This window comes from Panthera tigris, chromosome D4 (assembly GCF_018350195.1).
Source record: "Panthera tigris isolate Pti1 chromosome D4, P.tigris_Pti1_mat1.1, whole genome shotgun sequence".
In the NCBI taxonomy this organism is placed as follows: Eukaryota; Metazoa; Chordata; class Mammalia; order Carnivora; family Felidae; genus Panthera; species Panthera tigris.
The window spans coordinates 50,458,542-50,530,630 of NC_056672.1; the positions used below are offsets into that span (position 1 = coordinate 50,458,542).

The 72,089-nt window shown below is 40.6% G+C and overlaps 1 long non-coding RNA gene across 2 annotated transcripts; it reads right to left on the reverse strand.

The window, feature by feature from the left end:
• Positions 1 to 12,757: 12,757 nt before the first annotated feature.
• On the reverse strand, positions 12,758 to 21,835 carry LOC122232969. 2 transcript variants are annotated; one of them, XR_006210345.1, is made up of 4 exons: positions 21,557 to 21,835; positions 19,455 to 19,576; positions 13,790 to 13,904; positions 12,758 to 12,831 (listed from the first exon to the last, which is right to left on the reverse strand). It is a non-coding gene; the product is annotated as an uncharacterized LOC122232969 (long non-coding RNA). The 2 variants fall into 2 exon arrangements; XR_006210346.1 differs by having other exon boundaries at positions 19,430 to 19,576.
• Between the last annotated feature and the right edge of the window lie 50,254 nt (positions 21,836 to 72,089).

The window sequence follows — 72,089 nt, forward strand, 5'->3', positions numbered from 1 at the left end:
GATGAATGAAGCCAGAAAACTCATGTTAGACAACTATCCCATGACTTGAGTGAGTAATGCATTCCATGGAGCAGATTTAGTTCTTGATGTCATGATGCTAATCACTCTTGAAAGTATCTAGAGAAGAGGGGTGCTTTGGTGGCTCAGTCGGTTAAGCATCCGACTTCGGCTCAGGTCATGATCTCGTGGTTCGTGAGTTCGAGCCCCACATCGGGCTCTGTGCTGACAGCTCAGAGCCTGGAGCCTGCTTTGTATTCTGTGTCTCCCTCTCTCTCTGCTCTGTCTCCCTGTCTCAAAAATAAATAAAACATTAAAAAAAGAAAATATCTAGAGAAGAAAACAAAAATTACACAAGATAACAGGAGTCCCTTCCTTATAGCAACTGCCTTCCAGAAAGAAAGGATGCAGGAAACAATACATTGTCATAAAGTTTATGGATTAAATTCTGTGTGAAATGGTAATATACTTTTTACTAGAAAACACTGAAGCTCTTTAAGAAAATTAGTAATTGGGGATCTTCAAGTATCTGGAAATGTGAGGAGTGTGATACTTAATGGTGTTGAATCCTGCAGAACTCCTTGTGGGTTATAAAACCAATTTCTTCAAGAGACACTGCTGCTGAATGCCTTTTTACCAAATAGCCTTGGGGGAAAACAGATTTGAGATTCAAGGTGCATCATTTGTTGAAAAGTACAAAAGAAAGCAAAAATAAAGTTAGGAAACAAGGCAAATTTTATTGTTAGCCATTTTATGATTTCACTAATCTTTTGCTGTAGCCATGTTTCAAAGGCAGAAATGTAAGTCAAACTCTGCATTTGATCGGATTACAAAGCCAGGTGTCAATTTAAGACTTGGTTTTGGAAAGGAATTTTAGCTGTTACAAGATCACTTTTCTGTTTTTCTCCAATATTTCGAACTTGCGCAAACTATACTTTTGAAATCAGAATCCTTACCCCTTCTTATGAAAAACAAACAGACAAAAACAATTGCAGAACCTGGACGGCCTTGGAGTATTAGTTCCAGGATGCATCTGGTATTATGCCCTTGATCTACCTCCTGTGATGTTGGGACAAGACTACAGGATCAGCCACAGCTGAGGAAATGAAATTAGTGAGACCAACAGTTCTAACATTGTGTGTCAGCATCACTTGGGAACTTAGAAATCTACATTCTGTAGACTCACTTCAGACTTATAGAATCAGGAACTTGGGGTGTCAGCAGTTATGCTTTATCAAGTTTTATAAGGTTGGAGAACTCCTGAGTTTGATTAAGCTACTATTGGCAAATATTGGATTCAGTGAATTATCTTTTTTACTCCTCCCTCATTTGCTCTTCAGGACATGAATGGTTTCTCTAGCTCCTGGCCCAATCAGGGCTACTACGTTCTGAAAACATAATTTTTCTTGTGTATTGAAAAAAAATACTTTTTACATGTTATTCTCTTCTTAGACATGGCCTATATGCTACTTAAATATTAGTGTGTGGGAACTACTCGGTAAATACAAGTTCCCTTCTCTTGTCCCTCAGGTATTTGCTTGCTATTCATTACTGAAAGGGATGGAGATAAGATGCTGGCATCCCTAAATCATCTAATGATAAATTCAGTGAGTACATTGTTAATTACTCTTTATGCAAACTGTACTTCTAAATTTTAACATACTTAATATGATAATTCTAAGAGCAAAGTGAATTAAACATAACATATTCTTTATTTTCCTGTTAAACAGACCAATCTATGTTTACATCAATAGAGTGATTAAAAAATATCTTGGGGCACCTAGGTGGCTTAGTCGGTTGAGCATCCAACTTTGGCTCACATCATGATTTCATGGTTCATGAGTTTGAGACCTGCATTGGGCTCTCTGCTGACAGTGTAGAGCCCACTTTGGAGTCCCTGTTTCCCTCTCTTTCTTCCCCCCCACCTCTCTCTCATAAATAAACATATATATATATATATATATATATATATACATATATATATATGTATATATATACACACTTATATACACTTCCCCCCCACCTCTCTCTCATAAATAAACATATATATATATATATATATATATATATATATATATATACATATGTATATATATGTATATATACACACACACACACACACACACACACATATGTAATTTTTTCCTGCCATTTTATTATTTTTCCCTTAAAAGCAAAAATTAAATACCCAGTGTCCTCATCATCATTTCAAAATTTCCAAAACTTATACTTCTTTTGTGAGAAATACCCATGTGAAGTCTGTGGATATCTAAAGCATAGCCTTCATGGTCTCCATTGTTTTAGGGTCTGAATCCTCAGATGACCCCCATTTCAGCAAAATGTCAATAATACTGATTTGGTTGCGTTCTCTTTACTAAGGAAGAACCTCCAGGGTACAGGGACCTCCACAATCCCATATTTCACCTGTCTTGGCCAATTTAAATAGTACCAGTGTTTATCTCAGATTACCTAGCAATGGGTCTCAGGCCCAGATCTGTGCAAAAATCTTCTCATGATCTTGTTAAGAAAATTCAGAATCTGTTCACCTCTCTATTGTTGACGTAGTATTTGAGGAGTGGAATCCAGAGGAAGAATGTGTATTGTCAACAAGCATCCCAGTGTTCTTAGGTCTTCAGGGGACCACACACACTGAAAAAAACAAACTAGGTCTGTCCCTTGATTGTGTTCATGTATATAAGAGTCAGTGTAGCAAGGCTTGTCATTACTGCAGATGCCCTTGTTCCTACCATAATTCAGACAACAACCCGTGTGGTATTGGGTGGAGGAGTTAAGACAATCATGTGGATGGATGGCACCTTTCCAGGGCCAGGTTCCTTAAACTGGTTTTGGAACACCATGAAGGCAGGAGGTAATGTCAGGAGCTCACGTTGTGAGATTCTTAGCGCAGTGAGCCCCACAGAGCTCAGTGACAAAGCATGCCTTGTCCTCTGCATTCTGGCTGCCTTTCATTGGAAACTCTGGGAGGACCCAGAGACATCCTTTGTGCGCGCAGTGCTGTTCTTAGGATGGCTAACGTGGCTACTGAGATTTTCTTAGCTGACTGTGGAAAGGTGATACGGGTAATCGGACTGGATCAGGACCAGGAGGAGAGTCTGAGCTCTGAGTGGGGACTGTCCCTATTTGGAGAATATTTGAAGGACTTCCTTGGAGACTCTTAAAGATAATAATGGGACAGCCAGAGGGGAAGGTTAAGTTCTTCTAATTATACCAGCTAGGCCTATTAAAGCTGGAGATATTTGGGCCTCATATTCTATGAACACAGGTATTTCTTTTTTATCTATTTTAGGAGATGTCATTGTACTAGACATTGTTAGACATTCACTTAGGACAATTAAAAATTGTCAGGTACTGTATAAAGTGTGGGTGATGTTATTTCACTGCAAGAGGATTTACCACACCTGGATCCTTGAGGAGGTGCATCAGTGACTGACATTTTAACCACAAGTCCCGCGTGACTTCAGCCAATCAGAAGCCTCTAGTGTCATGGCTGCAGGTGGCACACAGGAGCTCTTTACACCAGTCACCAAAATTCAATAATTAAGCTCAATTCTGAAGCATTTGATTAACATTATAGATCAATTGAGACAATGAATTACCTGGAAGTAATGACAAATAATATATTCAAAATATAGAAAAAAAAATCCTTGTGCTATGAGAGATCATAAGAAGAGCAGAAAATTTGTAAGTCTCCAAGCTTTTGACTTTGGAAGAATGCAACTTATTTGATACACATCTTCCTCCTCCCTGCCCCCCACCCCAGCCTTTTTCACTAGAGACACCTTGGATCATTTTTGTTTTAGTGGCTTCACTAATGGATTAGGTGGCATGGAGGGGTGTGGTTGCGCGTCTATAGATGCCTGTTACCCTTAAGTGATAACCATACCAATTTATTATAGTCATTGAACCATTACAGTTTTATTGAAGGTTTCCTAGAGGCCAAGAAAAGATTCCCGTGGTGGATTATGGCTTTGCTTCTACTGTTATGTATATCAGTGATATATGTCTGATAGAGAGAATGGGCTGATATGGCCCCCAGGACATTCTTTACTTTTAAAAAATGACTCTTTGGCTTTCAAAGTAGGGATAACTACACTTAGCACCAAGGGAGGCCCAGTCATAAACAAAAAAATATATTCTAAATTATATGTACACACACAAAATGCTTAGTAGTTTAAGTTAGGGGAGAAAAATGGAAGTTATACCTTTTATTCTGTCTCCTCAAAGACTCTCAGACTTTTATCACTCTTACTCAAAAACTGTATAATTAAGAATGATCAACCTTTTTAAAAATTTTTTAACATTTATTTATTATTGAGAGACAGACACAGAGCATGAGCAGGGGAGGGGTAGAGAGAGGGGGAGACACAGAATCCGAAGTAGGCTCCAGGCTCCGAGCTGTCAGCACAGAGCCCGATATGGGGCTCGAACTCACTAACTGTGAGATCATGACCTGAGCCGAAGTCGGACGCTCAACCGACTGAGCCACTCAGGTGCCCCAAACCTTTTCTTTTATAAAGATGAAAATAGTAAATGTTTTCCTGCTACAGCTATGCCATAAGAACATATTGAATAACTAGATTCCATTAAATGGTGACTAAGTGAATTTAGGTAGCTGCATGAAGAATCTCTGTTGAAGTATGTTAAATAAAAAATAGTTTGAGCATTTATATATATAATGGCTTCACATAAGGTCACTTATGTTTCGGTAAAGGTTGGGGATGGGGTCCAGCTTTATGGTAAAGTTTTTGTTTTAAAATCAGCATTATTGCTGTCTAATTAATATGCAGTAAAATGCACTCATTTAAAAAGTGTTCAGTTCAGGGGCACTCCAGTGGCTCAGTCGGTTGAGCATTCAAGTCTTGATTTCGGCTCAGATCATGATCTTGCGGCTCACAAGACGGAGCCCTGCCTCAGGCTCCACGCTGAGAGTGCAGAGCCTGCCTGGGTGTCTCTCTCACCCTCTCTCTTTGCCCCTCCCCTGCTCCCCCCTCTCTCAAAATAAAAATAAATGAATGAATAAAAAGTGTTCAGTTCAGTGATCTTTTGCAAATGTATGTGAATGTGTGACCACCACCATCATCAAGACCTTCCCATTTTCCCAAGGAGCTACCTCATGCTTCTTTGTAGTCTACACCCCCCTACCACCACCATCTCTGGCCTCAAACACTGGTCTGCTTTCTGTTACTATAGCTTAGTTTTGCTTTCTGGAGAATTTCATATAAGTTGAATCATACAGTATATATGCTTTTGTGTCTAATTTCTTTCTTTCACCGTAATATTATTGGTATTCATCTGTTGTTGCATAAATCATAACTTCATTCATTTCTACTCCTGAGTATTATCCATTGTGTCGATATCCACAATTTGTTTTTGTATTCTGTTACTGATGGACTTTGGCACTGTTTCCATTTTGGAGCTATTATGAATAATGCTTTCATGAAGATTCTCGTACAAGTCTTTGTATGGGCCTGCGTTTTTATTTCTTTGGGATAAACGTGTAGAAGTGGAATTGCTGGTTAAAAATTTTTCTCTTAAAATTTCTTTGTTGTATTTGTTTTAAAGCGCTTGTTTGTTTGGTGATTTGTTCTATTTTCGCCTCAAATAAATACCTCCCCATTTGTAAAACAACCATTTGATCAAAGTTCTTCTGGTAGAAAGGAGCCATTGTCTCATTTTCTTTTTATCTGGTTGATTTTTAAATTGTTAGACTCTGGCAGTAGTCCAGATCCACTGCCGTTTCTTTTGTAGTGTTGCCTATATTTCTGGAAACTGGAAACTTGTCTCAGTTTATAAAGGGATAAGAGGAAATACTCTCTCTGGTAACACTTAGCAAAAAAAGAACTGGAGACAGAAGGACAATTAAGAGTCAGGATCATCAGCATATGAATTGGGTGGAAAGACACAGTTAGGCTAAAGGAGTAAGATGGACAGAGAGGAAGGAGGCTTAAAATTTCTTGAATAAACACCAAAGTATAAATGCTGAGCACAGAACAAGCTTCAAAACCAACCATCTTCAAGACTTTCCAACTTTTAAAAGACAAACATGTCACTTATTCTGAGTTCTTTAAAAACGTTCAGAGGTAAAAACGTTTAGGTATGTAGTACTTTCTCATGAAGAGAAAGCAGACATGGGTGTTTGTTTTTTAATAGTGCAGTATGTTGGGTGTTAGGTCAGAGAATCCTTTCATATCAGGATGCTCAGAAATTGTTCCCTTTTCTACCAAACACATTTTTGTTTTCTTTGCTTCTCTTAAATCCAGATATAAGCTAGTTGATCTGCCACCGTATCTTGAAAAAACATCCTTTAAATGTGGTGTTTTAATCAGTTTGTTGTCTTAAAAAGAACAGTTATTCAAATCAGTTCAAGTTAAAAAGAGGTACATGGAGATGATAGAAGGCTACATCACTAAATTGAGGTAAGAAATATGGCCAAGCTTCATGGGAACTGGACCAGGAGATAGAAAGCCAGTGGGAACTCACGAGTTCTCTGTCTCTGATTTTGCCTCTCTGGATCTCGCGCTGTTTTTATTTCTCCTTTCTCCTGTCTCTGCAGTACAGTATGTTCTTTCCACTCTGTCATTCCCTGCAAGTCTCCTTCATTCTCTTCTCTCCTGGATAGTTTAACCTGCTGATTCATAGCCTCTGCTTCTTACTAACATGGCTTTCCTTGACACCAACTCTGATCTCATCCCTCTGTGACCTTTCAGCTTTTCTTGACCACAATCTGTATGAATAGGAGTTTAAATTCTCCAGAGAGGTAGAATCTAACTGGTAACAGGCCAGTAGATTTACAGGCCTAGAGAAAGCTGTCCATTTTTTGTCCAGTACTTGTGTCACAGTGTTCTTTGGCCATCAAGCTCTTCCCCTTTAAATAGGGACCACGAGTGAGGCAGCTTAAGGGAGACTTGGGCAAAGCAGGCACATTGAATGAGATGTCCACTGTGAGTGGACTTGTACTTACTGGAAGTGCTAGAAAACCTGTCCTATTAGGCAGCAATCATGTAATGCTGAAGTCCAGCAGATGGACAGGCAGGCAGGCCAGGAGACCAGAGCTATCACACTAGGCAGTCAGACTTCAAACTTCTCAGGCATTTTCTTTTTTTTTTTAATTTTTTTTTAATTTTTTTTATTTTTTTTATTTTTTAATATATGAAATTTACTGTCAAATTGGTTTCCATACAACACCCAGTGCTCATCCCAAAAGGTGCCCTCCTCAATACCTATCACCCACCCTCCCCTCCCTCCCACCCCCCCATCAACCCTCAGTTTGTTCTCAGTTTTTAAGAGTCTCTTATGCTTTGGCTCTCTCCCATTCTAACCTCTTTTTTTTTTTTTTTTCCCTTCCCCTCCCCCATGGGTTTCTGTTACGTTTCTCAGGATCCACATAAGAGTGAAACCATATGGTATCTGTCTTTCTCTGTATGGCTTATTTCACTTAGCATCACACTCTCCAGTTCCATCCACGTTGCTACAAAAGGCCATATTTCATTCTTTCTCATTGCCACGTGGTATTCCATTGTGTATATAAACCACAATTTCTTTATCCATTCATCAGTTGATGGACATTTAGTCTCTTTCCATAATTTGGCTATTGTTGAGAGTGCTGCTATAAACATTGGGGTACAAGTGCCCCTATGCATCAGTACTCCTGTATCCCTTGGATAAATTCCTAGCAGTGCTATTGCTGGGTCATAGGGTAGGTCTATTTTTAATTTTCTGAGGAACCTCCACACTGCTTTCCAGAGCGGCTGCACCAATTTGCATTCCCACCAACAGTGCAAGAGGGTTCCTGTTTCTCCACATCCTCTCCAGCATCTATAGTCTCCTGATTTCTTCATTTTGGCCACTCTGACTGGCGTGAGGTGGTATCCGAGTGTGGTTTTGATTTGTATTTCCCTGATAAGGAGCGACGTTGAACATCTTTTCATGTGCCTGTTGGCCATCCAGATGTCTTCTTTAGAGAAGTGTCTATTCATGTTTTCTGCCCATTTCTTCACTGGGTTATTTGTTTTTCGGGTGTGGAGTTTGATGAGCTCTTTATAGATTTTGGATACTAGCCCTTTGTCCGATGTGTCATTTGCAAATATCTTTTCCCATTCCGTTGGTTGCCTTTTAGTTTTGTTGGTTGTTTCCTTTGCTGTGCAGAAGCTTTTTATCTTCATAAGGTCCCAGTAATTCACTTTTGCTTTTAATTCCCTTGCCTTTGGGGATGTGCCGAGTAAGAGATTGCTACGGCTGAGGTCAGAGAGGTCTTTTCCTGCTTTCTCCTCTAAGGTTTTGATGGTTTCCTGTCTCACATTCAGGTCCTTTATCCATTTTGAGTTTATTTTTGTGAATGGTGTGAGAAAGTGGTCTAGTTTCAACCTTCTGCATGTTGCTGTCCAGTTCTCCCAGCACCATTTGTTAAAGAGACTGTCTTTTTTCCATTGGATGTTCTTTCCTGCTTTGTCAAAGATGAGTTGGCCATACGTTTGTGGGTCTAGTTCTGGGGTTTCTATTCTATTCCATTGGTCTATGTGTCTGTTTTTATGCCAATACCATGCTGTCTTGATGATGACAGCTTTGTAGTAGAGGCTAAAGTCTGGGATTGTGATTTCTCAGGCATTTTCAAAGAACGTTCTTTCCTCGAGACTAATTAAAATTGGTTAGATTGCCAATGCCTGCTAACTGACTTGACTTAAAATGACTACTATTAATGAGCATTGGATGAAACATAAAGAATAAGCAAAGAAGTGAGTCAATTTAAGGGGTAGTGTCTCACGAAGTGCAATAATAAAGAAAATATCTGAATTTGGCTGTGTCTGCTGAGCTGCCCTCATCGTCTCTGACAGTTTAGGATCCAACCCATGGAGCTGAAACCTGTATTTGTACTAGTGTAATGTTTCATAATACGTGAATTTAATGGAAGCCAGCTATCAGCTTTGAGTTACTTTGTCTTTAACTCATCAGGGTGTAAATGGGTTTCAAGGTAATTTTTAATCTATATGTAAATTAGCAATTTCTGTAACAGCCATAGTATGAATTTGAGTGTGTGCAGAAAAGAAGGATTGGATGCAAACAATATTTTGAAAATAATGTCAAGAAAGAGGCTATACAAGTGATACATGAGATTCAGTGAATTTGAATATAGGTTATATTAGGACACTTTCAATGAAATTATTGTCATTGAAAATTTTCTGAGGCTGATAATACATGAAGTAATATGTAGAACAGAGAATGAAAATAAGATTTTATTGTTGGGTTAAACTGTGTTAAAGGTCACACAGTTTTCCATTAGATATCTTCCATTTGGCAGATTTTATGTGAAAGTTGATTGTATTCTTACGGAATTTGTTTTTAACTAAGATAGTAAAGTGACTTAAAGTTGGAGTAATTAAAACTCTTCTTTTGTTTTCTGATACAAAATAATATGCTTTATCTACTATTTAAATCTATGTTTATAAGTAAATATGCTTTCTTGTATTTATATCTGTCATGTAACATGCTAAAAATTACAAAAACCCTAATTTTTCCTAATTTTAGTCACAATGAAAGCTGCATAAATATTTTATATCCTAAATCATTTAATTAATTATTTCTTTTTAAAGGAAGAGTGTAGCACAGGGAAATGTTCTGAAGGATATTAATAAAAATACAAGCATTCAAAGTTCATTCTAAAGTTCAGGGAGTATTAGCCTCCAAAGAGCAGTTGTCAATTATATGGAAAGAATAGAAAGCATGAAAAGATACAGAATGGGTTATTATGGCTACCATTTTCTAGTCTCTAATAGTTAAAAGAAGGGTGGGAGATTGTACTGGAGGTAGTATCTGTACCAAAATTAAGTGGTAACTTCAAAACAAAACATGGGCCACACCACTTCAACTCTGTTAGTTGCAACTGGCTTTAATTCAGTTTGCTCTGGATTTATTTCCATTTGTTGATGAGTTGAATCATTGTCATTAGGATTGATCTCAACCTAAAATAGAAATCATTGCCTTTCTGGGGCACCTGGGTGACTCAGTTGGTTAAGTGTCTGACTCTCGATCTTGGCTCAGGTCATGATCTCACGGTTTGTGAGTTCGAGCCCCACATCAGACTCTGCTGATAACACAGAGCCTACTTAGAATTCTCTCTCCCTCTCTTTCTGACCCTATCTGACTTGTGCTCACTCTCTCTCTCATAATAAATAAATAAATAAATAAATAAATAAATAAACTTAAAAAAATTTTTAAATGCAAATCACTGCCTTTTAGATCAATGTTAAATCCCCTAAGTAATAAAGAACTTCTATACTTAACCAAGTTACCATTTTGATTGTCCAGGGATGTTAAGTACCCTGGTTCTTTAAATATTAACTCAAAGAATTTTTAAAATTCTGACTTTATTTGTATTTATATAACCCCCTGGAGTTTAACTACTGTTCTGGATAGTTCTCACTGTGAAGTGACTCTCATGCAATTGTATTCTTGCTGGGAAATGATTTTATTGCATAAGAAAATGAATGAGCAGAGACCAGTGAGCTGTGTCTGCTGATGGACTCTAATTTGCCAACTGTGATGTCAAAGCAGATTTGAGATTTGTGACAACAGTTTGTGATTGCACTGCACTGCAATTCTGTGGCATCAATGAACCATGCCATGCACAATCTCATTCCACGTTTTGCGCTTATATAAGTTTAGTTTACATAGTCCTATGTGGAAAACTTTCAGGGGCACAGGGAAGATTGGTTGGGATTATTGTGTTGGTACTACATGTTTCATTACAGTACTGATGGCATTGAAATCTATTTCTCCATTGTCCAGAAGGAATGGTTGTGTCCCATTCTATCAAAGAACTGATAGAAAGGGAATATTCACATTGTATTAGAGGCTATGTAATATCTGGCACAAATCATAGCTTTTGTTATTACTAAACCTACCAATCTAGGTTTTCTGCTAGCATTGCCTTAAAAATAAGACCGATGTGTTTTCTGCTAACTTGTACGCTGCTTTTAAGTGCTCTGTCTTTCATAGCTCAAAACAGTTTGGTGTGAACCAAGTGGATTTGGTTGCTTTCTGAAGAAAGAGGCACTTCTGCATAGGGTTCTCCTCACACTCATAAAATTTCAAAGACAGCCTGGTGGTTTTGGCATCCACATTCTTTTTTTTTTCCCTCAAAATTTTATTTAAATTCTAGTTAATTAATATATAGTGTAATACTGGTTTCAGGTGTAGAATTTTGTGATTCATCACTTACATACAATACCCAGTGCTCTTCACAACAAGTGCCCTCCTAAATACTCATCGCCATTTAGCCCATCCCCCATTCTGTTATAGAGTATTTGTGAGCCAGGTCTCCTAGGAAAAAATCATGCTGATGGTAGGCAGAATTTTGATTCCCATGAACTTTGCCTCCTGATGGCATGCTGTGGTTATGTTACATGGCAAAAGGGACTTTGGAGATATAATTACAGTAAAGACTTTGACATAGGGAGGTTAGGGGTGCCTGGGTGGCTCTGTCGGTTGGGTGTCCAAATTCGGCTCAGGTCATGATCTCATGGTTCCTGAGTTTGAGCCCCATGTCGGGCTCTGTGCCAACAGCTCAGAGCCTGGAGCCTGCTTCGGATTCTGCATCTCCCTCTCTCTTTGCCCCTCCCCCATTCTCTCTCTCAAAAATAAATAAACATTTTAAAAAACAAAAAAAAATTACTAACACAGGGAGGTTATCCAATCTAGAGGTACCAAACAGAGCATGAGAAAGAGTATGGGCAGCTGTTAGGAGCAATAACCATCTCCCCACATGTCCCAGACTTATCCAGCAAAGTGGGAGCCTCAGTCCTACCACTGCAAGGAACTGAATTTGGTCAACAATCTAAATGAGCTTGGGAGCAGATTCTTCCCCAGCACCTTGAGCAAGGAATGCAGCCCTATCAAAACTTTGATTTTGGTATTGTGAGACCCTAAGGAGAGGACCCAGCCCAACCCAAATAGACTTTTGACCTTTAGAGACTGTGAGATAATACAGTAGTATTGTTTTAAGCCACTAAGTTTGTGATGATTTGTTAGAGCCTCAACAGGAAACACATAATGTTCATTCTTGAGATATCCTAAGATGTAGTTCAGGTATTTCCACTGGTCAGATTCTGTCTACTTCCCTGGGCTTCTATTCCTCACCATTTAAATTAAATTCTCCTAACTCCTGGCCCATCCGATGACTCCTATAGCATCCTATAACATATTATGACATCTTTTAGCATCCTGTAACTTTGATAATAAATATAAGATCCCTATAACATCCTGTAATAACCTATACCTTCTATGATATACACAAAATGAGTCTACAAAGGTAGGGAACATGGCTGGGGAAGTTACTCATCTGATCCAAGTAACCTATTTCTCTGGAAGATGACTGAATTATATCAATATGTTTTAAAAATACACTATCTCCTTCCCACCTTCATACTTTCTGCTGACAGTCTCTTCCCTCCAAGCAATTGATTTTTAGTAGTCTGAAATTTAGATTTAGTAGACTGAGATTTATCGAATGAGACTGTAATGTTAGGCTACTTTAAGGTTGTCATTAACAAACTCCAGCACTACTTGCTCAATAGAGAATTGCCTCTCCTTGGTCCACATTAGCTCAGAGAGCAAATTAACTCATTTGTTTACTCAGAAATTTGCTCCTGGAGTTAGATGGGAAGGATATGAGTTTATCGCTGAGTTAACTATGGCTGTGAGAGCCCTTTCCATTAATTGCTGGCTATTGCAAGAAGCATGTGATGTCCATTATTTCTATTTCCTTTGCCAATTTGTGGAAACACCTGGAGGTTTAATGAGTGAATGTGCCTTTGCATCCTGAAATAAATAAGCAAGACAGCCAATTAAGGATACATGCATATAAATCAAAATTATTTTTCCACATTTGTGCTTGTGAAAAAAAAAAAGACTTAAATGGCATTTGTAAAATTTCCCCCCAAATTGTGTTGGGAATGTTGGGAGTGTTGGGAGGTTCACTAGAATTAGAAATGGCTACCCATTTCCTCAGCTTTGGAGTCACAGAGCTGTGTGTGAATCCCAATTCCATCACTTACTGGTGTGTGATATTTATTGAGTTACCTAGCCTCTTTAGGCTCTTTGCCATGGCAATAGTGACTTATCTCTTTAATCTGTAAAGTACGTGGCACAGTTCTACCAAATACCATTAATGGTGGTGATTTTACCAAGACAGTCCATGGTCAACACCTTTTCTTTGATAGTTCTCCACACATAGCACATTCTATGTAAAACATTAAGTGAATTAGAATCTCAGATCACTTCTCCCCCAAGTATGGTTAAAGGTTTTCTGTATGTCTCTAAAACAATCAGAATAATGAAATGGGCAAGAGAGAGGGAGCATAGGGAAGGAAAATGAGATGAGGGCTAGATGTATATGGAAGCTATCCTATATAGGCTCTTGGAACAAGTAATGTAGAAATGTCACTGACAGTTGTCCCCTAGAGCCAAATCATTTTGAGAAGTCTTTAAATATAATTTTAAAATGTTTTGGTTTTCAGGCACTATCAATGATGTGCTAATATCCTGTCTTTCAAGTCAAATCTCAGACTTGAATCTGAAGTTATTTCTTGAGCATCTGAGAATAGAAATTGAACTTCCATATGCTGTGTTTCTGATGGTAGCAGGGCATGTCAAGACAGGTCTGAACATAAGGAGAATCTGAGGATCTCAGAGAGAGAGCTATCTTCTTAAATAGAGTACTAATATTTTTCCTTTGCTAGAAACTTAAACTGCAGAAAAACACTCTGTTACAACCTACCTTCATTTTCTGCTTAGATAGATATCTGTCCTGCCAGAGGCAATTTGGAAACGCGTTCTTTATCTCAGTAGAGGACATTATGCTGATCACTTTAGGTAAAAAGTTTCATTGTCTTCTAAACAATAGTTTGCCAGGAAAAAAAAGCATATTTTCTTTTAAAAATAACTTAAAATACGAATAATCTTAGGTGAGTTTGTCTTAGCTGGCAGAGAAGACATGTTAAACTGTTTGCAACAAATAAAATACTTTTTTTTTTAAATAGAAGGAATGGAAGCTCACCATCTCAAAAGTACTGAATTTAGACTCAAAAGTCATAAAAACCCAGAGTTCACCCTAAGTCCCCTCACTCCAAACACTCATGTCTAAGTTTTGCACCTTCCTCCTCTTTCCTTTCTGTTTGATCTTCTCTTCTGCCCACACTTGTGGTCTTACCTCCATTTCCTCTTGCCCTAGACCTTGCAAGCATTCTAAAATCCCTTTTTCCATTGTTGCCTCCACCCCCCCATTCATCTCTACAGTTCTGTTGATATGATCTATCTGAAACAAATTCCATCAGGTTGCTCCCTTACTTGAAAATGCACTGGCTTCCATTGCTTAGAGAATGAAGTTAGGACTTCTTTCTTTGCCACGCCAGGGATCTGGTCTTTGGCCATTTCTATTTTTTCAGCCCTACTATTGAGTGCCACCCCCCCCCCCTCACTCCATGCCAGAAGTAGCTTGCTATTTCCAGCATCTACCAGGCTGTTTAATTCTCTGTATCTTTGTTCAACCTGCTTTGATGATCCCCCACCCCCCATTTTCCTTATAAATATTCATCTTCTAGGCTGAGCTCAATGCCAACTCTCTGTTTCTCTCTGCCTAGCCCACATAGAACTGATTTCTTCCCTCTTCAAGTCTCCTCTATATTTTGTGGAGACTTCTGGACATAGAGACTGTAATATTTTATTGCATTTGTTCACAAGGCCATTTCCCACTTCCAGACTTAATCTAAATGAGATTAAAACTATACCTTATCTAGCCAGTAGTAATGTGCATGTAGCATGCGTGGACACCCATCTGGAGAGAAGAAAGGAATGGAAAGACCTGGGATAGAGCCATATGCATGCTAAGAATTCAGACAAGACACGTAATTTCTCTGAGCTTAGTTTTACTCACCTGTAAAATAACCGTAGTATTGCCAGCTCTTTCCATTGTGTTTGGAAGAAAACCATTAGAAAAAGCCTCTAAGCACCAGCCCTAGATGCCACCTACTCTTTGCTTTCCTCTGGGACTTCATTTCAGGCCTCTATCCCTCTTGTTCCCAGTTTTCCAGAGGAATTTACCTTCTGATAGTTTACAGAATGTGCCAAACTGTTTTCTCACCCTTCCCAGCCCTCCCTTGCACATGCTGATTCCTCTGAATGGGAGGCACCCCCCTCCCCCACCAAACTTTGCAGGGCTGCCTGCTTCTCATCAAACATCATGTTCTCAGAGATGCCTTGACTAATCTCTCTGACGTAGGTCTATCCATGTTATGCCTGGGTATTTTTTTATAGTATTCTTTTTTTTTTTTTTAAATAACTCCATAGTTTATACTTCTTTTAAGTATATGTTTAGGGTTTTTTTTGTTTGTTTTGGTTTTTTTTGCTTGAATTCCTCACTGTAATGTCAACTCCAGGAGAGTGGGCAAAGATGACATTGTTCCTGGTGACTGTTTCATTCCTAGGGCCTGACACATAGCAAGCACTTAATAAATATTTGTTGATGATATATGAACTAATCTCTAAGGTTGATTTTGAAGACCAGGTACAGTTGGTGAGTGAAGTTTATAAACCAAGAGCAGTATACAAATAATGTGAAGCATAGTAACTATCATAACCAGAACAAGCACAGAGAAACAGGGAAAATATGTGCCAACTTCCATTTTCTCAGGAAATGAATATACAGCTGGACAACAAGTAATTACTCATTTCCAAGGGTGAAATCTCAGTCTGAGTGACCAGTCCAGCAAGAGAGAGAGGACTTTTTCATGCCTAGAGGAGGTATTATTTCTTAACATGTTTTCTGCCATAAGCTGACTAGAGTCCTGGGGCTAGAGAAAGTATGCTCATACTTTTGGTGAAGGAGGAAGGTGGTGTGGGCTCTGGGACTCAGGGTCCAGCCAGAGGAAATGTCTCCCCATGTATGGCTCTTTCATATAGATCTACTTGATCTGTTTTTAGTGTGAAAAGACTTCAGTCTGGGCAATTAGTTAAAATAGGGTATATCTCAATTAAGCAGGTAAAACACCAGCCAGTGCAGGATTGGTAAATAGATGACCAGAAAAGAAGAGATGGGCCATGGTTTTCTCCATGGTTTTCCCAGAAACATACCTTTTCTTTATCTGATTTCCCCTCTCTATACCCATTGCCTATCTGTAGAAAGGGGATAATAATATTTACTTGATAGGGCTATTGTGAGAGATGAATCAGATATGTAAAGAGTTTGGAATGTTCTAGCATGTAGTAAGCTCTTAAAAAGTGCTATTTTTATTGTCAACAGCCCATCATTTCTTATAAACATGAATCAGCACTCAATTTTTCCCACCATGGAGAGTAGGAATAACACGGTAGGTTCTCAGATGTCACCTAACTGACAAACACATTAGCCCCAGAATATGACCAGGGACCAGGGACCCTAAAAAAGGGTGCTCCTATTTATCAGGTCAAAACCATCTTTCTCTGGTCTTTCTCCCTCATGGCTGTTGTATCAGAAGCAGGAAGATGATGCATTTTTGGATTATTTTCCCTAAGGCTCAGAGAGCTCTAATGATAATGAACTCACTATTTCATAGGACATAGAAGTATAGTTTAATAAATCATAATATTCTTCTGATTAGATTATTTTATCAATTTAAAGTTATTTTTAATTTTTAATTTTACACTTCAGAAAAGTTGTAAAAATAGTACTGATATTTCTTATGTACTTTTCACCCAGCTTCCTCTACAGTTAGTCTTATTATCACAGTACGGTGGTCAAAATGGAGAATGTAACCTTCGCACAATAATATTAACCCAAGTACAAATTTTATTTTGATATTAACAGTTTCTCCACTAATGTCCTTTTTCTGTTCTAGGATTCTGTCTCAGGTCTCACTGCATTTGGTTGTCATGTCTGCTTAGTTTCCTCCACTCTACAACTGTTTTTCTCTTTCCCTGTCTTTCATGAACTTGATACTTCTGAAAAGTTCTGGTCAGCTGTTATTGTGAAGACTTAACCCTCAATTTGGTTTTATCTGGTGTTTTTCCCTTGACTAGATTGAGGGTATGCATTACCGAGAAGAATAACACAGTGATGAGCCCTTCTCAGAGCCAGATGTCTTATCACTGGTGGTGTGAACTTTGGTTACTTGGTTCAGGTGGCAGTTGCCAGGTGTCTCAACTGTTATTTTCCCCTTTGTAATCAATAGATATCTTGGGCAGAGATACTTTATACTATGAAAATGACTTGTTTCTTCTCCAACTTTCATCCACCATTTTAGCATTCATCTGTGGATCTTGCCTGCAACAAGTTGTAGTGTTTTAAGAGTGATTTTCTATTCCCTCATTTCCCACGCCCTCACATTTATTAATTAGAATTCATTTGAAGAGAGAGCTATCTTTTTTCCATTTACTTATTTATTCAATTAGTTATATCAGTATAGATGCATGTATATTAACTTGCTTTATTCTATGGGATATAATACGATGCTATCATTTTTTTTTGTTTTTGTTGCTCACGTTGTTCTACTTTTGGTCATCGTAAGCTCTTTCAGGTTGGCTCCTGTGGCCTTTCCACATCCTCCCATCCTTATTTTTTTTTAAGTTTATGTATGTATGTATGTATGTATGTATGTGATCTCTACACCCAGTGTGGGGCTTGAACTCATGACCCTGAGATCAAGAATTGCATGCTCTACTGACTGAGCCAGCTAGGTGCTTCTCTCCCATCCTTTTTTTGAGCATTTCTTTACTTTTTAGAATTTTAAGATGCTCCAGACTCATCTTGTATTTTCCTAGCCTCAGGCTTGGAATTAACCACTTCTTCCAAGAAACCCTTTGGTCCTTTTTTTTTTTTTTTTTTTTTGGAGAATGGCTTTTAGAAACTAAGATCTGAGCAGTAGGTGTGTTCATTGCTGCTAGGGTGTCATTGTTCTTCCTTCTTTCCTTATTTGTGACTTCTTTCCTGAGCATGAGAAACTTGGTCCTTGTTATCTACAATATATTTACTTACTTTATTTAACCCCTAGTAAAAGAGAAAGTGGTTACAGAATTGCTGTCCCAGTCTCCAGAGAAACAAATTTGCTGTGAACTCATAGTTCACACAATTTTTTAAAATTCATAATATAATTCTGTGTTAAATCATACTCCCTATGTGCATGGTGATCATTATGATTTTTGGCTTCTGTTGTTTCCAAGAGAAGAAAACCTTTGCAAGAAGTACTCTCATACACAAACTAGAAGGTGCTTAACCTACTTCATTCCATTTCCTAAAAACTTCAAAAAATATTATTTGTATCTAGTAGGTATTGTTTGCAAGTTAAGATCCAAAACCTTGCATTTAATGCATAGTTTATTTATATTTTCATGTTTCACTGTTTGGATAAGTATATAGTTCTAATTAAAAAGTAAGAGATGACACATAATTTCCTTTTTTTTTTTTTTAAGTCAGGAACAGTAATATTGTTCCCGGAATATGAAGATACAAGTCTGCTCTGGGGTCATGACAGCTGTACTTGAGATTCAGGTGCTCACATGAACAGACTAAGTAAGTAACAGTTCTTACAGAATGATATGTGAATGAAGGCAATCCCCATTTGTGGCATGTGCATGTATGAATGCATGCACATGTATGTACAGGCACACACAGGTGCATGTACACGTATATGTGGGTACACATATAGTCCAGGCTGAAGGCTCATTTTCCAAATCAGTTTTCTCATCTAGTGAATGGAAGAAATATGTTCTTGATATTTGCTTTCTATTTTAACCCTTTGGAATTCTCTTTTGCAGTTGTGTTCAAAAACAGCTTACATGTTACTCAAGATAATAAGTTACTTTACCTTATAGTCACATCTTATATGATGATACTATTGATATTATCCAGTTTGATCTTTTTATTTATCACTCTTGGCTCTGAATAACTTTTGGCTATTTCAAATATGCTTCTTAAGGGTAAAAAATGTTCAGCCCTTAAAGAATGAAATTTTGAGGATGTTAAGAATGTGTCCCAAGGATGATAGTAACCCCAAAGAGGACTCCCCCCAGCCTAGACTGCTTCTCTCCTCTAACACAAGATGTGAAGCAATTGTAGCATTGTTAAAATAACCAGTCATCTCAAAAATGTGCAGAATACTTAATATCCTTGATAACATTTTTGTGAGTTGATTAAAAATCCTGTACTCTTGGGACACCTGGGTGGCTCAGTTGGTTGAACATCCGACTCTTGATTGCAGCCCAGGTCATGATCCCAGGGTCATGGGATCGAGCCCTGTATCAGGCTCCTCACTGAGCAAGGAATCTGCTCAAGATTCTACCCCCACCCCCACTCTCTCTAAAATAATAATAATAATAAAGATCCCATACTCTTGTTTCAGTTTCACGTTTAGAGAAATGGGAGTCCCAAAAGAATAAAAGCATATACCTCTAACAGCAAGCCAGTGACATACCATTCTGTATTACCAACGAGTCTGTCACTCCTTTGCTCCTTCCATCCCTGGTCCACAATCCCTCAAAGACTTGATGACAAGGCAATGATAGGAGGTTGTGATTCGGTGGGATGCATACTAGACTGGAATCAGAAGACATGGTTAGGAATCCAGGTGTCGATCAGATGAGGCAGTAGCTTTGAAATCATTTGAATGATATCAAGCACCCACAGGTTGATTGTGAATCTGAAATTGAGAAGCTAAAGCTTCAAAAGTCAAGGCTTACTATATTTTATATGAACTATTTAATAATGGGATAAAAAATATGCTAAAAGAGGTCAGGCTTTTAATAACCCAATATAGTGGATCTCTTAATTCTTAATAAAAAAGAATAAAAAGATGAAATAATGTAGCCTGTAATCATTCTGCCAAGTCATGAGGTGTAAGCAGGTAATTTTAGAATGTTCTATAACTGTACTTTAAACCACAGATTGCATTAAAAGTCAGGGTAGTAATTTTTCAGGTCTCCTACGGCAGGATTTATTTTCTTAATATAGAAATGTTCAATTCATCATGCAAGACTTTTTTTTTTAAATTTTTTTAATGTTTATTTATTTTTGAGACAGAGAGAGACAGAGCATGAATGGGGGAGGGTCAGAGAGAGGGAGACACAGAATCCGAAGCAGGCTCCAGGCTCCGAGCTGTCAGCACAGAGCCCAACGCGGGGCTCGAACTCACAGACCTGAGATCATGACCTGAGCAGATGTCGGACGCTTAACCGACTGAGCCACCCAGGCGCCCCCATGCAAGACTTTTTATATAGGTTAGACCTCTTCTCCATGCCCTCAAATTTCTTTACTTCCATCTACCCATGCTTGTCCACAGCATATATACACTGTACTTATGTGTGCATGTTCACTTACACACACACACACACACACACACTCCTCAATACAGGCAAATTAAAGCTAAGTGGACATAATTGGCCACCTCTTGCCTTATAATTTAGATTTCAGAAAAAAAAAAACCACCTCTCTCCTGTTTTTCTCCTTTTGAGCAAACTATGGAGAAATGTATTAGCATCCTTACATTTCTTGGCCTCATGCACTCCCTTTCTTCCCTTGCATGTGAACCTCATGGTCTTGCCAAGGTTTTCTAATATTGGCATGTCAAATGCAGATTACAAGCCTCCACAGGCTGGGTTCACACTGGCCTCTTGGCTTTTTACAGAACCTTACATAGCCTTGTCGCTAGCTTGATGTTAAAGCAAATAATGCTAGCATCCTTAGTAAGGCCTTTGCACTGAACACCATGGAAATTCGACCACAATAAACATGCTGAGAATAAAATCAGGCCCTGCTGTAATTATTAGGTCAGAGGCAGGTAAGTGCAATTATTTCTTTACTGAACAAAGGCAGGTGGGGAGTAACTGGTTCTGCAATGAGAGGGCAAGGTGTGCGAGGGCTGGGGATGTTCAATCTGTAAGCCCACATGCATTCAACACCCACATAGTGCTTCCTATATATTTTTCCTCTCTATGCTATTCTTTTTCTTTGTTTTTAAAAGCAGTTCTAAATTGCATAGCATTTTTTTTCCCCTTCTCACACTTCTTTCTGTGCTTACAGGCAAGGACAGTAAATTAAGCATATCTAAGGATTTAATGCTCAGAATCACCTTGGATAATTGGCTTAAGGGGTTGAAGCACGCTTTTCCCTGTGTCTCCTTGTCTTAATGCTACTTCTCCTCCGAGGGTACATCTGTCAATAATTGATGGAGCTTTCTTGGGTAAATGAGCTGTTGCTTGGGACATTATAAATCATATTTGGAATCAAGTTTGTTTTCAAGCTGCTTTTAAAGTCTCAGTGCTGTGCTAACTGAATAGAAAATGCTAAATGTTTGCGGGAGTAGTACAAGCCCTCGAGTGTTAAAGGCACGAGCTGGATTTAAGAGAACAAATGGAATTTATACCCTCTAAGGGAACCAGAACGCATCTATTTTATCAGAAAAATGTGGAGATTTGGCAAGGTACTTCTAGAAGGACACTGCCTGAGTACCTACTGTGTGCTGGGCACTGCGATCTGTGAGTCACTTTGGGTACCTGAGTTAATCCTCAAAAGACTCACCTGGCAGGTATTACAAGGACTCTTCTAGAGATGAAGCAACAGAGGCTCAGGAAGGTTGATTACCTCCTCAGTGCATGCAGGGAGCATGTGGTGGACTTGTAATTGGAATCAGTTGGACTGTGAAGTCCTTGCTGTCCTCTCCATACTCTGTGACATCGTCTTCAGTCTTTGTTTGGTAGTATCCTGATGTTTTTCATGTGTTTGGTGTTGAAACAGGCCAATGGCCCCTGTCACCAAACCTCCTGCAAGTCTCCCAGCTGTTCCAACCAGTGCCTTTTATCTTCACTTTTATCTGTTTGGTATTACAGGGCTTCAGCATGAAATTTTGATAAAAAGGTCCTTCTGGTAGAAGAAATTTGAAAACTACAGCTGCATGAGAACAGTAAAAGTCTATCTCATACAGTGAAGACATTAGTATAGGTAAGAGCATGTCTAATAGGTAAGAAGTTGGGCAATGTTTTGCTCCCCTCTCTGCCTCAACATACACACCCAGAAAACATCCTAGAACATCCCTACTGTAAGCCTGGCTTCAGGATGAGAGCTAAGCTCAGACTCAAGAGTCCTGGGTTTTCATCTTGCTCAGTCTACTGTGTGCTGTGATTTTCCCGTCTGTTTCCACATCTATGGCTAGAGACAATACTCCTTGTTCCACCAACCTCAGAGCCTCGTTGTGATGATTGAAGGTGAAGGAAGACTGATAGCTAGAATGTAAGGTATTGTTACTATTGCACTTTTTGCTTTTTAGTTATCCATCTGAATCTTTAGTTAAGCTTTCAAAGGCAATATGCTAAAAGTTGAGGGTGTTTTAGCATGAGACAGATGGAGATGTAAAAGGGATACAATTTTTTAAAAGCTCATTCAGAACAATTATTTTAGAGACAATGGTTTATTAAGTTCATAATATCTGCCTTTGAGTTTCAGTTATTTGCAATTTTGGCTGCTGTTAATTTTCAGACTTTCTAGTGAAAAGATACGATAATGAATCACTTTGCTTTTTTTCTCTTTCCTGTCAGGGCAAGTAGACACTAGATTTGAAGGATGAGATGGCTGGTATGAGACCCAAATTACTATCTGACTCATGCTGATTGAGATAAGGAGGAGCTGTTTCCTGAAAGTCTCTGTGTTTCATTCTTTCTTCCTTCCCCTCCTCCTCCTTTTCTTCCCTACTTTCCAGCAAACCCTTATTAGATACCAACTGTCTGCATATGTGAATAGAGTATAGTCTCTGTTCCAAAGATACTGAGGCCAACATCTAAATAAATACACCCTTCACTGTGATCAGATGCCAGGTCTGCCTTCCCCTTACAGGACACCATTGCAAACACTGCTGGGAGCCCTGAGGCCCAGATGCCCTGTGGGCTTGGGGAGGTCTGGCAAGGTCTCTTGGTGAGTGGTTAGCTATTAACAGCATGGATGATTTCATCTCCACATTTCTTTGGCTTCTTTGTTTCTAGCCTACTTGAAACCTGATTATTCTCTTGGCTTTGTAATACACAAGGATGCTCCTCTGCTGGAATCCCGGGAACTTTATATATTTTATGCTCTCTTTCTTGGTTATCTTAGCTACCCCTGGTTTTGACCTAAGATCTGAAATGTGTAGTACTTCCATGATTCTCCTTCTTCCCCTTTTCCCTTCCAAGACACTCCTTCTCTCCCTTGTCTCCTGCTTATATCTCTTTCTCCTTCTTTCCTTCTACCACCCCTTGCTTTGGGAGATTAGAGGTAAGAAAGTTAGATTAGTTATGGGAGACCTGAGGAGAATGTATGGAGACAATTGCGAAGAAAACAGAATTGAGAACCAGTAGTTTAATATTTTAATCTTTTTTTCCACTCTTCACTGAATCCTCTTCAGATTTTCTGGAACTTTCTCGAATTTGATTTTCAGTTATTTTGGCTCAGCAAAGGAGCAAATAGTTTCTAAGTAGTGCCTGTGGGGGCAAGCTTTTCTTTTTACAGACAAGACTCCAATTGATAGTGCTGGGCTATGCAATTAATGTCACTTGGCACAACTGAACCTATTTCTTAAGGATTCCGTGTTTTGAAGGCATTCAGTGTCTGCCATTTTAGGACAGTGGCTCCAACAGGCACTTCTCCCTGTAGCAGAGGCCAGATTTGGAGTGCACGAAGATGGAAAGATTTGTTTGCTATGCATTAAAATGAGAATTAAATTACAGAGAAGGAGCCTCTTCTCTGTCCAGCCACATACCTAACTATGCTCACTTTTCCCTGCAGAACTATTTTTCTTTCTTGAATGCAGCTAGTGAGGCCCATGCTGTCATAGCAGGTCTGGCTCAGGAGGAACATGTCCGAGGGTCTCAGATGGGTCTGCTGCAGTCTGTCAACTGCCACAATCAGAAGCTCACAATCTTTGGGGCAAGACTGCCCTGGTTCAATCCTGGTTCTGTCATTGATTGTGAGCTTGGACAAGTGACTAATCTCTCTAAACTGTTTTTTTGTTTTCTTTTTTAATCTGTAAAATGGGACAAATAAAAATGATTTTTGTCTCCTGGATTGTGTGAGGATTAACTGAGATAATGATAGCTTTATCTAATCCATGATAATGATAATACCTGGCAATTATTATAGTACTTAAATTCCAACAGAAATCAGTGATGAGAGTTCGGACCCTGAATGAAGATAAACTTTTTCTAATTCACCTAAGGTTAAGTATTTGTCCAGGTGAATTTGTGTAACTCCTTTAGTGTTTGCTTATCTTAGAATATTGCTAGATGCTCACACAAGCTGACATTGAGTCAGACACTTAAATGACTGTTTTAACTTCAGTATCTCATTTAATCTTCCTCGAAATTCTGCAAGGTAGGTGAAAGTATCCCCATAGCAAAGATGAGACTAGTGACTCTTGGAAATGTTAGATAATTTGTCTGAGGGCTTCATACCTGGGTCTGTCTGTGCTAAAGCCCGTGCTCACCTACCACACCATGGCTTTTGCTCCAGTGGTTTTTCTCACCAGGTAGCTTGTTTTTCTGAAATTGTCCACCATTTCCACACTAGACTTTGAAATGTCCCCTTTTCTTCCCCATGGAGCACATACTCAAAATTCTGTGTTTTACTCACTCCTGTGTCTTCTGAATATTCAGGGATCATATCCTCCTGGCTCTTCTTTGCCCATGGAACGTGACTTTTGCAGATCTAGACCTATCCTTTCTCTAAGGTTGGACTCAGAACCTATCTTCTCTAAGAAACATCCATCCTGTGGTTAAGATGCATACTCAACCTAGTGCCACATTGATCTCCCCTTTTGTGAATTCTTCTCTGTGTGTTTTAAACAGTATAATATTGTATAGCATTTAGTAATTCTTACTTGAAATGGTAATCATCATCATCACTATATTTATTGAACACTAGTTGGTGCTAAACTCTTTACAAGCATTATCTCACTTAATCTCGCGAGAACCTTATTAGTTAGGTTCATCTATTTTTTCCTCACTTTGTGGATGAGGAAGTTGAGATTTTGAGAAGTTAAGTGACAGGCTTAAGGCACAGGCTTAAAGTGCTGATGGAACCAGTAGTCAAATATTCCCACCCTGGAGCCCAATCTCTTATTTACTATGTTTGCCATCCACTATATTATTATTATTTTTAGTGTATTTATTTAGTTTGAGAGAGAGAGTGAGCATGAGCAGGGGAGGGGCAGAGGGAGAGGGAAAGACAGAATACCAGGTGGGTACTTCACTCTCAGCATGGAGCCTGATGTGGAGCTTAATCCCACAAACCATGAGATCATGACCTGAGCCGAAACCAAGAGTCGGACACTTAACCAACTGAGCCACCCAGGTGCCCCTGCCATACACTTTAGTCCTGTGTTCTCAAATGCATGTGAGCTATAGCCCCTAGAGTTAATCCTGTAGTGCCAAGGCACTTAACAAAGGGAGTTTTACTGATTGATTCGTTCAGTGGAAATTTTTAATGCGTATACTGTGCTTGTCATCAAGGATGGTACAAAAGGCCAATTCTAATCCTCACCTGACTGTCTTCACAGGACATATCAAACCACTCAGTCCATAGAAAGTACTTCAACATCCCTCTGATCTATAGAATGAGGGATGGGGAGCTACTGACCTATAATCAAAAGCAGGTCACAGATCAATGTGTGGGTGTCCAATACCTTGAATTGATGATATTCGGTTCCACTACTCCATTTCTGGCAGTCAGTTGGATCCATTGATCACATTTACCTTAATTACTTTTGAGAGGAAGCCTTTCAGTTTCTTCCATGTCTGAAGAGAAATGCATGCAACTATTTTCTTGAAAAGATGAAGTGTGCAAGAAAAAGAAGATTGTTAACAATGACAATAAGGAGATCAAGGAAATTGCAGTGTAACCTGATTTTCTGCAAGTAAAATTCACACCATCATAGCAATGGCTGCATTGTTTACCATATGTCAGGCACTGCTCTCAACACCTTGTATTTAGCTTATTTAATCCTGGTAGCAACCCTATGAGGTAGAAATAGTATCTTCACATTATCACAGATTTATAAATAGTCTTAGATTAAAGAGTGTGTCCAGGTTCACAAAGGGCCATGAGTTATCACTTGGTCAGTCTGACACCAGCGGCCAAATTCTAACCACTTTATTGTACTTTCTACCAAAGTACCAGGCTGGAGAAGATGGGGGAGGGGTAACTTTTTCTTACAGTTCTTGCTGAGGAAGGGGACAAGAAAGGTAACAGAAAGAGAAAGAAGCCACTTAACATTTGTTGAACTCCAAGCACTGTAGAGGCACTTTATATAAGGAAAACTCTGTAAGATCAGAATTCTCTCTTCATTGTAGAGATAAGAAAACTGAGCTTCAGAGGTTAAATGACTTTCTCAATGTCATTGTCTCTTTTTTTTTTTTTTAAGTAGGCTCCACCCCCAGTGTGGAGCCCATCATGGGGCTTGAACTCACAACCCCAAGATCAAGACCTGAGCTAAGATCAAGAGTTGGTTGTTTAACCAACTGAGCTGCCCAGGTATCCCTCTCAATGTCATTCTCTTGGCAAGTATAGAGTTCAATTTTGAATCAGCCTGAGCTCTTTCTGTCACCCTGAAGGTAAATTTAAATAGAAGACCCTTCTTGTTCTACAACATATCTGTGATCCATGGAAACATCTAAATTCTAAACTATTTTCCTTTTGACAAACAGCTTGTGTTTTGGAACTCTATTTTTGTAGTCCTAATTAAGAAATCATATTTGCTACAAAGCAGATTTAGTGAAAATTTGAGTGACATGGTAGAATAAAAGGTCGCTTACTAGATCAGGGTTGAAAGATGGAGCTTTTCAGGGTTTTGTGTCCTGTTCTTAACTCTTTCATCAACTAATTATACAGAGAAGTGAAAAAAACATTTTATCTTCCTCGGGTTTAGTTTCTCCAGTAGAAAAGCTGGGTAAGATGGTTTCAATGTCCTTTACGACCATAGAATTCTGTGATTGTTTGAAGACCAAACTGCAGAGAGTTCAAGCTTTGGAAATGCCCATGAGGGGATCACTTCTATTTCTCAGTCCCTCCACACCTTTGAATACTTGATGAAGGCCCTTGTATCTCTTGGATTATTACCACAGTCTCTTAGTTGGTTTTTAGGTTTGCTGTCTTGCTCCAGCACCCAAAACAAATATCCTATTTGAAACATTCTCATTTTATATAAGACGAAATAACCCATTGAAAAAATGTTGAACTATCATGAAGCTCTTTGCCTACTCAATCAATGAGGATTGAGATACAGGACAAGATACAGGGAGATACAGGATAAATACTGGAATCTGTACTAGCTCTCACCTCAAACATTTTACTAATTATATGTCCACATCTAAAGCACAGATTTGACCAGGTCACTTCCCTGTTTAAAATCCTTTAATGGCTCCATCGGTACGATTGTATCTAAGTTCTTCTCTCCCTCTCCTCTTTGTCTTGTCCTTCTTGCCCAGCACTCCTTGGATACACTGTGCTGTTTCTCACCTCTTTGCCTGTGTACTTTGTGTGGCATGCCTGGCCACCCAGCCGGTTCTTCTTCATCCATTATGTCTCATCTCTAATGTCATTTCCCTTAGACTAGGTGGGTGCCATGCCTTGATCTATAGGTAATACAGTTGTCTCTGTTTATGTTGAAAATATCTGTTATCTGTTTCTCTTAACAAACTGGGAGCCTTTTAAAGGAACTAGGTCTGTATTTTACTTATCTTTGAGTTCCTGGTGCCATCATGGTCTCTGGCATACAGTAGGTGCTCAATAAATGTTTACTAAATAAATGAATATGTTGACCCTTCAGTGATAAAGAAATACCAGTTTGTAATTGCTAAGATATTCTTTATATGCAACTGAAATTTCCTTCTCCAGTGGCCCAAATTTTGACCCTTGGAGTTATTTAGAACAATTCCCTTTCTTTCACCACAATACAACCTTTTAAGTATTTTAATTTGGTTAAATCTTATGTTCTCTAGACTGAATATCCTTAGTTCTTCCATGTGTCTTCTTATGTCGAGATTGTACACTCCCTCACCATCCTTCCTGGCCTTCCTTGCTTGTGTTTCAGTTGTGCCTCTTAAACTGATACGCCCAGATCAGAACTCAAGGTTCTAGTAATTATTTCAAATAGCAAGCAGCCCCAGGAGGATAATCCTCTCTTCTGCCCTGTTTACTAAACTTAAAAGTTACCTATAAGTTGTATAAGGTAGCAAATGACTTTAGTAATATAATACGTATAATAAAATATGCATATAACAAAGTATATTAGTGTATTTAAAATATAATAAAAATATATAACAAAAAATCCAAAAGCACTTTGTGCTTTATTTTAGGAATCTCTTACAATAACACTGCAGGGGAGAGGAGGGCAGGGTACCACTGTTATTCTGTTCCTTTTACAGATGAGGAAACTCAGAGTGGAGAGAGGGTTATGTTATTTTTTGGAAGGCATAATAAGAAAGTGAGTGTGGAGACATGACTGGACCCTGGACTGACTTGTTTAGAGCAAGTCCCATGTTCTAAACCATCAGCTATACACCAATGCCCCATATGCCCTCTGTGAACTTTCTAAGTGTAGAATATACTTGTGTCTAAGGTGAAGATGATACTAATTTTTATCATGCTCTCAAAGGAGTCCTTGTCTCCAAAGAGGTTCTTAAATCTCTGCATTAAAGGCAGACTGACCTTGAGCTTGTAGCCATTTTAACACCAAGTTTGTTTTCCTGTATACCGTTCTTAAATATCTTCCCTCAGCTAGTGTACCTGGTTTCCCGGATTTACCTTTAGCACGGTAGAACACTTATCCCTGCAGAATTTCATCTTGGTAGTTCTGTCTGTTTCAAGGTCATTTCTCTCCATTATTGTACCTCTGTTAACATACTTGCTATGTCCTTAAATAATCTGATGAGCATTCTTTCTTGATCATTATCTAAGTCATTGCTGGTAATGAAGGCTGGCCCAGGAGAGGGTAACAGCTATGAAAATGGATTTCAAAGCCTGTGTCTCTCTGTATATATTTATCTCTTGACGTTGTTTCTCCGGAGTGAGAATATTGATGTTTAGATAAGCTGTTGCTCTCAACCACTAACAGCCTTGCTGTGTCCCTGATTCAGGATTTCTGAGAGGCTTAGTTTCACAGTAGAGGTGAGGCTTAGTTTCACAGTATGGCATTTCCTCTCCACCTTCTTTAGTACTCTTGTATTCTATGGGCTTTCCAATTAACTGGGACTTGTTTTCTTCTTATACCACTTTTGAAGCACATCCCATATTCCACCTAACCAACCCCCTACCCCCCACCTCATAGTTTCTGAGAAGTCAAGCCCCTGTCAGGTAACAGGTAGCAGGAGTAAGGTCAACCCCAATTTCTTTTCCCCAAGTTTTCAAGTCATTTTAAAGAAAAACAGAACTCTGATATTAAGGGTGGGACAGCTGCAAGTCTTCCTGTTTATTTTCCAACAAATTTGTCATATGGGCTACATCTAGAGACAGTAAAGAATTCTTTCAAGAATACATATTTTCAATTTCTGAGGAAAAATTATCCATGGCTTTAGATTTTCCTGCAAACTTTAGACTGACTCATCTTCTCTGTGATTGGTAATAATCTACATTTTGGGCTAGTTTTAATCTTTTAGGTCACCTACCTACATTTGGTCATTTGGTTTTTCTCCTTGGTAACAAGCGTTATTTGATTCCATATTCATGATTTATACCTTTGATTCTACCTCATTTTTCAAAGCGATCTTTTCCCATTAAAGGCTCTACCTGCTGATTGATTCTGGTTCCCCCACTAAATCCCTGCCCCCGACCTTCTCTAATAGCATTTTCAGTCATTTTTTCCCAGTTTCCTATGAATCATGTTATGTTTTGTCATTACTTAGGAAATATGTAAGCTTTGGCTCATGATTCCCTTTAACTTTTAATAGCCTTCAGTGTCAACCCCAACTTCACAAGCAAGGATGTGCTGAAGTGACTCCATAGCAACCACCAATTTGTGTATCCTTTTCTAAGTTGGATGACACTTGGCACTTTGGCCTTTATGCTAGAGATTTATAAGGAAGGTGTTTTAAATGTTACTGTTTCAAACCTTATTTTTCAAAAGTTTTCAATGTAGAGTGGAAAAAGAGAACCAGGCTTGGGTTTGCGTTTCAGCCAGATCACTTACTAATGTTTGTTACCTTGGGCACCTCCCTGTACTTCTGCAATCCTTAATATGCTCCCATTTCAAATGGGGAAGCAATGCCCACCTGTCACTGTGCAGGGACTGCTGCTTGGAATGATTGGATGAGCTTTTAAAACCCTGAAAATTACACAGCAGTCTGTAAAACAGAAGGTACTATGCACACAGATAAAGCAGAGCTAAGAATGACATACTCTGGCTATTCTCAGTTCTTCTTAATTCTTCCTTTAATTTCTGTACCTGAAGGTTTTTGAATTCCTATTTCTGCTCAGTTTCATACCCCATTTCCATTACTCTGCCTCCCTGCCTGAGTACCCGGCAGTTGGCCCCTACTTTAAGTTGCAGTCTGCACCTGGGTAGTGCCCAGGCCAGTCAGTGACTTCAGCCCTGCCCAGGCATTCTCAGCGAACAGAGCCTTGGTGTGGTAAATAGCACGGCATGGCTTGGATTCTTCACCTCTCCTTGCCTCCATTCTTTGCCCTGACTCCAGGTTTATTCTTGTGACTTGCTTTGGCCCATGGGTTACCAGCAGATGTGATGGTAGCAAAACTGTGTTTGGGACTGGCTTGCTCTCTCACTCTTGTGCCTTTGTTAATGCCCTGTGAACATACCATGTTAGACTGCTGTTCCAAGGAAGAGGAAAGGGGCATGTGGACTAGAGTGGGACATTCCATCTTCCCATTTGAGGACAGTCCATTTCAGCCACTGGCCAGCTGACCCCAGATATATACGCAACTCCTGCCTAGATTAGTAGAGCCACCCAGTGGACACCCAGCTGGCCCTCAAGACTATGAACACAGTTATTGTGGTGTGGCTCTGAAGTTTTGTGGTTGTTTGTTAGACATTTTATTTCTAGCAATGGGAAATAGATACAATAGATATCATAACCATCTGACTTTAAACCTGGCTTAAAGAACAGTAGTCTCAGAGCTTCTGATCCTGAAAAGTAACATGATAGGAAAAAAAAAGTTTCATAATCAAGAGAGGACTAGGGAAGTGATGACTAAAGTGTTATTAAATATATTTAAATGAACAGATTCTTCAGCAAGAAAAGTCTCCTTTGGTGGGTAACCCATCTCTTGAGTCACCTTCAGTGGTTAAGGAGAAATGACCATGGCATTGTGATTTGCTGAGGCAGAGCCTCATACAAGTGTTAAGCTATTCAGAAGGCATTACTTTTAAAAGTTCTGTACAGAGCTTCTTAGTCTGAAACTGAATGTATTTTTACTTCCATTTTCCTTCCTTTCGTTTTAACCAAGTGCCAGCAAAATGCTTGTGCAACTTCTGACCTCTTCACACATTATCATACTACTTAAGGACACATTTTTTCAGATCTGTTCTCTTAACTTATTGATAAGTTAAGGTTATTTGATTTCTCTGTCCAGCCTCCATAGACCCCCTCGTGTTGTCTACTAAAGGGGAAAGCAATACATGGTTGATGGTGGGAAGGCAATATATGAAGTATTAATTGCTACTCACCTACCTATGCTGACTTTTTTTTTAAGTTTATTTATTTATTTTGAGGGAGAGAGAGAGAGAGACAGAGAAAGAGAGAGAGTAAGAGGGGAAGGAGCAGAGAGAGGGAGAGACAGAATCCCAAGCAGGCTCCACACTGAGCCCAGTGGGGCTGGAACCCATTAACTGTGAAATCATGACTTGAACCAAGATCAAAGTCGGACATTTAACTGACTGTGCCACCCAGGCTCAGGGGCACTCAGGCGCCCCTCTACTGACTTTTAATCCCATGACTTTGCTCCCTTTCATCTGATGTGTGGCTGACATCCCACTTGGAGGGTGCAGTCAGGGAATCCATAGGACAGCAGAGGTTGTCAAGAGGACTGAGAAACAGGTGTCAGATTCCTGACTTTTAAAGTTAAAAGTCTTAGATCATCTTTCCATATTTTTCCTTGATCTCTCCTTTTTGTAACCCCTCCCTTACTAGATAAAGATGCTTACAACTGGAGAGAGGGAAGAAAGTTAAAATATAATAAAGAGAGATAGACACTGGTTTTAGAACTAAGTCTCTATTTTGGGTCAAGTCCCGAGTAATGAATCAAATAATAGACTAGGATCCTATAAGGCCCCCAGATAAGTGTTAGGATAGAGGGAACAAGTGCTGTAGAAGACATTGCTATAGTTCACCGGTATTGTGCCCTGCTCTTCTTTGGGCGTATGGAGCATTGTACTATCTCTGTCCCTTGAAGATAAGCATGACCCTGTGACTTGCTTTGGCCAACAAATTGTTAATGGAAGTGATATAGATCATTTTATCATTGAAGCACCTAATTGCTGGTGCAGGACTTTCCAGCCTGCTTTTTTTAGTGATAATCTGGAACCCTGAGCCATCACGTGAAAGACAGATGTCATGAAGAGTATTCTGGACTTTTGATGGATTTTATATGAGTTAGGAATGAAATTTTGTTGATCTTTTGGGTGTAATTTATTACTACAGCATGACTTACCGTATCAAATAGGATAAGTCTTCTTTTTCCCATCTGGATGGCTGGAAGGAAGAGATATTACAAAGATTATCATGCAGCTCAGCATGGGAAGGCTTGATGACGATCCTAACTGTACCATTGTCCCAGGGGAGATGTGAGGGAGCAACTGAACCTTTCTTATGTCCCAAGCAAGGATACATGTCTTAGCAAGAGAGAAATCTAAATACCCAAAGGGTTCTCAAGCTCATAACAAGGGAGGTAACTGTAAGCGGCAGCTTGGATTATTCAGTCTGAGACCAGATGAGTAGAATCACATTTTGGAGGGTGACAGCACTAAGGACCAGATATTTATGATTGTATATATCAGTGGATGTCAACTCTGAACATCCACAGAGATGCTTTCTTATAGATACTACGTTACTATGTAAACACTTGAGTTAGAATCAACTGTTGAGAGAAGAGACAAATCCATAATTTGCTCATTATTATTTTTTAAATGTTTATGTATTTTGAGAGAGAGAGGGGGAGAGCATGTGCTTGCAAGCAGGGGAGGAGGAGAGAGGGAAGGAGGGAGAGTGAGAGAGGGAGAGGGAGAATCCCAAGCAGGCTCCTCACTGTCAGTGCAGAACCCTCTGGGGGGCTCCATCTCAAGAACCATAAGATCATGACCCGAGCTGAAATCAAGAGTCAAACGCTTAACTGAGTGAGCCACCCAGGTGCCCCTTGAGTATTATAATGAAATACCAAGAAATTATTGAAGTTGTTGAATTTACTTAGAAGTGACCAGATTCAATTTATCAGGAAACATGAAGGGCTTATAATAGAAATTATTTCAGTTATAAAGGGGCGCCTGGGTGGCTCAGTTGGTTAAGCATCTGACTTCAGCTCAGTTCATGATCTTACAGTTTATGAGCTTGAGCCCCGCATAGGGCTCCATGCTGACAGCTCAGAACTCGGAGCCCATTTTGAGTTCTGTGTACTCCCTTTCTTGCCCCTCCCCCACTCACGTTATGTCTGTCTGTCTGTCTGTCTGTCTCTCTCTCAAAAATAATAAACATTTTTTAAAAAAGAAATTATTTTAGTTATAAATAAAAAGTTCTGTATTTGCAGATCTGAGCTTGTGGCTACCAAAATCACACCCACCTCCTATGTTTGTAAGAGGATGGAACTGAAAAGAATTTTCAAAGAATGGGATTAATGATTTTATAGAAAAACACAAAGGCACGTTATTTCACAACTTGGTTATTGTTGTTGGTGGTGAGGAATTATTGTATTCCCTCACCTAATTAGAACCCTCCTGGGCCTCTTGAGAACTAGACCTGACCATTACCTTTGGACATTGGGCTGTCCCTACCCAGCTGCCCTGTAAGATCAGCCTCTTGGCTCAGGCACTTGAGTGCTGGCTAACTGTGTCAGGTGGGTCTCAAGCAAGGTGCTGGCTGCCTCAGGGACAAAGCTGAGTAATCAGGCCACTTTGCCAAATGATCAGCCTGCACAATGACTCTTGGTGATTAGTGGCCCATAAAAGTGGGCACTAATGTTAGATGTGTTGGATATTCTTTTGTTGGTTAGCAATTCCTCATTGATGTAGACACGCTGCAAACACACACACACACACACACACACACACACACTCCAAAAAACTATTTAAAATATATACATGAGATAAAGATACCCACAAAGGTACAGAATAATGCCATCATTCATATCATGCTACACGTTTGCTGAGTACTCATTAGAAAAATAAAGTTGCAAATATTTTAGAGTAACTGGTTAAACTAATCTTTCAAATGCTAAGAATGTGGCAAAAAAGAAAAACAGCATCACTCAGAGTGATGTAAAAATCTCAAAGGGAATTGAGAGGCACCTGGGTGGCTCAGTTGGTTGAGCGTCTGACTCTTGATTTCTGGTCAGGTCATGGTCTCGCGGTTGGTGAGTTCGAGCCCTGTGTCCTGCTCTGCGCTGACAGTGTGGAGCCTGCTTGGATTCTCTCTCTCTCTCCTTTCTCTGCCCCTCCCTCTCTGTCTCTCTCTCTCTCTCAAAATAAATAAACTTAAAAAAATTTTAAAAATCTCAAAGGGAGTTGAACCATGAGCAAACTCTTTTGTAAGCATATGAATATAGGGCTTTCACTAAATCTATTTAACAACTTCATGAGGAAGATATATGTACACTAATAGATGAGAAAACTGAGATGCAGACAATAACTTCTGCACTGTTATGTAACCAGTGGAATAATACAGTCCTTTTTTGTTTTGTATTGTTTTTGGCCATCAAGTGTAGGCTCTCTTTTAGCACCTCTCTGTATTGACTTCATACTACCTTGTTTGAACTCCTTCCACATTCTTATTGGTGTTTCTGATAGGTGAGTTGTTTTAGATAGACTTAGGTGAATGTTACCAAAAGTTTCATTTATTTTTTTCTTGGATGGACTATGGTTTGGGGAGGCAGGTTTGGATCCTGAATTATGGGAACAAAGTCCCCATTTAGGTTTGCTTAAGTCAGTAGCTCTCAGCCTTGGCTGTACATTAGAACCACCCGGGAAGCTTTCAGCTCTTACCAGTGCTTGGAGTCCACATCAGTCCAGTTAAATTATAATCCCTGTGGGTGGAGCCTGGACATTTAGAAAAGATCCCAGGTGATTCTAATGTGTAGCCAGGGCTGAGAACCACTGGCTTAACATTTTAACACATTGAAAATCAGAGTCTAACAGAAGAAAACAATTAGTGCAGGTGCTAAGCCAATGTGCCGAACGATCTGTGATATCAAAACAAGTAATAATCAGTAGGAGGTAGAGAAAAGAACTCTAATCAGTTATTAGGAAGGCCCACTGGGATCTCTACCTCAGGATGTTATTCCAGAACTTGAGAAATGAATGAGCTCTTAGTTTCAGTATTGGCACTGAAATCTCTTATTATTTCAGGTTTTAAAAGAGAGATGAGGGAAAATAAATGAGGAAACTCTTTGGGGACCAGTGCTTTGGAATTTTCCCATGTTTTCATATTTGTAAAGTAAAGTGTTTGATCAGGAATGGGATGTCTGCATATCAATAGAACACAGTCAAACGGAAGCTTCATTTACCAGGCACATGTTCTGTGCTGGGGTTGGGGGGGGGGCACAAAGAAGCCAGTGCCTGTCCCAGGGGGTATTTACACTCTACCTGGGAAGACTGGACATATATCAGGAGTGATCTTACAATAACGTGGCTGAATCCACAAAATACATTTTAAACTTAACTCCTCATTTAAAGTCATATCTGGTGTTTAAAAGGGTGCTACAATTAATCATGGTAGGACATCCCAAATGCTAAGGCAGTGTTACCTCAAATAATATCCTATAACTTTGAAAAAAAGGTGTAGCTGAGTCATCATCTTCTGTCTGTTTCCTTTTTCTGAACCTACACTGAGTAGCAATGCATGTTCATTTTAGCTTTCCAAGGTTACTAAACTCATCCTCTTCTTTTTCTCTTGAGTGTCTTCAGATTAGGCATTTCTGTCCTGGCCTGCAGGAATAGTCTCATGCCTGCTTGTAGCTCTTTTGAATTCTAGTCAGTTTCATCTAGAGAAGCCACAAGATGGCTCTCTGTTGTCTGCAAGAAAAGGTTCAAGATCCAAAGCATGACATTCAGGCTTACGACTCCAAGGACGATTCTCCCACCAGCAGCATTTACCTCACATGACAGCTTGTTAGAAATGTAGAATCTTAGAGGCTGCACTTCATACCTATTAAACTAGAAACCTGCATTTTAACAAGTTCCCTAGATTATTGGAGCATACAATAAAGTTTGGGAAGCACTTGTGTGTCATATGTCTCTTACAAGTTGGCTTCAGCCTTCTTTGCTTCCTTTCTTCTCCTGGCCATTGCATGTTCCAGAAATATCAAACATACCTCAGAGGGACTATCCTTCTCAACATGGCCCTCTTTGCAAATACCAGCTTGTTCTTTAAAGATCTCTCTCTGGAGCCATTTCCTTTGTGAAGCTTCCCCTGTCATTTCCTAGACAGTTAATGTTGTCCTCCTCTGACAGCTTGCGTTATGTATAGAAAACTCCAGTGTTGAAAATACTTCTTGACCTGTTGCTTTTGCTCACCAGCCCATAGGTGCCTGAAAGGCAGACCTGTGTGCTTCTGATCTCAGTATCCCTGGATTGTAGTACAGGGCAGGGCACATAGCAGTCAATTAGCATTTCAAATTTATTGTTCAGAATTTGGTCTGATAAAAGCCTTTACCTGCAGGTGTAATTCTGCTTCAGCTTCTGGGATGGTCATATATGAAGAAAAGGATTCTTAAGCTGTTCCAGTCCTTATAAGTGTAGTATTAATTTTCTTCAATACAAACCACTGAGTATCCATATTTTTTCCTATGTAATAGCTTTTCCTCTGTCGACAATGCCTTCATTTTGGCCCAGCCTTCTGATTTGGGCTTCTCAGTTGTATCTTAGTTTTGTTTGTTCCTTTGTTTTAATTTTAGACAGAGAGAGCACCAGTGGGGGGGGGGGAGAGAGAGAGAGAGAGAGAGAGAGAGAGAGAGAATCTCAAGTAGGCTTTATGCTTAGCGTGATCCTACAACCCTGGAATCGTGACCTGTGCCACAGACGCTCAACTGACTGAGCCACCCAGGTGCTCAGGCCCTGGGCCATCTGTCCTCATAGCCTTTGGGGCTGGCAGCCTTCTCCTTCTTTGGACATTGGAGTCTTTTTCTAGGCTGCTTATGGTTTCTTCTGCCTAGATATCCTCCCTCCTATGTCTTCTGAGATATTCTGCCTGTTGTGTGGATTTTCTTTCCTTTTACTTCCTTTGTAAACTATCCAAGTTTTCCCAAGGGTACAGTTGCCAGGTTTATCATATAAAAATAAAGGCTGCTCAGTTAAATTTGAATTTCAGACAAACAGCAAATCATTTTCTAGCATAAGTATATCCCATGCAAAATATGGAACATATTTATATTAAAAAATGTTTTGTCATTTATCTAAAATTCAAGTTAAACTGGGCATCTGGTGTTATATCTGCCAACTCCCCCAAGGCTTAATCTTTTAAAAGAACTTGTACCTTTTATCTTCTCTACAGTGAGGAGGTAGAACAGTTACCAAATTGAAAGAGAAAGAGAAAAATCTAGGGAGAAACAGTCACATATTAAGATTTTATGATATCCCATCAAAATAACCATGTTGAGTATACATATAAAACACTCATTTTCAAGCAAAATAAACATTTTTGGTGGTATATAGAAACTTTGGTAATCTTTCATAGGTAATTTGTATTTTCAGTGAAGTTGGTTTCAGTAAAGTTGGGACGTAGTAGAGGGTAGCACTCAAGAGTGCAAGTTACAGAGTCAACATTTCCTTTCTAATCCTGATGCCGTCACTAACTAATTGTGTGACATTGGGCCACTCACTTCTGTTTCTGGCCTCACCTTTCCTTATCTGCAAATGGAGATATTAACTGTATCTACAAAACAGGAGTTTTTATGAGGATTAAACCAGCTAATCATGTCTCTGTCAGATGGTAAGTACTCAGTGAGAGATTATCTACCAGTACTCCTACTACTAAATGGTTTTCTTGAGTCGGTGTGTTGAGTGTGTTTCCAGGAAGCCAGGAAGCAGTTTTTCATTTGATTATCAGTCCATTTTCAGAGAAATAGTGTGGTTGGAGCTAGATTTTAGACATAGGGGTGGTATGAACTTTGTCTTAGGTCATGGGGGTAACAATCCACTGGTATTCCCTAGCCCAATTGATTATTGCTGATTTGAGATGTATATAAAAACACAGTTGCAGAGAATAAGTCCTATTCTCCTGAGATCCAAGTGAATAGGACTCTTTCCGCATGTATCCAGTGTCTTTATCAAAATGAAATGTTGTTTTTAAGTGGTAGTGTTTTTGCTTTTTAAAAAGTATGTGAGAACAGGGTGAGGAAATAAATGCCCCCAAGACTGTATGGTTGTGTTAACCTTATTTTCCAAATAAATGAAAAGAAAGATGCTCTGATAAAGGAGTATTTTATGAATTCTAAATGCATGCTAAATTAGTCTTTTGAACAATTTTAAAATTGAATTAACAAGTGCCTTTTATTTATCATTTTACTAATTTAAATGCATAAGTAATCCTTGATAATTAATAGAAGAAAAGGCAGTGGAGATAAATGCAATAGGAAAAGAATTTGATTATATGGAATAAACACTGTAAATATTTTGTTGTAGAAATGTCATGTTTCAATAGGAAGTATATTTGCATAACATATAAATAACTAGTAACTATAAGTATGTATTTATACATAAATACATTTATATTTAAATATAATTATATTGTATATAATACACATATTATATGATATATAATGTACCATAAAATATATTATTGTAGAAAAATAAATACAATAAATACATATTAAAAATATACATATATAGCCAGTGACTTATCTTATGTAATTTTTTTACCTGACTTTTTTACAAGATTTAACTTGGTCTTGTAAGTTATTTTTTATATATAAGGGATATTAATACAAAAGAAAATACTTTTCCAAGACAGTCTGAAGAATTCTGAAATGCATAACTGTTATACAGGTGAATTTGATCATCATGTTCCAAATGATCTGCATATTATTTTAGCAAGTAACAAAACCACTAAATTTTTTGTAAGATGGTATGCCAAATGGCCATAATTTTGTAATACTAAAATAATAAGAGCAGTTATCATTACTTAATGTTTCTGTTAATGTTAATACCCTAACTCATTCCTTTTATTCAGTTATTCAATTATTCGATCAGCCATTTATGTATCATTGGGGACATTATGGGTAAACTTACCACTAATTCTAGCTGTGGTGTGGCAGAGCACTTTAAGGTGTATATTTTTGTTGTTTTCACTGCTTACCCACTAAAGCCATTTCTAACAATTGAGGTTTATGTAATGCCAGAGTAGCCTGGATTGATCCCTAGATGTTAAAGTCAGCAGATGTCCATAATTAGCAGTGACAGGCTCCATTTAATTTTCCTTTCCCGTATTTATTTATTTAAGACACAACTCTGAAATGCATTTTAAAAAGATAGAGAGCTATTGGCTTTAGGACAAATTTTAGAATATTTGGAGCAATGGATATATAAATATGCTTTAGGATCTTTAGCAAACATGAATTTGGGTAGCTAAGCTTTTTGGAAGAGAGCAAGAGCAGAGTTCAAAGGTCATCAGTGCTACAAGCACCTTGGATATAGTGATTACTATGTTCGGCAGATCCATGTGCTTGGACAACCAATGGGGCAGCAGATAGAATCAAGATCCTGTAGAAATATGGCCACCATTCACCCCAACAGGAATCCAAGGTATGCACTTGAATGGGTCCTCATATCCTATAGATTTAGTGGGCTTCAGACTATAGTCAGGACTAGAATCTTCTCAGAAAACTGTCCTATGTCTATTTTAACACAGAAGTTTGAAATCTCAGTGATTTGCTCTGTATTAGAGCATGATCATGGTGTATTTATCTTAGATAATTTATAAAACAGGTATTTTTGACTTTCTACCATGATTATAAACAAAAAGAAAACCCAATCAACATGTCTGATTGAATAGTATATCTTGTTGAATCCTGAAGAAACACTAATTAGCTATAAGCTACCATTAGCTGTAGACCATCTGAATCTTGGAGGGTATTTTTCCACCTGGAGAGGTCTTGGAAATGGTGGCTATGGATGCCATCAGAGGATTTTGCCCTCCTTTCTTGCTACAGTTAGTGAGATTGAGAAGGAACCATTAATACTCACGTCGGCTTCTATGGAGAAGTCACTGCTGTAGTAGTGCCATCCTGCTGTCTTAACCGAGGAATGTCCCAGCTGTTCACTAGCCATCAGGCCCACTGCATTGGTGTGTATGCAGCTGAGACCTTTTTCATCTTAACATTGAAATGGTGAACTAAATGTTTAGGGACTGGGAGTGTGTCTTAGAAACCTTCTAAACCTTGTTATTGAGGGCAGGGGCCAGTGGTTTTTGTTTGTTTGTTTGTTTGTTTTTTGGTTTTTTTTCACTAGAATTGGCCTCGAAAACTGAAAGACCATTTATTGATACAGCCTATAAAGCAACTTAAGATTACTTGGTAGAATTCACTGTGTGACAGTGATTATGGAGCTAGAGATGTTGGGTGTTAAAAAAAGTAGCAAATTCCATCCCAGGTCACCTTTAAGTAGGTATTATAAATCTTTAAATACAAGTTACTTTTCTTCTTCGTGGGAGGCTGGTGAAGATTGCTAAGGTGACTCCCATTTATAAGGAACTAGTGTAAAAGGTCCTGGCAGCTATTGTTCTTAGTAATCAGCTCCTTCTCTACTATCCTGAAATTACTTTCAAGGTAGTTCATAAACAGGTTTACAGTTATTTTATGGCTTGCTGTTTAATAGTACCTCCCTGGTCTGAATTTTGCTCAAGATATTTTACCTTACCAACAGGGCTTAATTTATTGGCTCTATTAGACACAGATACCAAGTTAGAGAAAGCATTGAAGTAGGTGTTTTCTTCCTGCATAAAGTATATCCACTGGGTTTTTAAGCTCACGTCTGTTACCTGTATTTGGTGAGGGCCAATTCTATGTTTTTCTGAGGAAGAGTAAAATGTGACTTAATTCTAGTACCTAACCTAGTACCTAGTATATAGTAGGCACCTAATGAGCATTCGTTTATTGACAGTTTAAAAATGTATTGGTTGCTTACTCTGATCAGACACCATGTCTCATACATAAAGTCAGTATGGTCAAGTGAACTGTACTTCTATGGATGAATGAATGACTCTACTCAAGGTCATTATTATCACCTATACACAAATAGTGGTAGAACTGAGTAGAATAAGGTGAATGATGGATGGCTAACAACAAAGTTTAGTTAAAACACTCAGGAGGGAAAGATTAATTCTATCTTGCAGTGATAATGATACACTTCAGAGAGAAAATTATCTCTGTGTCCCTACAAAGTATATTGCCGATGTTAGAGTGCTGTGCTTGAATGTAAATGACATCTGTCACCTCACTGTGACACCATGGCTCAAGGAAACATTTAATATTGGAGCTATCCATGTTTATTTCTCCAACATGATGAAAGGTTGAAGCGTTTTTGTGTTTTTAATCACAGAACTCCTTAGCCTTGAACCTGAGTTTCAACTACGCTGTCCCAGAGGCTCACAACAGTGGTTGCTTTCTCCACAGAATAATGGGAGTTGTTAAAAGAGAGGAGGGAGAGGAAAAAGGAAGAGGAAAGAGAGAGGGAGACAAAACCCTCTTTGTAATGACTTCTGGAGTTCTCTAAATGGACAATAGTGATGAAGTGTTTTGCACTTCAAATGATACAAACGAAGGTTATGTGAGAGCAAGGTCAATTACTTATCTAATGGTAAATGAAAATATAAATTATATGTATATATAAATATATATAAAATATGTAAATATAAATTATTTATTTAATATTTAGAAATATTTGTAAATGTAAATGCATAAATATCATATATATATATATATATATATATATAAAACATACGTGAAAAACTTTAACAACTGTGGAAAATCACATGCAACAAATGATCGTATTTTAACTGTGAAAACACAAACTCTTTTTTTTTTTTTAAAGTAGAATCAACAGTTAAGAGAGAAGCCTTGGAAAGAAAGGAATCCCCTTCAAGACTGCTCCAAGGAGGCCATAAATTTATTTACTTAGCGTCATACAGTTTATCATAGATTATGGAGAAATGCTTTAACTCATAATCATGCTGAATTGCTGCTTCCATTTGATGTGTGCTTATAACACCAAAGTGTTTTCTGAGAGTGTTCTGAAACTGTGCTAGTCTTAGCTGGTTCACAGTCACCAAGCTAAACCTTGGATCCACGTCCCATTGGCGGCAAGATAAGAAGAAAACAGACAGAGCTGACTGCTCATGGACGCACCACATTGTTGAGGTACAGAGAGCTCAATCGAGGCTGTGAGTGGCTTATGTGAATTGTGGAAAAAGAAGCTAGGGTCAAACTTCTCCAGCTAAAGTATTCAGTAGCCTCAGAAAGCTTCAGGGATACAAGGTTAACTAAAGTCAAATGTTAAAAAGATGCCATGTTGAAATGTTGTATCACCTCTTGCCAGGATATGGCTGATCTGCACTGGGATAAAACAAACACAATGGCACTTAAGTTCTGTTTTCTAATATGTTTTCCAGAAGAATTTACCACCAGTTAAAACTTCTCATTAATAAGTTCAACCTATAACACATGGTAGATTTATAATACCAGTAAGTTATTTGAATAATAATGTGACAAGGGCCAGACTAATTTCCTATGATAGAAATGGTATGTTTCTAAAGCATTCTCTTTGTGCTTTCAGATCTAGATTAGCCCTTTTGTGTTGCATGGCACACACTCTAGAATCTCTATTTCTTGCCAGAACAGATTCAAGGTTTCTTCTTTGGGCATGACTTTGACTCTTGTTTTGGATCCCTTTGGGACACACTTGAATGTGAGAGTTTTAATCATATTGGTACCAACAAGGCTGAACTCAGCGCTCGACTCACAGTAAGACCCGAATAAAGGTTTGTTAAATGAAATAAACAAACCCCTGATTTCTTTCTTCCTGTCTTCCTAGTAGCAGCATATTGGACCCTTCCGTGGAGATTGTCTGAAGTGACTTTGTGGCTTTACCATCAGTGGGGTGACTGTTTAGGTTCCCTTCCTCTTTGGGGAGTATAGGCTTCACCTTTTGCTCACCCTCGTCATTCCTTTCCTTCCCTTCACACTGGCTTCCAGTTACTGTGTGGTCTTCAGATATGATGGTGTGGTATGTCTTTGTGGTCCAAGCACCTGCCCTCCTTCTTTCCTTGGAGGTAACTTTGGAGTGAGTGTCAGCCCAATTTCCTTTTTGAAGCAACTCACATCTCAAATTCTGCCTTAAGTCACCTTAACCCAATTTAAAGCTTTCTTGTCCTCCTAGCTTTTATAGATAAGCAGCATATGTCTTGCCTGGCCATCAAATCTAATAAGAGCAGACAGTCTTGTCTCTCTGATGGTTCCCGTGTAATCATCCCACATCCATGTGTCATCTGATACAGAACCTTTTGTCAGGTTAAGAAAGTGAAATTCATGAGTTTAAAAATAGAGGACATCCTCAGTGGAGTTGCAGCCATGCCAGAGTCAGGCTTTCTTCAAAAAGGGGCTGCACAAAAGCTGTCTAGCTGCTGGCAGCAATTCAGTATACACTCTGGACTCCCTCGGGGGCCGATGGCTAAGACCACTGGTTCATCTGGTGCTGGCACTGAAGTTTTGGCCACAGATTAGCATACTTCCTGGCCTGAACATTGCCCTTTGCCTGAACTCTTTAAATCCTGGGCTTGTTGCTGTTGCTTTAGACACAAGAATGTCACATCAGCACTTTTTATTGTTACTGCATTGGCTTCCTTTGGTTCAGATGCCACAGTGGTGTCCTGATAAGAGAAACATTAAGGAAGAATAAGCAAAAACAAATAATGGATAATAAATAAAATGGGATGGAAGTCACAGCATAACACAGTTACCATTAGGATATTAACTCTCCAGGACTTCGAAAGAGGACTTTGCAAGTGGTAAAAAGATATAATGTTAGAATGTCCTATCGTCTCTTGCCAGTTTATGGCTGAGTCTGAATTAAGATAAAGCAAAAACAATAGGAGCTAGGCTGTTTTCTAGTGTGCCCTCTGGAAGAACATACCAGCGATTAAAACTTCTCATTAATAAGTTCAACTTGTAACACACTGTAGATTTATAATACAGGCTTGTTTGAATGATGATGATGATCATAAAGGCACCTACGATGTTATAAGCTAAGTGTTTTACATGTAACTCCTTTAGTACCCTAAGGAGTCCTGCGAGGAAGGATTTACTGTCCCCACTTTACAGATGATAAAACTGAAGCTTAGAGAACTGACTTCTTTGAGGACACACCGCTAGTGAGTACAAAAAACAGGTGGCCTAATTTGTAGACCCTTTATGTATCAGTTGTATTTTATCAGGGAAGCAAGAGTACCTTAACTACAAGTGACATGAAATAGATAATTTATTGTAGAGATTAGATCTTTGTCAATTGTGAGAGCTGGTGAAGTCTAAGAAAGGCTGTTGCCTCTGCATCTCTAATGATGGGCTTGAAGTCACTGTTAGTAACTGAAGGGCATTTATTACAATGATACAGAGATGTCATATGGAACTTTGGGCCCCAACAAGTGCTTGGAATCAGCAGTCAGCAGGTCATCAGGGACCAACGTGCTGGTGCATTCTCTTGCTGTCTCTCTCTCTCTCTCTCTCTCTGTGTGTCTCTCTCCATCTCTTTCTCCCTTCTCTCTTCCCTTCCCATCTCTCCTTTTCTCTCTGAGCATGGTCTTTTGTCTCTGCTTCTCTGTGAGCATCTGTTACATCTTCTCTTTCCAAAGGATGACTTTTCTCTTTTGTCCCTTTAGTGGAAGATGAACACTTTTATAGCTACCAAATTTATAGATTTTATATTAAGTGTCCAGCAGAGAATGACTTGGGGCCATGAACCCTAATGCATGTTCCAGGGATACAGAATCTCATTGACCCAACTTGGATCAAGGGTCCAATCAACTATGCCCAGAGAGGAAGGAGTACAATGGAAGACAGAGAGTCATGGGTGGCAGTCATCTCCAAAAGTCTGTTACAGCCAGGATTTTTCTGGCACTATATAAAGAATGAGCTGTAAGAAGTGATAATGGAGACATGGAAAATGATTAGAATACTATCCTATCTGCTCATTTCTGTAATTTGGGTCGGTACAACAGTGGTGGAGGTGGAAAGAAGTGGTAAGATTTTGGATATTTCTGAAAGCTGATTTGAGTTGCTTCTGTAGTGGGCTCCTGAAACTGGGTAAGAGAGCTAAGATTTTACTTTTAAAGCCAATATATTCATTTCTAAGTGGATGTGAACACTGCCTTGGAAGGGTCACATTCTATCTGGACTTTCACGGTTTTCAAATAATTATAGAATGGCTGTAGAGATACAATTTGACTTCCACTTTCTGAATTCATGAAAGGAGAACTTAAGATCACAGAGATGAAGGGCTTATGAAATACCTTTTTTAAATTTAATTATGCTTTTAACCATAATCTCTCATCCAAACTGCACCGATTCTTTAGGAGTGTATTTAGCAAAGAAACTCGGTGATCAGAACTCCACTTAACAGATGGGGTTAATCTTCAGTTTTTCAAATGATTTGGGATTAAGCTAAATTATCCTCACTATAACTTAAAATAACTACTTTCTGTACCCAAAAGAACAAGCATTTAAGTTGACAGTCTCTTGGTTCTGATTCTGCAGATGTCTCTAGTTTGAGCATACGGTGATTGTACTTACCACCTGTGCCGAAATTCTTGCAAACACTGGGGAATTGAGACCAAATGTCAGCTCCAAGTTTGATATTTATTGGCTTTAGTAACTCTTTCTCATAACCTTCTCTCAACCTTAAAATATTTTAAGATTATTGTATCTGTCTGAGTGTTAGTGAAAAAGTCATTACACTATGGTGGAGAAGGGTATTTGAGAAATTGTGATCACTTGTTTCAATTCTGGAATATTATACTTTTCTTTGTCATGTTGGGGCTTTCTAAGCCACTAGCTCCTCTCCTTAAGATATTGTAATTTTTTTTTTGTATTTTGTTATTTTCATTTTTATAATTTCATCATCTTAGATGAGTTTAAAGTCATTTACAAAAAGGAAAAGAGTAAAAGATTCTCCTCAGGCTCCAACACATTTAACTTTTAGTACTGAAATACTTTTATGCTGTTCTTATTTTATTGCATCTATTAATATTTATGTACAGTTAAATTCCCTTATAATATTTTCCAAGAGACCAAGCTTTAATATTATAGGCAGAACAATGTGAAATGTATAATAATACAGTGGATGTTGAGGCAATTTACAATAGTTAGCCTGCAGGTAAGACACTTCTTAGCATAATACATCGGAAAAAATATATCTCATTTCATTCTATAGACTTGAAATGGCTACTGTAACAAGGCAGATTTGAAAAAAAAATGGTTGCTATATAAGCTTTAAAGAGAAGGTGGAATAGAATTAATAGCATCAGGGGCTAAAATGGAATACACTGATGTAATGGTTATGGTCTCAGTTTAGTGAGAGGTTAAAAATTTTTGTGTCTGATAAAAGTATAGATGGATACATTCCAATTAGTTGATTTTTTTGGTTCCTCTTTGCTAAACGTTGAACATGAGTTGGTGACATATTAAATACCTTGTTCAGAGTGACTTAGTAGTAAACCACTACAGGAACTAGTATTAAAAACAAAGTGATATGTCCTAATCCTTAACTTTGCCATTATGTACTTGTATCACTTTTGGCCACGTGGCTTATGTGAATTTGGTACATACTAGGTACTCAGTAAACACTTGTTCATTGACTGAAACATCAAGCCTCGATTTTTGCATCTCTAAAATTGGAATAATAAAATCTACCCATAGAGTGGGGAAAATTTATGATTTACATGAAGATTGTTGGAAAAATTTAATGACAGGGCAGATGAGTCATTTAGGGATTTAGAATTCTGGTTCTAGTGTTCACTTGCCGTGCTTTTCTATTTTATTTTTTAGATTTTTTAAATGTTCATTTGTTTTTGAGAGAGAGAGAGAGAGAGAGAGAGAGAGAGAGAGAGCACGAGCAGGGAAGGGGCAGAGAGAGAGGGAGACACAGAATCTGAAGCAGCTCCCAGCTCTGATCTGTCAGCACAGAGCCTGACTCAGGGCTTGAACCCACCTATGAACCATGAGATCATAGACCTGAGCTGAAGTTGGACGCTCAACTGACTGAGCCAGGCACCCGCCACCTCCCACCCCCAACACTTAAAAAAAATTTTTTTTTAATGTTCTTTTATTTTTGAGACGGAGAGAGGTAGAGAGTATGGGTAGGGAACGGGCATAGGGAGAGGGAGTTTGTTTTAAAACAGAATGTAAAGCAAGAGAGGATATGTCCGCTTGTGGTTAGTCAATATATGGTTGTAAAAGAAGAACATTGAGGGGCACCTGGGTGGCTCAGTCGGTTGGGCATCTGACTTCAGCTCAGGTCATGATCTCGCAGTCCGTGAGTTCAAGCCCCATGTCGGGCTCTGTGCTGACAGCTCTGAGCCTGGAGCCTGCTTCGGATTCTGTCTCCCTCTCTCTTGCCCCTCCCCTGCTCGTTCACTCTCTCTCTCTCAAAAATAAAATAAAAAATAAAAAATAAAAAAAAGAATGTTGAAAGTGTTGCAAAAATTGTGGAAAGGACGAAAGGCCATGCAGAAAACCAAGGAAGAGCAAAGGCGAACAAAAACACAAGGCCACTGCCCTCTGTCTGCGTGGGAGTCAGGGGATAGCATCGCCCCTTTGCTTTTGAGATCCGTGCTGCTCTGTTTTCGCTCCTGCCTTTCACCTGAATGTTCTTCTGAGACAGGCCCTCACGTCATCCCAGTGAGGTTGTGGGTTCACTGGTCGGTTAGAGGACTGCCTTCATATCTCATTGCCAGCATATGGTCTATGGTGAATAACCCTTCCATTATTTGCACAGCTGTCGAGTAATATTACGTTAAAACATTACATGCACGATTATGTTCAATTATATAAAATGAATCTATTTTACCTAATGCTTATTCTCCAGGGTTTGCACATCTTTAGTTACAGGAAGTTTAGTACAGAGTAGCAGATGGTGCAACACAGTGTTTGTCAGCTAATAAATTTAAATGTCACGGCCTGCTACATTTTTTAGCATATATATCTATATATTTTAGGCAAATGCCTCAGCTTGCTTGAGAAACAGAGGAGTGACCGTACTGAAAACTTCGTGCATTTTTATCTTCCCTTGGTGCGATGTTGTGATTATGGGGCACGAGGCAAGTGGCATTAAGCCGCAGCATATGCTTTGTCCTTTGGCCTCTCTGCCTTCCCCGAGGACACCACCTGTCAGAGGCACTCTTGTGACATTGCTCTCTGTCCTTCTTCTAATATTGCTTTTCCGGGTCCCCGTTCTTGCCAGATGATAGTGACGCTGCTGTCACATCTCTCCTGAGCCCAGTTGCTATTCCAGCAAACCCTTCAGGGGTGCCCGAGTACCCTGCCTATTCGGTCCGCATCCTGTCACTTTTGAAATGTTCTTCCTGTTCTGTTGGCTCAGGTCTTGGTTGGGGGAGGCCGGTGTTTATATTTGACATCCAGACTACAGGGTGGTATAGATGGTCCTGTTCTCGCTGAGATTGCAGAATGCCTTTCCTCCCATCCTTCCCGCCTGCCCTCTCCCCTGCATGGGAGTACTCACTTCTAAGCTGCCTTTCTGGGAACTTGGGATTCTTAACACTTTTAAGGCCAGCCATCTGTTTTGAAGCTGTCTGGTCAGTGGGACTCAGACTTCGTTTCTTTGAGACTAAGGGTTCACCTTTTACGTGGACCTTAAACTTCCATGAGAGGGTATGGTTTTGAAATCAGCTTGCTTCCGGCCTTCAGGTTTGGCAAATCCCTCTTCATCTCTGGCTGCACGGACTACAGGCTTTCCAAGCTCCCATTGCCTTTGAACCAGAGGATCCCACAAGCTCAGGCTTATGCTCTAATCAATAGCAACATGTTTGAACCCCAAGCTGTGCTATGTGGTCTGCCTGACTTGAAAGTCCATCTCTGTTCTCTCTCCCACCCCTGAGACCTTGTCAGAGCAACTTCATGTGGGAATCCTGGTCCATGGGGTAACACTCCCATCCCCACTCTCTGTTTTTTTTTTTTTTTTAATATTTATTTATTTTTGAGAGAGAGAGAGAGAGAGAGAGAGAGAGCAGGGGAGACACAGAATCTGAAGCAGGCTTCAGACTCTGAGCTGTCAGCACAGAGCCCAACAGGAGGCTTGAACTCATGAACTGCAAGATCATGACCTGAGCTGAAGTGGGATGCTTAACCAACTAAGCTACCCAGGTGCCCAACCCCCACTCTCTTTTAAACAATCTGTTCTGCTTTGTAGGTTGTAGACTAAGCTCCATGGGGGTGGGACGGTGGGGAGGCAGGACAGTGGAATGATTAAGAGCCCAGACCTTGGTGGTGGAGGTCTGGGTTTGAAGTCCGCTTCTGTCACAGGTTAGTTTTCTAACTTCAGTCAAGTTTTTCCTCTTTCTTAGCCCCAGTTTCCCCATTTTGAAAATGGGGATAATAAATTCTGCCTCAGAGAAATGTTGTGGAAATTAAATAAGGTAAATAATTTAAAGCACTTACTGTAGTACCTGACACAGAGCACACAAAGAAATAAACAGCAGTTATTATTCTAATGAGGTGAAATTAGTTGGGAATCAATTTCTTCATGTGCTAACTCAGTATATTAAGTTAATAATGATAGCCCAACATTTCCTGAGCATGTGCGTGTAGCCCCTGCTCTTGCGATGCTTTTGTTCCTCTGTGGAGTTTATGTTCTAGCATTTCCACGCTTACCTCACAAGTTGATGTCAGGGGACTTCCGGTATGGGAATCTCACCATGTGGGTTGAGAGGAACACCAATCCCAAATTCAAAGGTGGCTTGGCCACCGATTCCTGCATGGCTTTAAATCTCACTTCTCCAACATTCTGGTTTTCTTATTTGCTAATGGCGAAACTAACACCTTCCTTTTAGTGAGACAATTAAACTGAAAATGGTGGAGAGTAATACTGCTCCCCTCATGCCCCACGGCCCATTCCTTCTTCCTTTACTTCCTCAGTTCCTTTTCTAACCAAACTCACTTCTAAATTTCTGAAATTCCTCAAATACTACTGTAAATTTCTAGGCTTGAAGTGGATCCCTTCAATTAAAGGGATCAGTGTCCATATAATGTCAGGCGGATTGAACTCATGCTCAGAGAGGGCAGAGATTTGACCTTGACCTGTGTTTTTGTCCAGTGAGTACTGATTGTGAGATAAATGCTCAAGTATGGTAGTAAATGCCTAAATGGAGATTGCCTTTTTTTTTTTTTTTTTTTTTTTTTAGTGAAGTCTGCATTTGCATCGTCTTACTTTGCTCTTCAGTCCTAGCACATGCATTTCTGTAGTTATCTTTAATATCGATAAATTGAAAAGTAAAAATAAACAGACCGATAATCATCAGGGTTTCTTTCTTTGTCTTTTCTTTTCTTAATCGCCTGAATAGCTGCAGTCCAGAGGTTTGAAAGTTAGGTGATGTGTTGTCCAGGACATGGAATCATCTAGAAGCCTGTCTTGACTTTTGCCTCATCCTGAGTACTGCCTAAGCACTGACTTGTGTTTGGAGCTGACAGACATCTTCTCCCACATCTCCAAGCTTTTGATGTTGTGAGTGTCCCGCAGCTAGGATATAGTAGAATACCTGTGGAGAATCTCAATTCACGTGACCTTGATGTTTTCAGCCAACTCTCCAGGGCTGTCGGCTTCCTGGGACTTCTGGCATCTGGCAAGCATCGCTGGTTAATGGTTGCCTCAGCTGTATGTGAACCTACATTTACTAAATAGAAACCTAATATTCAAACATACCAGTTTTGCTGAAGGAAGGCAAGGCATTTCTTTTTCCCGGCTGGGGGCTTGGGAGGATATTAATCTCACTGTTACTGTTCCTCGAAGACCTTTCTTGCTTTCTGTTTTTAGTTAGAGTTTGAATAATACCTTCAGTCCCCTCCCCTGTTTCCTTTGGAAAAGATTCATTTTTCCCCCCTGGGTGTTAAGACTATGAATGAATGGTGAGGGAGGAGGCACTGGGGCATGAAGGTAGGGAAGCGAGAAAGAGAGCAGTTTCCATTTCGGGACATCAGGAGCCTGGTGAGGTGATGGCATGGACGGGGCGGTGAGAAAGAGAAGCTCTGCTTGACCAAGAAGGAGAGGAATACACTGATGCTAGTGGAAGGGAGAACACTGGAAGCATGAGAAGTCTGGGCAGAAGAGACCCAGACCCAGAGAAGATTGCCTTCAGAGTGCCGGTCTTAGAGATGCAGCCGGTGACAAGGGCGACTGGCCTCTGCCTTTCTAATGTTGGGTCATGAAGGGAAAGTGACCCGTGGGCTATAATGTTGAGAAGACATTACCTGGCATCAGGAAGGATAGGAAGAAGACTGAGGGACATTGTTTGAAAATGCCTTTGGTTGTAGAGCTTAGGTTTGAATCTTTGGTTACTACTTTGGAGAAAGAAATCGTTCTTTCATCTGTTTTACAAGTTCACAGACATTCTCCCAGCAACATACTTATAAACTGCAGCAGGGAACAAGAACATCTCCTGCTTGGAAGGGGATAGTACAAAATATTTTAAGAGCCATAAAATGTTTATGCTTTTGACATGGGGATTTCCCTCCTGGGAATTGCTTTTAAAGAAATAATCCGATAAAGGGACAAAGCTTTATGCACAATCACATTCACTGTAGCATTGTCTGTTTTGGAGAAAATCTGAGAATTGCCTGAAAGTCCAATATTAGGAAAGCATGAAATAATCTTATGTAATCAGTGGACTGTCCTGTAACCCTAATGAGTTATAACTGAGGGCTTTGTAGCAATAGTGGAAAAAATATTTGTAACACACAGTGAAAGAAACCTACAAATACTGTATCAAAGTTGTGTCCAGCTGTGTAGCATTTATTTTTCTGTATACGCAAGGATTAGAAAAACGAAAGTAGCAGCTTAGTGTGTGTTATGGGAATGTAGGTGATTTTCTGGTTTCTGTCTTTAATGTCCTTTAATGGCTGTGCAACTATAATTTTTTTTTTTTTTTTGACTATGCTAAGGAGAAAGTAGGGGTTAGATATGTGAATAAAAGGTTTTAGTGATTCTCGTTCCTTAATCAGGACAACCCAATTGAGATTTTGTTTAGTCAGTAACTCCATGATCTTTTAAAAGAGGCTGGGGCCAGTTATTGGGGGAATTCCAGAGAGTTAGAAACAAAACCTCTTGGAAAGTGAAGAAAACATTTGTGTTTAAATGCAATTGCTGCAAAAAAGACACTGAATGTGGGTCAAGGAGCAATTTTCCAGAGGGAAAGTTTGTTCTTGTTCTTAGAGATGTCAATGAGAATACCATGGTCTGCTAGATGTCAGCTTTATCTGGGGACAGTATAATTGATAAGGTTGCAGTGTTTGACCTTGACTGTCCTTGCGAATGCACTGAGACTAAAGGCTACCTCTGGTTGATGTAAGTGGAGATTTCTCTGGAGATTTTACAAATCTTGTTATCCCCGTTAGTGGCGAGTCATGGCCAGATATATCTCTGAGCTAAAAGAGTATACCAGCTCAGGGACAAGACTAGGCATTAAGGAACCTATCCATGAAAGGTTGGTTCCCAGTCCAACCACGAGTTGTTGTCAACAATAGAAACAACTAGAAGGAGAGAAGGTGAGAGAAACTTTCCTGGAACAATGGTCCCCTTCATTCAAGCAAGTGTAAGTGGGGATGGACAGAGTTGGTCCATGTTTAGGAAGAAGGATTTGGTAAGAACTCAGGCCCCTTGGTGTGGGGTGAAGCCACTCATGGGGGTGGGGTGGGTGTGGTGTAATTACTGTATTTCCTGAGGGCACACAATGCACTCGAGGCAACACAGAACTGATGGAGAACCCAGGGCCTGACATCTGTGAGCTGCTCCTCCGGGGTCTCCCATATCACAAGTGCTCACCTGTGCACAGCCTGCACATACATGAATGTACCTTTATTTAGATGGACCCCTTCCCCTTTGTGTGGTTTACTGGGTGTGCCCATTAGGGGAACCAAAAGGAGGGGATAATTAGAGATCGTCTAGTTTAACAGCTTAACACCTTTGCTTCTTAAAAGAAACTGAACTTTTAGTCAAAGACAGAAAAAAAAAAAAAAAAAAAGACAAGAGAAGAAGCCCTTTCTCTTGCTGTGTTGGGTCCCAGGAAAGGAAATCCTCAACTCCTAGTCCAGTGACCGCTTGCCTCTGTCAGACTTCAGTGCCAGCCTGACAGCCACAAGTAAGGACTGGCATCTTTAGTTGTGGTTTTGGATTAAAAATGTGGTTTCAGGAAGACTGGCCAGAGGTCTATTGTACTGGGATATGATTGGGCCAGGGCTTGAGACAGAATGGGACATGGAGATCTGTGTTATCCCCGGATGAAGCAGGCTAGAGGTGTGGGAGGCAGCCGAGTGAGCTGGGGAGAAGGGGTAAGAGAGGAGTTGGGTGTGGTGAGTGTGGGATGAGGGTGCGACAGAATCAGGGCCCTACTGCAAGTATAAAGGCTGAAATGCTGATGGCTCAGGTTTAGGGAAAGTGGGGTTGGAAATGATAAGCAAGCATCCCTATCAGTGGTACATCAAGGTCAGCCCAGGTGGTCTGGCATATAATCCTGAAGATTCTCGCTGTTCATCTGACCTCCTAGGGTCTGGGGTTCCTCTGGGACCCAAGGTGGTGTGTACTGATTTTCAGAAATAGGGCTTGGCCCCCTTTGACTCCTTTAAGGAAGACTCCTCTCCTCTCCTCTCCCCTCCTCTCCTCTCCCCTTCTCTCCCCACCCCACACCACACTCCTCTTTCTTTTTTCTTTCTTCTTTCCTCTTTTTTTATTCTTAGCCTTGCCCCCATTTGTTCTTTTGGTGGAAACAATCACAGATGGGACCAGGATCAACTGTAGGCAGGAGGCCAGCATGAATGCAGGCGAGAGGAGCAGGCCTTCTGTTGGGAATGTGGAGCCAGGGAACAGGGGCCCTGGGTGGCTGGATTTCCATAGCCTGAGTTGGGCTGTGGGATGGCATTGTGCAAAGGTGAGCCGCAGACATGGTGAAAGCCCCAGAAGGCCTGGAGCGGTGAAAGGCGAGTCTTTGCTTGGTCAGGGCAGTACCGAGATGGCTGTTGGCACAGTGGAGGGGCAGGTTCTAGGAAGCCAGTTTTGACAGCAGGAGAGAGAAAGCAGAATGGGCTCATGAAATGAGAACCGCTTCTGGTGCTTAGCACAAAGGGCCTTGTGCACTTTGAGGAAGCACTCAGACTTTATCGGGGAGTCAGCGTGGACCGCTGTGGCATCAGCCCACTGAACGGGATGAGCAGTGGGTCGGAGGCTGAGGACAGAGGCACAGGACAGCTAGAGGCAGATGGTACTGTTAGGAGCCCTGGCAGAAAAGCAGGTGTGAAATACAAGGCCCTGACCTGAGACAGACAGAGAGAGAGAGAGAGAGAGAGAGAGAGAGAGAGAGAGGCTAGAGAGACAGGTGTTGTCAAGAGGGAGGTGGGTTTGTTCCAGAATGAAGGAAGAGCAACTTGGAGATCATTCTCCTCTGGGGCGAACATTTCCTCCAAAATAATGTATTCTTGAGAAACTTGAAGGTGCTGAATGAATAAATGTCTTCCCTCTTTCCCAAAGTTCTAGACAGACAGACAGACAAATACAAACAAGGGACCTTCTTTGGTTGCTTATGTTTCTTGGCCTTTTTGTATCTTGCCCCAAATTCCGGGTGAGGGCACAGAGTCTCAGGGAGTGGGTCACTTCAGGACAACCTGCCTGTGATGTTTCTCACTATCTCAGTGACTGCTCTCGGTTCCAGGAAACCATTTCTAGCATCACTTCTGACATTTGAGTGTTTAGCAGAAGCTTATGGACTAGGGATAAGTGGCTCAAGGTAAGCAGTGGGACTTCTGTTCATACCACTAGGGTACGCCATGATGTGACATCATCTATGAATAGGACACATAGGACAAAGGGGCTATGGATGTGGAACAGTTGGAGGAGGAACATTGCGGATTGGTTGTCCTGCTCCTGAGTGCGGCTGGGATCCTGGCTGTAGACAGAGGGAGTCTCCGTACCTGTCAGAAACTGGCAGGTACTGAGCTCTCCCAAGGCTATAAATCCAACACACCAGAGGGATGCTATTTATTTCCCTGTCTCATCAGCAAGGGAGCAGAAAGAACAGCTTTAAGTGCAGGTGGTTAGGACTCTGCTGGAAAGAAGAGACCAACAGAAAACCATACAAAGCAACACAGACCTTTGTTTTCCAGTCTAATCTGGACTTTGTGGACACTTGTGTAGTACTGACAACAATAATAGCTCCCAGTAATGACTCTCTTAATGTGTGCAATGCTTTTTACATGTAGTATCTCATATAATTTTCACAATAACCGGATAAGGAAGGCATTATCTCAACTTCACACTTGACTAATGGGGACTAGGGAGATTCTGGAAGTTGTTCAAGGTCACGCAGCTAGTAACTGACACAGTGGTTATTGGAACCTGGGTCAGTCTGAGTCCAGAGCCCTTGTTATCTAATCCAGTACACAGCCCTGCCTCTCTTAGCCATTTATGTCCCTGCCTGTCTTGGCACAAGGATGAAAGCTTAGTAGAAGCTCAGGGACAGCAGAAGCCCCGCTGTGCACTGGGATGACTTTGTACCCCACTTCCAGAGAATCATCTGCAGGCCTGGTCGCCGTGTGTCGTATTTGCCCTGAAACACCACAGCCTGTCCCTAGCATTACGGCTGAGATGGGAAAGAGCTCAGAAATAGTTCTTGGTAGGGAAAGAGGGAACCAGCAGGTGGGTGTGGCCTGTGAGAACAGTCAAGAAGGACCCATGCAAACATTTGAAGGGACTTTCCATGGAGAATAGGGTTTGTCTAGACATTAGAAGTAGACTGGCATATGGGCAGACTTTGGTTTACTGCAGAAAGATAATTTCTAAGAACTGGGCTTGTCAACGGGGGAAGTTGGCTGCCTCTCTTCCAATGCCTGTCCAGCGTATTGGAAGGATGGTTTCTGATATAGGTAAGAATTCGAGCAGATGGCCTCGAAGGTCCTCCTTACATTAACAGTCTAAGTATCCAAAGGTCTTGAAGGTGGATATCATATTTTACGCCCCATCTAGCTAAGTGCTTGGCTAGAATGGTTGACTGAGTGAATGAATGAAGCTGGCCCCTGGGGTGCTCTGCAGTAACCTGGAGTAGGTGTGTGGAGAACATTCTCCTCATCCTCTCCCCACATTCTGTGATTTCACGTTCAACAGACAAGGCTGAGATGCTATTGCTCAGTACAGCCCTATAGGGCAGAGGTGTTCTCAGGCATTTATGCAGACTATAAGGAGAGGATCAAAGCAACAGGGCCGGGAATGTCTCACAGCTCTGGTGGGATGCAGTTTCTGTAATGGAGGCAGGCGTTCCTATTCTGGGGCGGAAGAGAGAAGCAGGGCCTCTGGGCAATACGGCTGGACTGGCCTAGAAGGAACAGGTGCACACAAAGCCATGTGCATGACAAGAGTGATAGAGGCTGGAAGGTGGGGTCAGCACCTTATTGTCCTTGGGGTAATGCCTTGAGGCTCTGGAAAGCTCTTTACAGAAATCTTCCTCTTCCCTGCTTTCCAGGAGCTCAAATTTTTTATGGGGAAGAAGCCTTCATTGTACACTGTACATCCAGGGCTTCAAGTGTTCAACGCAAATGACACTTTTTTTAAAATTCTTTTTTTAATGTGTATTTATTTTTGAGAGAGAGACAGAGTGCCAGTGGGGGAGGGACAGAGAGAGAGGGAAACACAGAATTGGAAGCAGGCTCCAGGCTCCAAGCAGTCAGCACAGAGCCCGACGTGGGGCTTAAACCCACGAACTGGGAGATCATGACCTGAGCTGAAGTCAGACGCTTAACCGACTGAGTCACCCAGGTGCCCCTCAATGCAAATGACTCTGGAATGTCATCTAGGTTAAAGTGAAGGCACATCTCTCTGAGGTAGGTTATGAGGGAGGGAAATGGGGAAATGGAATATTCTTCAGCCCTGAAAGGGGGGGCATTGGAGGAGGGAATATGCTGCAAGGTGGCAGTTGCAATCAAGACTCCTGAGGACTAATTTTCCTCTCTTACAGTATTGTCTCAGCTAGAAGGAGAGGATAGAGATGCTCCAGTCTGAAGAAGGTGCCATAGGAGTTAGTAAAGAAGGTAGAACTTTAAAAATGGTTCATGCTTTAGGATTTTCTCCAAAATGTTTAGCTCTATAAGCTATGCCTGGGAGATTTTGGCCAATGCTCAAGGATTTCATAAAGGATTCTTGAGATTCTTGAGAGCCCTATACCCATAGAGCCCCTTCGATGGTCTCAGCAGATAGTTCTCTCTGCTCCTGCCTGTCCCTACCTGAACCACTCTGAACGCCTGCCAGAGGGATCTTCCTCAAGGAGCTCTGTATTGCCCACCAAGGCAAGTCTAAAAGCTTTTTCTGGTCAGAAACTTTCGCTTCCTTAGAAAATAGAAAGGTCTTCTAACAAATGTTTTTCCTAATTTTTTTTTTTTTTTTTTTTTTTTTTTTTGCTTTTTACACAGAGTCACGGTTTTGATTTGCATAGATATGGAAACTCTGTACACAATACAAAGTATGACTATGTATTTAACCAAATGTTTTAAATAGTTGGAATTTTGATTTCCACGTTCAACCAGTTGGTTTCCAAATTCAAACCATTCATACCAAATCACTGAAACCATTCACATCAAAGCAATTCACGCAGTCTAAGCCTATTATTTCCGCTAATGAGCCTCTAAGGCTTTTGCAGTATCACACCCTTAGTGCTCCGATGGCAGAGGCCTTACGTCCCCCCTCTCACCTGGCCGAGTCTGGATTCTCCATGTTACACTGATCCATGCTGGTTGGCCTTTTCCTTTGTCAAGAGTACCATCCTTTCCCTTTTTCGCTATCCAAATTATGACAATAATTGGATCTGCATTTCACCTGTGGTCTCTCCCTGTTTCTCAGACACCTGCCCTGAGTTCTTACTGTCACTTCCCCTGTGCTCCTTATTTTTTTTTAATTTTTTAAATTTTTTCCTAGCACACGTTGGACATACTGACTAGTGTTCTTACCTTGGTGGAATAAGGGCACTTCTTACCTGGGGCTGTACTGAATAGCACTCCGTGGTGTTCTCTTCAAGTAGACAGAAATCAATTAGTCTAACTCCTGCCCACCCTTCATCTCCTTTATTCATAGAGATGTGGGAGGGGAGTGATTTATCTGATTGGTATATCTGGGAAGAACAAACAGGATACCAAGAGCCCAACTCCCCCTGTGCTTGCCCCCAGACCTCGCAAAGCCTGGCTGCAGAAACTATTAATTCTCCACTTTTTCTCCAGCCAAAAGTCTTCAGTTCTTTTTGGGAGGGGGTATGCCAATCTGTGTCATTCTGTGTTTCATTTTCCAGCATGTGTGGCTCTCTCTTACTAAGTTATATCCTCCAACTTAATTTTTATTGATAATAAAGGTAATGTTTTGAGCCTCAATCTGCCATTTTTTGGCTTAATTTTTAAATTTATTTTAATGCTCACATTAGGAAAGGAGGTGTCTCTAATAGAGACTTTAACACCAGGAAGTGATGCCCTTGGCATAGGTGAGCGGAGGTGGGGTCATCCTTCACTCAGAGTGCATGGTGATGTCCTCTGTGGCTGCCGTATCTCATATCATTTTGAACACAACTAAGCCTCAGGATAAGACCACTCAAGTTTGGACCCTCTGCTCCCAGATGGGGTCATCTCGTAAACAGGACTTTCAGCATCATCCATTTGGTTGCTGAGACATCCAGGCCAAAAGTGGCATCTGGGTTTTGGCACTGAGCACATTCAGCTCTTCTTTCTGATAAAAAGTGGCCAAGAGGTTCAGCTGCTTGGAGAGGCTGCTCCTGAAACTGGAAATGGGCCCAGATCACTGGGAGCTGCCAGCCTTACAGTTCACCATGGCCAAAGTCTGGCCCATCCGAACACTGGACCCCCGTGGTCAATTCCAAGTTAGAAGCAGAGAGCCCAGGATCAGGTGTTACATGATTAAGAATATAAATTTTAATTTTTTTTAATGTTTATTTTTTAGAGAGAGAAAGACAAAGCATGAGCAGGGGAGGGGCAGAGAGAGAAGGAGACATAGAATCCAAAGCAAGCTACAAGCTCTGAGCTGTCAGCACAGAGCCCAGTGTGGGGCTTGAACTCACAAACTGTGAGATCATGACCTGAGCCAAAGTCAAACGCTTAACTGACTGAGCCACCCAGGTGCCCCAAGAATATAAAATTTAGATTAAATATTTTCTCCATCAGCAGCCTTACCTATCTTTATTATGCCCAGCATATGGGCTTAAGAAATGCCAGGAGAAGTCCAAGAGCCCTGTATCAGAGCTGAAATGTTGCCAGTAGGTTGGTAAGAGATTTAATGGGTTTAGGATTCGAGTCTGACAACAGTGCAACAACTCTCTGAAAAGTCTCAGGTTGTCCTCAGGATGTTTAGGTGTTAAATGAACAAATAGCAATAGCGGCTAAATGAATGGTGAAACTTCAGATGCTCCAGTAGCTCAGGCAGAGTATTAGGTTGAATGACCACAAGCCTGCAGATGACTAAGAAAACCTGGTATCCAGGTTTCAGGAGACTTTCCAGAAGACAGGTAGGTCTATAATCTAGAGTCTCAGGCATGGCTCCTTTAAGAGACTGTGTGGACAAACTATCTTAGGGTCCCTCCCAGGGATTGTGCCCAAGAAGTGAAATAAAGTGACGCTCAGAGAAAGCCATGTGCTCAGGATTCCACTTTGTATCTCTGTGTGTCTCCTGAGCTCCTACTGTGCACCCCCAGCCCTGTGTACCCATGCTAGAGTAACTGACTCATCCCGGTTTGCCCATGGTTTTCCCAGGTTTAGTACCGAAAGTCCCCTATCCTGGGAAAACTCTTGGTCCTGGGCAAGCCAAGATGATTGGTCACTCTACAATGTGACAGATGAATGAGGGGTCACTAAGTGTTTATAGAGTGGATGAGGGCATATAAGAAAGTGCCATGACACCACACGAGTATCATTCAGAGGGAGAAGCATAAGCTTTAGCCTGAGAAGGACCTGGTTTTGAATTCTCCCTACCCCCCAACTTACTAACCGTGTGACCTTTAAAAAATTATTGGTCCTCACTGACAGGTAATGCATATACAGCACCTGAGAAAATGTTTTAATATCAGATGCTCAGTAAATGGCAGCTATTCTGTGATTTGAGACATAAAAGTGATATTGTGGGAAGGTTATGTACAGTTACTCCTGATTCCAGAAAAGGTACATGGAGACCTAAAAAGGTCTGTGATACCATTGGCCCTTTTGAGAGTTTTGATGTCTAGTGTAGTTTTATGATCTGAGTCTTTCTAGGCTGTGAAAATTTGGAGGTGTTTCTGTATTGCTCTTAATGCCACTGTGAAGACGTTTAGAAGAGGCAGAAAGACAGTGAGTTTCCCTCTCTTCTTCTAAAAGCTCATCCTGGAGCGCCTGGGTGGCTCAGTCAATTGAGCATCTGGCTCTTGGTTTTGGCTCAAGTCATGATCTCACAGTTCATGAGTTAGAGCCTGTGTCTGACTCTGAGCTGACAGTGTGGAGCCTCCTTGGGATTCTCTCTCTCCCTCTCCCTCTTTCCCTTTTGTACATCCTCTCTTTCTTTCTCTCTCTCAAAATAAATAAATAAACTTAAAAAAAATAAAGGCCATCCTACATGGGTGCCTGTTTCTTGAGGGCTCAGAGAAGCTAATGGTGAGCTACCATTTGGTGTGGTATGGATGGAAGTTGAGTGGCCCATGCTATGGAGGACACAGTTTCATAGGCTTGGATATATTGGAAATTGGAGGTATCTCAGAGTTTATCCAGTTCAACTCCTTCAGAGGAAATTGGAAGTATCTCAGAGTTTATCCAGTTCAACTCCTTCCTTTTCTATGTGAGTAAACTGGATGGGACCCAGAGAAGTAATATGATTTGTCCAATATCACACTGAATTAGTGAAGAGCCAGGATCAGAACCAAGGGCTCCTGATCACTACTGTGCATGCTTTCCTCTGTATGTACTGTCATTTTGTGCACCATGGCCATATCTCCTTTCATTTTTGTTCTTATTCATAGCATACTTTTAGATTGGAATTGGTCATTGTACTAGCTTTCTGTTTTTGTGTAACAAGTCCCTGGAAACTTAGTGGTTTAAAACAACACACATCTATTATCTCACAGTTTTTGTGGGTCAGGAGTGTTGACATGGTTTAGCTTTCTCTGCTCAGGTCTCCCAAGGCTGCAATCAAGATGTTGGGTGGGCCATGTTCCTTGCTGGAGCTCAGAGTCCTCTTTCAAGTTCACATGATTATTGGTAGAGTTTTGTTTCTTGTCATTTGTAGGACTCAGGTCTGTTTTCTTGCTGGTTGTCAGCCAGGAGCTGCTCTCAGCTCCTGAAGACACATTTTCTTGTCCATGGCCCTCTCACGACATGGTAGCCTACTTCTTCAAGACCTGCAAGAGTATATCTCCCTTCAGGAAGGGTTTTTTTTAAGGATTTGCATCTGATTAAGCAAGGCCGACCCAAGATAATCTCTCTTTTGATTAATTCATAGGCATCTGATTTGGGACCTTAATTACAGCTGCAAAATCCCTTCACTTTTGCAAGGTAACATAACCTAATCACAGGAGTAACATGCAGTCATAGTCACGATCCATGCGTGTGTCTTGCCCACATTGAAGGGGAGGGGCTCTTTCAGGTTTAGGGAGGGAGCAGGGATTTTGGAGGCCAGCTTCGAATTCTACTACTGAGTATAGATGGAGGAAGACTTCCCATGAAAGGCAATGCCTGAGCTCTGAGTTACTTGAGGACATATTATTCATGCTTGGTTTATTTAAGTCTCTAATGCATAACACAGTGTCTAGTACATCATTAAGTTCTAAGTTTTTGTTATAGAGTTAAATATACATACAAAAAAAAAACCACAAGCAGCTCTTAGAAATTTGATAAAGCTTTTTGAGCTGTGGGAACTACGACAGGGTCAGGTTCAGGAGAAATCTAGAGAGAGATTATGAAGCCTCTCTGACAATTTGCTCTACATTATTGCCAATGGGTTCAGAGACTCTCATTTCCAGATCTGGTTATTGCTTCCCATAGTATTACTTTCTAAAGCATCCTGGATACAATCTTTGAGCATTCTTTTGATGGAAGACCCCAGGATTTCTCTTGCTGACCCAGGTGACTATTTGTTGCATCATCACTGGTTTATCTTGGCTCTCAGATGCCTCTGTATCCACTGATGTCCTGATATATCATGGATCATTACCCCAAGAATCCAGTGATACTGTTTTTATCATTTCTAGAATCCTTGAAGGAGAATTGGGATTACAGTTGCTATTCTTTAAAAAGCTTAAAATGAGCTTCAATCAAGAGGAGGAATGAAAATTGCTTAAGTCAGACCCCACAGCTAAAGGTAAAAAATGCCTAGATCCTTTGAAAACTTTAGTTTGAAAGCATTTCTAGTGTTCAGCTCAGCTAAAGGGAAGGGTGCTTTGTTACAGAATACAATGACAGCTCTGGGAAAATAGCAGCCTCTGTGGCTTGCTGACACTGGGAACATAGATGTAGGAGGGGGAATAGTTCTATGAAAAGCTACCTTATTTGGAAAAAGTATTGCTTTAAGTAAAATAAAAAAAAAAAAGGGCCCTGAGCTTTGTAAGTTTGGAAATGAATAGAAACAGAGATTCCTCGGCAGACCTACCTAGCGTGTGTGCATGGGGGCCAGGATAAGAGGACTGCATTACACGGTTTATTTCCTACACGGCACTATAGATATCTAATTCTGATAAATATTTAGTTTAACTGTTTATCCACTTTCTATTTTTTTTCTGTGTCCTTTACTCCAAATTATCCCTTTTTGCTCTTTTCCAGTAACTTGTACAAAAATAACATTATAAATGTAGCATTTTATTAAAAATAGTAATGAAAACACACACACACACCTCCCCACACCGCCCCTACCCCCACCACCATCACCGCCACCATCATCGTTATTTAAGAAACTCCCCAAATGTAGCATCTTGGTTTCGTGTGTGCGCGCCTGCGCGTGCTGTGGAATATTCTGAATTTCTGCTGCACCTCAAGCGGTTATCTGTTTTCCTGACCTCAGTCCTCTGGGTTCTGACTTCTTTGCGTGCTGCCCTGTCCTAGTCCACGTGGGAACTTCATGTCCTTAAATCGGTCTCATCCCCAAATCTATGCAAATGACAATGAGCTTTACTAGACTTTGAGGGATGATTTTGGTTGGTACAGCTTTCTATACCTTTCTGTACCTCACGCTGAGTTGCTGTCTTCTCTCAGTCCATCTTTTCCTGCCTTTGCCTACCTCCTGAATCCGCCTAGAAGCTCCAGATTCCTTCTTCTGTCATAAAATTTTTCTTTTTCCTTTAAGCTTTGGGGCCAGCTAATCCTTAGTTCTTAGTCTAAATAGGGGAGTGTGGGGGCCACTTCCTACCTAAGCACTTAACAAAGTTTGCTTTTTTTGTTGTTTGATGTCCTTTCCTTAACATGCATTGTAGCATTAGCTGTTAAAATTAAGACATTTTCTCCATGCTGATATCTATGATGATATATTATATGAATATGTATACATGTATATGTTCAGAATACGTATACATACATGAGGAAAATCCCAAATAGAAAAACAGAAAATATTCTCTCTCTCTCTCTGTCACACACATGTACATTCATATGCACATACACACACAGAGACACAAAGGCATTACGCCAGAATGCTACCAGTGGTCATGTCTGGGTAGTGGGATTATGGGCGATTTCTGTTCGTCCGCACCCTTTACTGCATGCTATTTTAATGTTTACGCATGTATTACTTTGCGATATAAAAAGCAATGAAAAATATATCTAAAATGTAACAGAAAGAGTACAATGAGATACCCATAAAGCATTCCTGCTGTCACAGAGAGTGCACTGCCCCAGTAGGCAGGGAGGAGAGGCCTGGTTCTGGCCTAGTCCATCGTGAACTAGGGAGACCATTTCTCCGCTTTTTAGTTTGTGAGGACAGAAAACTGACCATTGATTTGACAAGTGGAGGTCCTGGTGGTCTTGAAAGAGCTGTTTTCAATGCTGTGGTAGGGAAAATCCTGATTTCTAAGTGGTTTTATAAATAGTGTCTACAAGAAAATAGTTGACTTATAGTCTCCCAGAAGCAATAAGTCCCTTTAAAACTTTGAGAATGTGAAACATCTCTTGTCTTTATTTTTCTGGATATGAAAATCATATAATATGGTCCACTGGAGAGGTAAGTATGGCCTCACTGTGGGTTTGAGGATGCATGGGAATTTTTTTTCCTCAGGGAAAGGCACATTATAACTTTCTTTCCTGCAGCTGATGCTTAATGTTTATTTTCCTGTCACAGATGAAGGTGATGGTATTGATAAGTTGGTAGAATAAAATGGGACAGCATGTGTACATTCAGGCACCTTGCATTCATAAATATCAGTTTTCCAGAGGGTTACTGGAGGGGTTTTGGGAAGGGGGCATGGGCTGAAGGGACAAGGGGCATTAAAAAATCTACCCCTGAAATCATTGTTGCATTGTATGCTAACTAACTTGGATGTAAATTTAAAAAGAGAAAAGAAAAGAAAAAGAAAAAAAATAATAGATGTCAGTTTTCCCTCTCTAAGGAACAGAGCTTTTCTAAACTTGACCTTGGTGTTAGCTTCATGACCTTGGCCTCATGGGCAGCACCAGCCAGCTGGTCCAGTTGATCACTAAGTCATCCATAGTGTCACATGCAATTCCTATTTTGAGGCACTTTTGTCATGATGTTGTATTTATTAGGCAGCTTTCCTGCAACTTATGGGAAAACAGGCTTTTCTGCATCAGGTAAAAATCACTTATTGAACCATTGTTTTTCCACTCTGAAACAGAGGCAGAGACTGACCATATGCCGTGGTGTCACCTATTCAAATTGTTCCTTGATCAGCCAACATCACACATACCAGGTTGAACAGGAACACCCACAGGAGTCTGGAGAAGATGCCATTGGGAATCGACATTTTGTGTATTTCCGATTTTGGCTTTCCCATTCCCCTCTCCATCTCAAAATTTAGGCCTTAAGATAAATCTTTTCATTAGGCAGGGGCTAATAAAAAGGATATTAAAGATATTCCAGCTTTTGACCTGCATGTGGGTGACAGAGTCCCGGAGTGAGCCTTCTCCCAGGGACTTCATTCTCTGATGCAAAAGCAGAAACCAAAACAGTGTTGCAAAAATGACCGAGGGAAGACCAGCAGGTGGCGCTGCCGCTCCACGTGTCTCTTCCGAGGCCCACAAACGTGCGCAGAGAAGAAAGTTGTGTTTCAAATGGTGGAGCAGTGTTTTAAGGATGCCTGTAAAGGGGTCTGCCAAAAAGAGTAGCCCCTTATTGTGTCAGTCAGAAGTAAGCTCCTCTTGGAAGGGGTTTAGCTCATTTGACCTTGGAAACTGAAGGCTTAGCTCCACCAAAAAGAACAGAAATCAGAGGGAGATTTGCCAAGAGCCCTGCTTTCAATTCCCACATAGAGAAATAAGGTTAGTGGTCTGGAGACAGCAGGCAAAAAACAGCACAACTAAAGACATTAGCCTTGGAGAGCCCTGAGGTTAATGTGGATGATAAGAGCTGCAAAACCCTACTACATGCTAATTTGGTTTGTTAACTTATTACATCCTTGAGAGAATATTTTTTTCCTTTGGACTGGAGGAAGAATTCCCTTGAGCAACCGAGGTTTTTGTATCAGGAGATTAAGTAGCATAGAAAATTGCAGCCCTGAATTTGTGCTGTCTGAGTGAAGGTGGTTTCAGCATTCCTATTTTAAGCCATTATTTTCAGGGGTGTGAGTTTGCCTGGGACATACTGATTCAGCCCAAGCATCACCTCAGTGCCGGCCATGTGTGGTGTTGTAGGCTCCTGTAGACAAGCAGAATCACCTGCAGGGGAGATGGGTTATGGGGGTTGGCTCGCTTTCAATCTTAAACAAAAAATACAACAGAAGTGAGTTAAAAATCCACAGCAGAAGTATGTAATGAGTTAGAAAAAATGTTGCAAGAAGATTTGTAGTGCAGAGACTTAGTGCTCATGCATGACAACAGAATTGACAAAAAACACACACTTCTTAGCTTTTAATGATTAGTTGGGCCAGTGGTCTATGAACGGAGATAGAGCTCCTTGATACTATAATGGCCTTAGAGGGTGTCTGGGTAATAAATACATAATTTCAGGGCACCTGGGTGGCTCAGTCAGTTACGTGTCTGACCGGCTCAGGTCATGATCTCGGAGTCCATGAGTTTGAGCCCTGTGTTGGGCTCTGTGCTGACAGCTCAGAGCCTGGAGCCTGTTTCAGATTCTGTGTCTCCCTCTCTCTCTGACCCCCCCCCCCCCCGTTCGTGCTGTGTCTCTCTCCGTCTCAAAAATAAATAAATGTTAACAAAAATTTAAAAAAAAATTAAAAAAAAAATACATATTTTCAAAATTGGTTAGCACATGGCCAGGAGCAACACTGGGGAAGGCCCGTTGGCTCGGTTATATGATAACATAGCAATCATAAGGGAGGAAAGGTAATAAACACCCGCAGAGGTTTTATTATGGTTCAGATTCTGTTCTCTAATATTAGCTTACTCCCACAATGACTCCTACAATAATCCCTGTACAGTGGAATATATTATTCCCATTTTAGAGATGAAAAAACTGAGGCTGTATGAGGTGAAGCAGCTTTCCTTGGGTAGTCAGTTGGCGAGTACCTGGGACTTAAACTCAGGATTATCTATCCTGAGGCTCATGATCCTTCCACAGTAAGGTGGATACCTCATGTATCTGCTCCTTAGAAGATATTTCATTCTCTTTCTGTTGATAACTTGATTTTTACAAGGCTGCTTAATCTCATCTATAGAATGAGGATAATATTATCAACCTCTCAGGGTTGGTGTGGAAACCACTCACCACAGGGCCAAACACACAGCACTCCACATCTGCTCCCTACCATTATTGCTGTTACATTGAAGATGAAATGGAAAACAAGACCATGGTGACCAGTGTGCTTGGACTGTAACTAGACCTTTTAGCATTTATGGGAATTGTGCCACAGAAGTGTTAGTTTCCTCAATTTTCTCAAATTCATGAGGTGCAAGAGTAGAGTGCGTACATTGATTTTCCAGCCAATAAGTAGACAAAGACCAAGAAAGGAAAACAGGCATGGAAAATTGCATGTCAATACTCAGAGAAACAAGATGATTGCAGTAATTGAGCAGAACCAAAGGAAGTCACATGTGTGATTATCGGTTGCCCTCAGGGTATCAGCCCTGCTCTTGTCTTCACGGTCTTTGAATGGACGAGGAGGGATCATGTAGATATACGTTCATCTCAGATCAGAAATGGAGCATTATACATAGGCAATGAAGTGGTTTCAGAGAAACAAAAATGCTACCAAGGGTTTGACAAGAAGTCTATGTATATAACTGTGGCTCAGCCTTCCCTAGGGTCCACTGTTACGGCTGTTGTGATGTGGGAAGTGCTCCTGTGGATGTTACCAAGATGCCCCAGTCTCCAAATGGGGAGATTAGGTTGGCAGTTTGGAGGAAGAACCCTTTGTTAGGGTCAAGAGGGGAAGTAGAAGAACAGAGACCAGGAGGAGGAAAGGGCATGCAGGGTAAGAAGCACAGAAAAGCATGGAGGAATGTGGGCTCCAAAGTGGAGGTAGGTAATGAAAAATGGCCCAAAGAAGAAGCTGCCCAGGTCTTATGTTTTCAGCCAGTTCTGAATGAGAATTTTCTGTACAGTGATTTCAAACTCACTTGGACTGTGTGCGCACACACTTGGCCCATGAGCTTTAGCAAGAGACGGCTCAGAGAAAGGGACTACCTCCATGTGCTTGACCGCGTGCAAAGTGCTTCTGCACTCATTAAACTAATCCTACTACCATGCCTGTTCCCTTTTCCCATGTAAGGCATGAGGAAAAAGACCCTTAGCCTTAGGTCACATAGCTAGTAAGAAGCAGAACAATGGTTTAAGCCTACTCCTAAACTTGTGTTCTTTCTAGCAAGGTCAATGACAGATAACCTCTCTGAGTTTTCATGGCGCTGCAAGATGTTGATAGCAGCACCTTTGTTGGTTATGAGGATGAAAATGGACAATATTGCATATGTATAATGCCTCTGTGGCAGGGAATTGTGCATAGTAAGTGCTCAAGAAATGTGAGTTTATCTTTGCTGCCTCATTAAGCAGTCAGAATGCATGTAGCCAAATCCCTCCCAGTCAATTACCAAGCTGGGCTTGATTCAAATCCTTGTACTTTGGGGGAGAAAGTTTTTTAGAGAAGAAACACTTTAATTTTATGAAACAGCCTCTAAGAGACCTGGGGAGGTTGCTGAGAATCAAGTTCTGTTTCATTATAAATAAAAACAATGGAAGCTGCTGGACAAGGCAGGGTAATCAATTACAGGTGACTGTCAGGAGTTGTATTTACTGGGAAGAAATCTAGAAGCACGGCAATATTGAAACACAGTGTGAATTGTGTGTTCCTTAATGGCTCTGGCCCTCTGGATACAGGCAGATGTGTAGGACATGGGCTTCCTTTAAACTACATTATTCCACCTCCTGAGGGATTTCAATTCATCTCTGCGAGCTCATCTACATACCATGCAGGTCGCCGCTGGTACAAAGTGTATCTTTGGAGCGGAAGGTGGTAAGATTCGGAATAAGGAATCAACTCCTGTTTAATGCAAAGGAAACACCAGAGCTAAGTAGAGAATGGCAAATTAACACCATCTGGGTTAATAAGGCCGATGTTGACACAGTTTAAAATTGCTTCCACAATTAAAGAACCCAAGGAAATCTATATGTTTTGTTCTCATTGAGGACACACCTACTAGTGATGAAGAATCTTTTTCTAAAAATTAAAAAAAAAAAGAGTTTTACTTCACACATTTTTTTTTTTTATGTTTGCTTATTGTTGAGAGAAAGGGCAAATGGAGGAGGGGCCAAGAGAGTGGGGAACAGAGGATCCAAAGGGGGCTCTGCACTGACAGAAGGGAGCCCAATGTGGAGCTTGAACCTGTGAAATGCGAGATCCTGACCTGAACCAAAGTGGGACGCTCAACTGACTGAGCCCCCCAGGTGCCTCTGCTTCACACATTTTAAAGGCAAGGGTGTGGTGTGAATTTCCCTGTGGTGGAAGTGGTGGATACTTCCTCCAGCATCTCTGGCACAACCCGCTTACAGAGAGGCCAGGTAACACTGTGACTCTCCCAGCACATTCAGCTAAGCCTTGGCACGTGCCTTGGCATGGAGGAAGACAGCTGTTTTCTCTCCTGGGCTCAGTGCTTTGTGGATAATGAATAGATGGTGTTCTGGGGTGAGTGCAGCTGTGTGTTGCAGAGTTGGAAGTTAAGGCACGGAAAAATCCAGTCAAGGCCAGCGAGTGGCAGAGTTTGTAAGAGGATGTGCTTCACTGCTCCGCCTCCAGGGAAGGCGCACACGGGCTCTGAAGTTTGGACTCAGGCTCAGTGGCACCCTCTGTTCTCTGTTGACGAGTGACTCTTGCCTGGCAGCCATGACATCTGAGCGTCTCACCAGCGAGACAGCATGGACACGGCTCGGGCGGGCCTAGACCCTTCTGTCCTAACGGTATCTCTTAACACAGACTTTATTTGAATGCACTTACTTAACTTTTGGAAATAAGCAACACGCACCTTCCTAAGGAAGTGGGCCCCCATGCCGCCACAGTGCTGGCCCGGCACGTCCTTCCTTCCCTCGTGAGGTTGGACGGGTGCTGCTTTGAGTCCTCCCCCCAGGCCTCACCTGGGCACACCGTTCACTGTGCCTGCACATCCTCACTCTTCATGCTTCACCATATGGGACCTGTCCTCAGAGGTGCTTACGTTCCTCGAAGTTTCTTGAAACCAGCAGTTCTTTCATTCCTTTCTTTGTGAAGGGAAGAGCAAGAACTGCCCTTGGTTTCCTCTGTGTGATTCTGTGTGATGGTCTTTACCTTTCTTTGTCTTTTCTGTCTTATCCCGCCCTCCCCCCTGACTCCCTGGCCTCATGTCAGGAGCTCTTAGGCTGGGGTCCTCCTGTGGGCTCCAAAGGGTCCATGAACCCTCAGGAATTGCACGGAAATTTGTATGTGTGCACTTTTAGATACTATGCACATGTGTTTCCAAAGAGTCTATGGTTTTCATCAGATTCTCAAAGAGGTCTTGTATCCCACCAAAAACGTGGGTTGCACGGCTCTGAATTTCCCTTGAGTGAGCAGATGATTTTTGATATTCTTTGGGTCTTTTCCTAGTGTTTTGTCTCCATTGTGTATTACATATCCCATTTGATTTTTAGATTTCTATAATATGGTGGAATAACAATGCCTATTTGTTGCTGCCTACTTATTACTTTTGGATTCCCAAAAATGTGGGAAAGTTTTTGTGGAGAGTCACTGTGTTTTTATTATTTTCCTGAAATTGAAATTGCATACTGATTACCCATGGGCCAACTGTGATCTGTGAGCAATTTTTTTCGTTTTTTATTTATTTTTAATTTTTTAAAACAAATGCTTTTTAATTTGTTTTAATTTAAAATTTTTTTATTATTTTTTTTAAGTTTATTTATTTTGAGAGAGAGTGACAGAAAGTGTGAGTGGTGGGGGGGGGCAGAGAGAGAGAGAGAGAGAGAGAGAATCCCATGCAGGCTCCCAACTGTTAGGGCAGAGCCTGATGCAGGGTTCAAACCCATGAACTGTGAGATATACCTGAGCTGATATCAAAGAATCAAATGCTTAACCAACTTAGCCACCCAGGTACCCCAGTTTTTTCATTTTTAAAATGATTATTATTTTATTTGAAGCCAACGGTAAGAAATTAATGAGCTTTTACAGTAAAATTGACATTACTGGTTTTTCTTAAACATTTGTAAGACCTACCAATCAAGATTCATGTTCCTGCATGACAACACAGGTTACAGCTGAGTTTGTTCTTAAGCCAGTTTCTACCTCTTTTTACTCTCTCCCTGATGCCAAGATCACCTGAGTCTTATTTATTATTGCATTTGTTTATGTATCTTTTTTTCTTAAGGTAAAGAAGTATTTCTCTGTACCTACAATCATCTCGTTCGTTCTCATTCCTCTTCCTGCAGGCATTGAAGTCTGGGGTCCCTGTTGTGAAGTGTAATGATCAGAATATGAGAAGGGGGAAAAGAGTGAGTTACTGTGGTTACAGCTGGGCGTCCAGCCAGGTCCCACTTTCCAGGCTGGCTCCCATCCCCCACCTGGCCTGAGTGTTGGCTGCTAACAGCTTAGGGATCCCGTCTCCTCTCTTCCAACTTGCTGGCAAAGTTACTGCCCTTTGAGACCCATGCCCCTCCCAACACACACCCCGCAGCCCACAGCTGATGACTGATTAACCTGGGATGCAGAGGTGAGAAGAGCTTTGCTATGCAGTTTTTTCTTGTGCAGTTTTTTCTTGCGTAGTTCCCATGGGATGCGACTCAAGCGAGGCTCCAGCTGAGGTCTGGTTTAGCTCAGCTGCTTTCTCCACCCTACTCTGCATCCCTCCTCCCTGTCTCCTGAGGGCACTCTCCATCCATGCCTTGTATGAGAATTCCTGCCTTAGGCTTCTTCCAGAAATCCAGCCCGATGAGGCACTGGCTTCGAAAAGGAGCTCCTCGGGACGACAGATACATCCTATGGTCAACAAGCCAAGGCTCCCTGATGGGACAAGAGGGAACCAGAATTGAAACGGAATATTC